Source organism: Bos indicus, chromosome 13, assembly GCF_029378745.1.
Source record: "Bos indicus isolate NIAB-ARS_2022 breed Sahiwal x Tharparkar chromosome 13, NIAB-ARS_B.indTharparkar_mat_pri_1.0, whole genome shotgun sequence".
Classification (NCBI taxonomy): Eukaryota; Metazoa; Chordata; class Mammalia; order Artiodactyla; family Bovidae; genus Bos; species Bos indicus.
In genome coordinates, this window is record NC_091772.1 from 49,829,918 (window position 1) to 49,902,006 (window position 72,089).

Genomic DNA, 72,089 nt, shown 5'->3' on the forward strand with positions numbered 1-72,089 from the left:
TTGAGTTTTATGCCAGGTTTTTCACTTTCCTCTTTCACCTTCATCAAGAGGCTCTTTAGTTCCTCTTCACTTTCTGCCATTAAAGTTCCCTAATGGTGCAGTCAGTAAAGAATCTGCCTGAAATGCAGAAGACATGGGTTAGATCCCTGCGTCAGGAAGATTGCCTGGAGAAGGAAATGGCAACCCACTCCAGTATTCTTGCCTGGAAAATCCCAAGGAGAGAAGAGCCTGGAGGGCTACAATCCCTTGGGTTGCAAGAGTCGGACTTGACTGAGTGACTTAACTACATCTGCATATCTGGGGTTGTTGATATTTCTCCCAGCAATCTTGATTTCAGCTTGTGATTCATCCAGCCAGGGATTTTGCATGATGCACTCAGCATATAAATTAAATAAGCAGGGTGACATTATACAGATTCTTCATACTCCTTTCCCAATTTTGAACCAGTCCATTGTTCCATTTCCAGTTCCAACTGTTGTTTCTTGATCTGCTTACAGATTTTTCAGGAAACAAGGAAGGTGGTTTGGTATTCACATCTGTAATTCTCCACAATTTGTTGTGATCCACAGAGTGAAAGGCTTTAGCATTGTCAATGAAGCAGAAGTAAATATTTTTTTCTGAAATTCCATTGCTTTCTCTATAATCCAACAAATGTTGGCAATTTGGTCTTAGGTTCCTCTGACTTTTCTAAACCCAGCTTTAAAGTGAATCTGTTATACACTCACATATATCTACTCTTTTTAAAAATTATTTTCCCAAATAGACCGTTACAGAGTAATGAGTAGAGTTCCTTGTGCTATACAGCAGATCCTTATTAGTTATTTAGTTTTATGTATTAGGCTTCCCTGGTGGTTCAGATGGTAAAGAACCCACCTGCAATGTGGGAGACCTGGGTTTGATCCCAGGGTTGGGAAGATTCCCTGGAGAAGTGAACAGCTACCCACTCTGGTATTGTTGCCTAGAGAATTTCATGGACAGAGGAACCTAGCAGGCTACAGCAGCACGCCAGGCCTCCCTGTCCATCACCAACTTCCAGAGTTCACTGAGACTCACGTCCATCGAGTCAGTGATGCCATCCAGCCATCTCATCCTCTGTTGTCCCCTTCTCCTCCTGCCCTCAATCCCTCCCAGCATCAGAGTCTTTTCCAATGAGTCAACTCTTCACATGAGGTGGCCAAAGTATTGGAGTTCCAGCTTTAGCATCATTCCTTCCAAAGAAATCCCAGGACTGATTTCCTTCAGAATGGACTGGTTGGGTCTCCTTGCAGTCCAAGGGACTCTCAAGAGTCTTCTCCAACACCACAGTTCAAAAGCATCAATTCTTTGGTGCTCAGCCTTCTTCACAGTCCAACTCTCACATCCATACATGACCACAGGAAAAACCATAGCCTTGACTAGATGGACCTTTGTTGGCAAAGCAGTGTCTCTGCTTTTGAATATGCTATCTAGGTTGGTCATAACTTTCCATCCAAGGAGTAAGTGTCTTTTAATTTCATGGCTGCAGTCACCATCTGCAGTGATTTTGGAGCCCAGAAAAATAAAGTCTGACACTGTTTCCACTGTTTCCCCATCTATTTCCCATGAAGTGATGGGACCGGATGCCATGATCTTCGTTTTCTGAATGTTGAGCTTTAAGCCAACTTCTTCACTCTCCACTTTCACTTTCATCAAGAGGCTTTTGAGTTCCTCTTCATTTTCTGCCATAAGGGTGGTGTCATCTGCATATCTGAGGTTATTGATATTTCTCCTGGCAATCTTGATTCCAGCTTGTGTTTCTTCCAGTCCAGCGTTTCTCATGATGTACTCTGCATATAAGTTAAATAAGCAGGGTGACAATATACAGCCTTGACGAACTCCTTTTCCTATTTGGAACCAGTCTGTTGTTCCATGTCCAGTTCTAACTGTTGCTTCCTGACCTGCACACAGATTTCTCAAGAGGCAGGTCAGGTGGTCTGGTATTCCCATCTCTTTCAGAATTTTCCACAGTTTATTGTGATCCACACAGTCAAAGGCTTTGGTATAGTCAATAAAGCAGAAATAGATGTTTTTCTGGAACTCTCTTGCTTTTTCTATGATCCAGCAGATGTTGGCAATTTGATCTCTGGTTCCTCTGCCTTTTCTAAAACCAGGTCACCCAGATATTAATAACTGCAGACCCGGGTGACATCTACTGCAGCTGTATTTGTGACTCCCAAACTAGAGCTGCTTAGCAAAGCTATTCTCAAATACCTGACCCACAAAATCCCAAGCATTTTTTAAAGTTTCAGTGTTTTGGGGTAATTTGTTATTCATAAATGGTAGCTGAAATAGTCCTCAATATTTCAAGGGATGACTTCTAATTAAAGTTCATTGGAATGAAGTACATACAACTTGAGGGAGAAGAGTATACAGAGAAAGTTAAATGTAGTTGTATTTTATAGAAGAAAAGTTTGGAATCTTGTATACTTTTCTCTAAGCATCTTCTTCAATAAAGGCATGCTAGTAATATTTCCTGTGTTCAGTTCAACTCCTTTCTTCTCTCTGATCTTCTCATAGAGGAAACACTTGAGTTTCCTCTCCCATAGTACTCCTTATCCATTTTGATTTATATTCTGACCTTCATTCAAAGCACCATTCCTTCTGTCTGAACTGGCATCATTGGCCTTTGGAAATAAAAATAAGGGAAAGAAGAAAGTGAACATCTTAGAAGAATAGGTGAAAAATTTGAATGATACTTGAGAATGTCTCAATTTTTATTTCATTTCCAAAAAACCTTCAATTAGCCATTTCATTTTATCTAGCACATTTTTAATAAAAAATCAAATAGCTACATATAAATATTACTGTGGGTCTTCTCAACGGACATGAGTTTAAGTAGCCTCCGGGAGTTGGTGATGGACAAGGAAGCCTGGCTTGCTTCAGTCCATGGGATCGCAAAGAGGTGGACACAACTGAGCAACTGAACTGAACTGGATTGAATGGTTTCCTAAATGTCCAATTTATCTTTGTTTGTATTTTTCTTTTATTTTTTAAATTGCTTCATAGTTAATTTAAAATGTGTTGGTTTCAGGTTTCAGGTTTACAGAAAAGTGTTTCAGTTACACACACACACACACACACATATATACATATATATATATATATTCTTTTTAATATTCTTTTCCATTATAGGTTATTATGAGATACTGCATATAGTTCCCTGTACTATACAGTAGTCTTTATTGTTTCTATATTTTATATATAGTAGTATTTGTATGTTAATTCCAAATTCCTGATTTACCTCTCCCTATAAAATTTACTTTTTAAAATGTTTTTAAAGCATATGTTAAAATATATTTTAGTTAGAATATTATTTATACGTTAACCAATCCTTGTTTTCTTAGCACATGACTTTGAGTACCTTTACATAATCACTGAATATGTAAGACTTTCTTTATATATATGTATATAATGAAATTGGTTAAAAAGTAAATATATGTCTAAGTATATCATCTTGAGCTTAGAAAATAATCGCATTAACCTTCAAGTATGTTATTTTACTAGCTATAAGCTGTGAAGTAATCTATGATTCAGCTTACTCATACTGCTCTGCCCTTGTACGGGGATGATCTAGCTGATGACAATCTGGCAGATTTATGTCCAGGCAGAATTAGTCCCACCCTGTGTGGGTGTTGGCTTGAATGCCTCTAGTCCCCAGGGGGCAAAGAGGTCCTGTCACCTCAGCAGGCAGAAAGGGCAAGTTGGAGCCAGCTAACATCCGTCAGGAACTCCATGGCCAAAGGCATGATCTGGAGGGAAGAACTGAGTTCACTGTCAACTACACTAAATTGAAAAGGAAAAATAATGTAAGTTAGGTCATCAACTTGGTCCCAATCATAAGGAGAAAACTGCTAGCTGTAAAATAGCACTAGTAATTTATCTTTAATTGTGAAACCAGTTTAGCAAATGTATGCTATTGTTAGTTACTCTAGAATGGGTGGTATGTACATTGTACTGATTTGGAACAATAATGAAGAAAAATTGACATTTATCTGTTGAATTCTTTGATGGAGGCTTCTAGGGAAAATGACTAGAGCCAGAGGCTCTAAAATCTAGCTCAGTCCTTCAATGAGCTTACAATCTCAATTTTTTTTAACTGTACAATGCAGAACCTTTAAGGACATTTTCAGATATAAGATTCTGAGTATTGAAAATCATCTTCATTTATTTAAAATGCTTTTGCATTTATAAGGTATTAACTTTTAACTTATATAGCTGCTTTTTTGATGGGAGTCTTAATTACCTTTAATCTAATAAATTTGTGAGAAGAAAGTACTCTGTTTTGGAAAACAACGTTCCCATGAGTTCACATAAGTGATTTGGAAACATAAAGATTTAACTTCATGTATGAGGAAGGTCAATGCACACTTAAAATTTTATCGAAACCCTTAAAACTGGAACAAAGAAGTGGGTATATTTGAGAAAAGCAGAATTAATGCTGGAGTCATGTGTTTTCAGACAAATGCCCTTGTGATGCACGGTGTGAACACAGCAAAATGCTTGGTGTTTATTTTTATAATTGGATTTGCCTTGTGATCAGAGTGAGTAACTAATGGTGTTTGATAAGATATGGCTTAAAGCATAATAATGCTTTGGCTTAAGGCATCTTAAAGACATTTTGCAGTGCTGTATTTTAAATCTGGAAGAGTTAAAAGCAATTTATTTTAATAGTATCAGTAGTAGTAATTAGATGGATAGATAGAAAGATCTATTTGAAGGTAAGAGGTCCTTAGTATCAGCAAAGACCCAGTGAATGAGGTAAGGTAAGGAGGCCCTGCCCTGTAGGTAGGAGTATATTTGCAAAGACAGGTCAGTTCTGAGTCACCATTTTTGGGTGATGGCAGGCCAATGAAATCAGTCCACCTTTGTATTCTCCTGACTAGAGCTAGATCTGGGTCAATTCCAAACTCTGCCTATGTGGAAAGGAAAACAGGCATGGGCAGGCCAAGTAGTGAGCATAGGTCTAATGGGAGCTCAAGTATATGACTCTCCAGAAAATAGTAAGGGCAATATAAGCTAGTTTAGACTTGGAGTGAAGGAGAGAAGCAGTCAATTTCCTCACCAGAATGTAAGCAAACCATTCCTGAAGCTTCCAGAAACTTTCAGTTCAGTCACTCAGTTGTGTCTGACTCTTTGTGACCCCATGGACTGCAGCACACCAGGCTTCCCTGTCCATCACCAACTCCTGGAGCTTACTCAAACTCATGTCCCTTGAGTTGGTGAAGCCATCCAACTATCTTATCCTCTGTCGTCCCCTTCTCCTCCAGCCTCCAATATTTCCCAGCATCAGGGTCTTTTCCAATGAGTCAGTTCTTTGCATCAGGTAGCCAAAGTATTAGAGTTTCAGCTTTACCACCAGTCTTTCCAATGAATATTCATGACTGATTTGCTTTAGGATTGACTGATTAGATCTCCTTGCAGTCCAAGGGTCTCTCAAGAGTCTTCTCCAACACCACAGTTCAAAAGTATCAACTCTGGGTCTCAACTTTCTTTATAGTCCAATTCTCACATCAGTACATGAATATGGGAAAAACCATAGCTTTGACTAGACAGACCTTTGCCTGCAAAGTAATGTCTCTTCTTTTAAATATGCTGTCTAGGTTGGTCAGGAGAAGGCAATGGCAACCCACTCCAGTACTCTTGCCTGGAAAATCCTATGGATGGAGGAGCCTGGTAGGCTGCAGTCCATGGGGTCGTGAAGAGTCGGACACGACTGAGCAACTTCACTTTCACTTTTCACTTTCATGCATTGGATAAGAAAATGGCAACCCACTCCAGTGTTCTTGCCTGGAGAATCCCAGGGATGGGGGAGCCTGGTGGGCTGCCGTCTATGGGGTCGCATAGAGTCGGACACGACTGAAGTGACTTAGCAGCAGCTTAGCAACTAAGTCATAACCAGGAACTTAGGGATATGTTTTGATTTGTGCAGCAACCTCTGGATTTTCTCATTTGGACTGAGGTAATTGGATGATTCTTGGAAACTTTGTGATAGGATAATCTAGACCAGTGATTTTCAAACATCAGTTTGCACATGAATACAAGAGGATTTTGTTAAAATAAAGTCCCTAAGCCAGTAGATGTAGAGTGGGTCCCAAATATTTGCAATTCTAACATGCTCCTAAGTTGAAACTGACATTACTTTTCTGGAGACCCCACAATGAGTAGCAAGGGGACCAGCAGTTCTTTCTGGCTGCATATTGTAGGGTTACCATATGTAGGGCTATCAGATTTGGCAGGATACAGGATACCCAGTTAAATTGAGGTTCAGATGAACAACAAATGATGTTTTAGTGTACATATATTCCTTGAAAATATTTGGGACACATTTATTATTAAAAAACAAACAAACAAACATATCCCTTGTTTATTTGGAATTCAGTTACATGAGCACCCTCCATTTCACCTGGATCCAACATGAAGAAAATTTTAAAATGTCCATGCCTGAGTTCTTATCCCAGATATTCTGGTTGAATTGGTCCAGGGCACAGCTTGAGCAAGTGGATGTCACAGAAGACCCTATATGACTTTAATGCACAGCCGAGGTTGAGAGTTACTTGTAAAATGTCATCCCCTTATCAGTTAGGTGAGGACATCGAAACCTAGGGGATTATATAGCTTGGTCAGTGGTAGAATGGGGAGGACAATCTAGTGTTTTGGGCACTCTTATATGCTTCCTTCATCTTGGGTAGAAAGTGTATTTCCTTCCTTAGGAACCTAAATGGAACCTTAGGAACTTTATTGGTTCCCAGATCCCTGAGGCTGGAGGTCATCTCTCTTCATCTAAGTCACTCTCTTTAACCCTGCAGACCTCATCTCAGTGAAGTATTCAGAATGCATTTAGAAATCTGCCTATTATGAATCTTAATTCATGGATGCTTTAAAATTCATTTATTCTCATTCTTAACCTCATATCTGGTTGCTTTAAAAAAACATTTCTGGGTGTCTTAGTGCCAACCCCAGAGGTTCTGATTTAATTGGTCTGGGGTGCAGCCGAGGCACTGGGAGTATTGGAAAGCTCCCTGAGGGATTCAAGTGTAGACAAGGATGAACAGTACTGCTCTATCAGACTGTTCAAATGCAGTGGACCTGGGGCCTGTTCTCTAAAGTTGTGGTGGGTCCAACGGAGCCCATAACAGATGTGTGTAAATCAGCAACTTCAAAGGCTGGAAACACTGAGCTTGACTGCAGGGTAAACCTGGAATGCCTCATATGTTATTCTTTCAAGACTTGTCAAAGCATCTGAATCCGTTCTAATTAAGAAACACATAGTTTCCTTAGATTCCAGCCTCTTAAAATACCTATATGAGCCTTATGTGTATTTCCAGATATTGGTCCTAGGATATCATGTTTCTCTGATGAAATTCAGAGTAGATAGTTATTTAAAATAATAATAATAAAGAAAGAGGTAGGAGGTGGGTAGTGGAAGAGAAAACCAGCATTTGCTTAATCTGAACTTTCTAACTAGAAGTTTCAAGGTGCTAGAAATATTTCCTTAGCTCCAGTCTTTCCCTGTGATCTTGTACTTTTTCCACTCATCAGAAAAAAGTGGACCAGATTCTTACTTTAGAAACAGCTGCATATCAGGCCTTTTGTGAAGAAGGAAGATTTCTTAGGCAAAGTATGTTGGCAGGAACTAGGACAATAAACAGTAAGACTTTGTACTTTCTTCCCACTTTCTTTTTCAGGAATTGAAATGTACTTAGATCAAGACAGGGATGAATTGCTACTCTTTAAGACAGACAGATGAGGGTCCTCGGAAGTCTCAAAATTACAGAGTGATATTTTCCATACTTCTGAAGGTTATTCATGGCTTTTCAACAGGGAAACACAGTCTTTCTACCCATCAGGGAATGATGAATAATTAAAATAATAATTAGGCTTATTAAGTAACCTGATCCCATTATATTGAATACCATTTTGTGTCTACAAGATTATTGAATTAGATTTAGGTAACTAGATCATATTATTGGAGGTTCACCAGCTTGTCCAAGCCAGACTTCCCAAATTCCTTTTCAAATGTTCTTCACACTAAGACAGACCACCATGATTTTGTTGATGGTTCTTATTTTATTCTTTATATTAGATAGACTTTGATTTACTTCCTCTAGGTCAACTGAGAGAAAACTAGGTTATACAGATGGAAAGATTTATCCACAGTACAAGGCAAGGCTAATCAACCCATCAGCTTTAAAGCACCTGCAAGTCCTTAGAACCATCCTATAAAGCTGAGAAGTATCGTGACTCATTAGTAGTTTATTCAAGAGTACTGTAATTTTCACCAACTTATGATATGTACTTTGCAGATCTAGAAACGAAGCAAAAGAGAAAGATGTCAATATTTATTAGGTGGAGCATCTCTTCTTAAATCACTACTTGTCAGAAATATCTTTATGATATTTATTATTATATTGTGATATAATTTATACTAATAAAGTATAATTATAAATTATATAATTGTGATTATAAATAAATTCTTTTTATAATTTATTAATAACTAGATATTAATTTATATTATGAACCCTTTTACTTTTCCTTTCCTCTCTTCCAATCCTTAAACACTTCTTTGTCTCAGAGGAATTTTATATGAGATGGTTAAAAACAGAAGTTATTTTTAGATTAATTGTGTTCTAAGCTGGTATTTTACATAAGACTTAAAACCTTCCAGACAAGTGTCATAGATATGAGAGATATGAGGTGACGAGCAAAAAAGCTTAGACCAAAAAAAAAAAAAAGGGTTACCCTGTGTTGCACCCAAGAGACTGGAACTCTAGCATCGGTTGTGTCTCTCAGAATTTGCAAAACTTGAGTTTGGGCAGAACAAAATTCAGAGTTCAGAGCCGACATTTATCAAAGTATTCACAGGTTTGGACAGGAAGTATGGTTGTAAGATTTAACAAATAAAAAATATAGGACACAATTAAACTTGCATTTCTGGTAAATATTGAATTGCTTTGTAGTACAAGTATGCTCATGCAATATTTGTATGAGCTAAAAGTTATTTATTGTTTATCTGAAATTCAAAGCTAGCTGGGTGGGAAACCCAGCAAGGTGGGTTTCATTATTGATTATGATGAATTGACACTCAGATTCTTGCTCCACTTCCCAGACAGCACAAGCCTCCTTAATTCCTGGCTGACACTAGGTCATAGGACGGACTCCTCTTTAACGACTGAGATACATTTTCCATGAACTAGATCAGATGAAGTCTCAGAGTAAGATTTAATTATTTTAAATGGCATTTATTACACATCAAAGTCTTTGATTATAAATGCATACTCATTATAACGATAATCCCTGTCTATCACAGACATGTTTCCTAGGAGATCTGGGAATCTGGTCACATTCTTACAGGGAGATGGGGAGGTGGAATGAGAGAATCGTATGGGTTTGCTCATACTTTTTGTGAACGTGAAAAGAGCTCATTTGTCATGTTTTAAAAAGAGATTGGGAGACTCCTGATCCCATGTTTCTAAAATAGAAAATAACTGATATCACCAGAATGCTATCAGTGTCAATGGAAAGTAAGACTTAATATTTTTTTTTCAAAGAGATTAAAGTTGAGTTTTGTTTGGTAAAGAGAATCATGCCATGTAAGTATATCACAAATACAATAAAACAAGGAGGACAAGGATTTCATGAAAAAGCAAACCCTACTGACATACTCAGAGAAATGGCTTATCCTTTCTGCACATGTCTACCCATATAGGGAAAGGAACCGGACACAAGAGGTTCAGGAACATGGCCTACTAAACCAACCATGGCTCACATTGCATATGAGAGGCAGTGAAGGTGCAAAAATGGGTGAACCCTCTGTTTCAGGGATGGAGCCTGGCTGCTGGCTAATGGGACAAGGAGGAATCACAGGCTGGGATAGGGAGTCAAGAGGGACCCTTGTTCAGCTCAACCTAAAGGTGAAGACGAGGCAGGCAGATTATAAGGTTCCAAGAATCAGTTCAGGCCAGACAAGAGGATTAACATCCCATTTCTCAATGACACTGTGCCAAAGACTTTCTTGTTTTATTTTATTATTTTTTAAAAATGAGCAACAGCCTTCAGATCCTGAGTTTAAAAGCCTGATCCAGGCCTGAGTCATTGGCACCACTCCCTAACTCCTCTCCGCTGCAGGTGTGCTGCAGGTTCCTTCCTCTCACACCCAGCCCTGCCCCCTCCCCACAACTCCCAACTCCCCCTGACAATTGTGAAACTAAAGGAGATCCTCTCAGGGTGGTATAGCTGCAGGCATATGAATTCCTTCCGGGGCTCTCTGAGCTTGGAAGCAGTTTAAAGGTAAAAAAAGTTTGAAGAGTGAATGAATAAACATGTTTCAAAGGAACCTGAATGAGGGACTTTGTTTTTGTGGGATTTTTTTATGACATTTGCTTACTTAATATAATAACTCCTTGAACATATTGCCTTGTATGATATAATTTATTTACATAATTCTGGATTGGAAAACTATGAGCAAATCCAAAGAAAACTTCTGGAAAGAAGAAAACTTGTTTTTGTGAAGATTTCAGAATGAAATTATACATGTATGTATATATATATATATATATGGTAGAGTTTAAGGTAGTGTTTAAGGCTATAATAAGATGATAGTGTTTAAGGCCATATTTCTAGCATCTGACAGAATTTACAAACAAGTAAATGTTGAATGGGGAAGGGATGGCCTCCCTCTGGACTGTTACTTTGGGTTCTTAATATCTTACTTGAAGTGACCCTTAGGAGTGGAGTCTACCTGTTATTTGAAAGAAAGCAGATTTCTATCCAAAGTGTTAATGTAGAACTTACTAATTTTAAGTAGAGTAATTGACAGCCAACTTTTCTTTAATAATAAATTCCATTTTTCCTAAAAAATAAAAATACATTTATATACACACATATTTCTTTTCTAAAAGTCTCACAAAACAAGTTTTGCTTTCTGTATGTGAATATTATATGTGCACAAACATACACGTATAGATATATACAGATGTAGATATAGATCATATACATATATAGGTATAGAGAGATTTAGATATAGATATTTGTAAAAGAGGACAAAGTTAATTTAGATCATAAGTCAATTTCCAGCATGTTTTAATTTATGTCAAATAATTTCTTATAGAATTCAAATGAAGATGGTGGTTTATAGTTATTTCAATCCAAGTTTCTGCTTTGTTAAAATATCTCAGCTTTTGCTACATTGAAAGTTACAAAGGGAGGGAAGTCCTTTGAGTACTGAATGTTCTAAACCTAACTGAATTTAGCTACACCTAGATCCCAAGACTATTGTTCAATCAGAAAGTGGAGAGTGAAAAAGTTGGCTTAAAACTCAACATTCAGAAAAAGAAGATCATGGCATCCGGTCCCACCACTTCATGGGAAATAGATGGGGAAACAGTGGAAACAGTGTCAGACTTTATTTTTCTGGCCTCCAAAATCACTACAGATGGTGACTGCAGCCATGAAATTAAAAGACGTTGACTCCTTGGAAGGAAAGTTATGACCAACCTAGATAGCATATTCAAAAGCAGAGACATTACTTTGCCAACAAAGGTTCGTCTAGTTAAGGCTATGGTTTTTCCTGTGGTCATGTATGGATGTGAGAGTTGGACTGTGAAGAAGGCTGAGCACCGAAGAATTGATGCTTTTGAACTGTGGTGTTGGAGAAGACTCTTGAGAGTCCCTTGGACTGCAAGGAGATCCAACCAGTCCATTCTGAAGGAGATCAGTCCTGGGATTTCTTTGGAAGGAATGATGCTACAGCTGAAACTCCAATACTTTGGCCACCTCATGCGAAGAGTTGACTCATTGGAAAAGACTCTGATGCTGGGAGGGATTGGGGGCAGGAGGAGAAGGGGACAACAGAGGATGAGATGGCTGGATGGCATCACTGACTTGATGGATGTGAGTCTGAGTGAACTCCGGGAGTTGGTGATGGACAGGGAGGCCTGGCGTGCTGCGATTCATGGGGTCGCAAAGAGTCGGGACATGACTGAGCGACTGATCTGATCTGATCTGACGAGGGATTTATCTATTTATTGGATGTAGAAAAGAAACGTTGATGAGAAAACTAGCAGTTATCTGCTCCAGATTTGATGTCAAAAGAGAATCATATGGTGACTTTTGTTTTCTGTTTGATTTTTAAGGAGATAACATCGCCAAACCACTCTAGAAGCCTCTGGAGTCACTAAGGGTTATCTACTGGGAGTAGCTGGCTGAGTGTAGCCTCCAGCTTCAATAATTTTTTCCAAAGTTTCATTTTCCATGTCTGAATTCTTATCTGGCTTCTTTCTGCCTAAAATAAATATCTCCCTCCACCCAAAATAGTTGGTAGCAATTCTGTTTCTAATACTGAAATAAGAATGGCAGAATAAAAGCAATAAAAACAGATTAATAATTGAAGCAGTTCTTATGAGGATTTTTTCTTATGTGAACCCAACCTGCCTAGAAATTCAATAAGAGCAGAGTTTTAGTCACTAAAAATTATCTATTGGATGTCCTCTGAAGGTTGGGAGTGGCGGAAGTAGTCATAGTATAGAACTAGACTTTTCAAAAGTCATGGAAGACTTCCTTTTAAAGGCATCAAATAATGGACTTATATTGCTGCTTAATTTTTGGCTCTCCTAGACTCACCTCCCAGCACAGGTAGCACACATGTCCCTGCTTAGCAAAGCATCAAGGGGTAAATTCAAAGACAGACTTGAGAAATGTGGAGGAAAAGAATCTCTCACTAGATTTCCTGAGAGATACTTAGTCAGTAAAGAATCTGCCTCCAATGCAGGAGACCCAGGTTTGATTCCTGGGTTGGGAAGATCCTCTGGAGAAGGAAATGGCAACCCACTTCAGTATTCTTGCCTGAAGAATCCCATGGACAGAGGAGTCTGGTGAGCTACAGTCCATGGGGTCACAAGAGTTGGACATGACTTAGCGACTAAACCACCACAAGATTTGTAGAAAAAGATGAGCCAAATTATTTTCAGGAGTGCTCTTATAGGTGGTAAAATGCACATCTTTTAATAATTTTATTGGGAACAAGTACTTTGAAGTTGCATTTGACTAGTATCCTGTGTTTTTACAAATGACACCCTAAGGTGAGGCTGAGCCATTTGGCATACCCAGATTATTTGGGTTACATAGCCATACTTTTGGAGAAGGCAATGGCACCCCACTCCAGTACTCTTGCCTGGAAAATCCCATGGACAGAGGAGCCTAGTAGGCCACAGTCCATGGGGTTGCTAGGAGTCAGACACGACTGAGCAACTTCACTTTCACTTTTCACTTTCATGCATTGGAGAAGGAAATGGCAACCCACTCCATTGTTCTTGCCTGGAGGATCCCAGAGGTGGCAGAGCCTGGTGGGCTGCCGTCTTTGGGGTCGCACAGAGTTGGACACGACTGAAGCGACTTAACATAGACATACTTTATAAGCCTAGATGGAATATGAGTTTTATAAATACAAGAGTTATAAATTTCTTCTCTGAATCACCATGTCTCATTGGTTCATACCCAATAATTGAGGCAGGAATGATTTCTAAACTTATTCAGATATAGGACTCCTATGTAAATCCCTCAGAATATAATATTACCAACAGTAATAGCAACTTACACTGTAGAGTATTTTACAATGTAGAAAAATTATTTTACAAAAATTTGCTTTCCCAAATTATCATCTTTGTAATGTATCATTTTATTTCTGCTCTGTAATATCTGGAAGTCTGTGAAAATATTATTCTTAACCAGAAAGCATACAGTCTATTTGGTTAACATAAACTCACACTAAACTTGAAGTTATTTGAGCCTCAAAAGAGCCTTCCTTGGATGGGTAGTGGTCTTCCTTTATCTTCCTTTTACAGCTATCTTTTCAATCTCTGGCTCCACCTGGTGGAATACTGTGAGGTCATGACCACAGCCATCATCGTTCTTAAATTTACTGTACAGAACCAGTACTCCTCCACGTAAATAATAGTACGGCTTTCAGAATCTGAAGATTGGACTACCTATTGTCCACCCAAATATTCTCTTGCTAATGTGACTGCCTCTTGGAACAGCATATCTATGTTGCAAAAAGACCCTTTTTATTAGGACTAAAAAAGTATGACACCAAAGTTAAAGGAGAACCCTATCTTGCCAACAATAGCTTACACTGTTCTTTTGTATTTTTCAGTTCACTTGAACACATAAGAACATCTCCCATGAACCAGGGTAGGCTGAGGACTCTATCAAAGGAAAAAACAAGACTGACAGTATGAAAAACTGAAACTTACACTAACTGTACTTCCCAGAAATGAACAAAAATTATGGAAGCAGAGACAAGATCAAAAGGCAAGTGTTTTGATCCTGAGTGTAATGTTTATTAAAACTTGCCCACAACATTGCTTAAAATAAATAAAATCCTTCTTTTATTGTGTTTCATAATATATACATATTTACGTGTTTTTAATACCTTAAATATTATACAATAAAAAATGAAATGAGAAAAAATCTGCAAAAAGGTTAAAAAAGCCAAGCCAAATGAAAGAATGATATTAAAATGAGTCACTTTACCACTCCACAGCCACATCTTCTCTTGATGGATGGAGGAGGAACTTTACTTGTTCTATTTCTTAACCACTATGGACCTGCCCACACTTAGTTTATCAGAAAAAATTTCCCCTATGAGGGAGCAGTGAGTAACTCTGGGAGGTGAGGGGACAGTGGTAAAAAGATATCAACTCACACTTGCCCATCTTTTAGAACCCCAACAGGCTGCCCCCTCTAGGACTAGAAGTATTAATTGCTATTTATTTTGCCAGACTGTTTTAGAGCAGTTTTTGTTTCATAGCAATAGTGAGTGGAAGGTTCAGAGATCTCCCAAACCCCCTGCTCCCACACACCCACAGCCTCCCTCATGATCCACTTTTCCCAGCAGAGTGACACATTTGCTACAATTGATGAACCTATATTGACACATCATTATCACCCCAAGTTTATAGTTTGCCTCTTCTCTTGGGGTTGCACCTTCTTTGCTGCTACTGCTAAGTCACTTCAGTCGTGTTTGACTCTGTGCGACCCCATAGACGGCAGCCCACCAGGCTCCCCCGTCCCTGGGATTCTCCAGGCAAGAGTACTGGAGTGGGTTGCCATTTCCTTCTCCAATGCATGAAAGTGAAAAGTGAAAAGTGAAAGTGAAGTCGCTCAGTCGTGTCTGACTCTTAGCGACCCCATGGACTGCAGCCTACCAGGCTCCTCCGTCCATGGGATTTTCCAGGCAAGAGTACTGGAGTGGGGTGCCATTGCCTTCTCCATGCACCTTCTTTAGGTTTTGACAAATGTATCTGCTATTGCATTATACAGGGTAGCCTCACTGTCCTAAAAATCCCCTGAGCTTTACCTATTCATCCCTCTCTACCTTCCAACCTCTGAAAACCATTAATATTTTTACTGTCTCCACAGATTTGCCTTTTCCAAAATGTCATACAGTTGGATTTGTACAGTATGTAGGCTTTTCAGATGGCTTCTTTTACTTAGTAATATACATTTAAGTTTCCACCATGTCTTTTTATAGCTTACTAGTTCACTTCTTACTGCTAAATAATATTCCATGGTCTAAATGGATGTGCCAAAGTTTCTTTATCCAGGCCATCCTATTTGCTTCCAAGTTTTGACAAATTATGAATAAAGCTGCTAAAAACATATGCTTGCAGATTTTTGAGTGAATAAATGTGTTCAACTAATTTGGGTATATACCAAGAAGCACAATTGCTAGATCATATGTAAAAGTAAATAAAAACCACTTCATGGCAAATAGATGGGGAAACAATGGAAAAAGTGACAAACTATTTTCTTGGGCTCCAAAATCATTGGATAGCCATAAAATTAAAAGACCCTTGCTCCTTGGAAGAAAAGCAATGACAAACCTAGATAGCATATTAAAATGTAGAGACATTACTTTGCCTACAAAGGTCCATAGAGTCAAAACTATGGTTTTTCCAGCAGTCATGTATAGATGTGAGAGCTGGACAATAAAAAAGGCTGAGTGCCGAAGAATTGATGCCTTCAAATTGTGGTGCTAGAGAAGACTCTTGAGAGTTCCTTGGACAGAAAGGAGATCCAACCAGTCAATCCTAAAAGAAATCAAGGTTGAATATTCATTGGAAGAACTGATGATGAAGCTGAAACTCCAATACTTTGGCCACCTGATGTGAAGAACTGCCTCATTTGAAGACAGCCTGATGCTGGGAAAGATTGAAGGCAGGAGGAGAAGGGGACAACAGAGGATGATATGGTTGGATGGCATCAGTGACTCAATGGACTTGAGTTTGAGCAAAGTCTAGGAGATGGTGAAGGACAAGGAACCCTGGCATGCGGCAGTGTATGGGGTCATAAAGAATCAGACATGACTGAGCAACTGAGCAACAACAAAAATGCAAAAATATAATTATGTAAGAAACTATTGAACTGTCTTTCAAAGTGGTTGTGCCATTTTACATTCTGACCAGCAATGGTAATGAGGTTCCAGTTTGTCTACATCCTTGCTAGCATTTGCAAGTGTTAATGTTCAGAATGTTGGCTGTCCTAATAGGTGTGGTGGTAGCTCATTGTCGTTTTACCGCATGATTTTATTTTATTTTTTTTTAATTTAATTTAATTTTTTAACTTTACAATATTGTATTGGTTTTGCCATATATCAAAATGAATCTGCCACAGGTATACATGTGTTCCCCATCCTGAACCCTCCTCCCTTCTCCATCCCCATACCATCCCTCTGGGTCATCCCAGTGCACCAGCCCCAAGCATCCAGTATTGTGCACCGAACCTGGACTGGCGACTCGTTTCATATATATTAAACATGTTTCAATGCCATTCTCCCAAATAATCCCACCCTCTGCTTCTCCCACAGAGTCCAAAAGACTGTTCTAGACATCAGTGTCTCTTTTGTTGTCTCATATACAGGGTTATTGTTACCATCTTTCTAAATTCCATATATATGCGTTAGTATACTGTATTGGTGTTTTTCTTTCTGGCTTACTTCACTCTGTATAATAGGCTCCAGTTTCATCCACCTCATTAGAACTGATTCAAATGTATTCTTTTTAATGGCTGAGTAATACTTCATTGTGTATATGTACCACTGCTTTCTTATCCATTCATCTGCTGATGGACATCTAGGTTGCTTCCATGTCCTGGCTATTATAAACAGTGCTGCAATGAACATTGGGGTACACGTGTCTTTTTCCCTTCTGGTTTCCTCAGTGTGTATGCCCAGCAGTGGGATTGCTGGGTCATAAGGCAGTTCTATTTCCAGTTTTTTAAGGAATCTCCACACTGTTCTCCATAGTGGCTGTACTAGTTTGCATTCCCACCAACAGTGTAAGAGGCTTCCCTTTTCTCCACACCCTCTCCAGCATTTATTGCTTGTAGACTTTTGGATCGCAGCCATTCTGACTGGTGTGAAATGGTACCTCATAGTGGTTTTGATTTGCATTTATATACCACATGATTTTAAAAACAAAGCTGTAAGGTAGAAAGCAGTCACATTTCAGGAGATGCATGGCTTGTTTTGTGATCTTCGCAATTCTCCAGGCTAAAGAGAGGGCTTTCCTTTCTCCCTTGCTACCAGCTGTGTCCTAAGGATGAAATCACAGATATATTTGGATTTGTCTTTTCTTTCCTAGATTAAGAAGGAATTGGGATAGCTTTTTAACCCTAACGGTACAATAGCATCACTGGGAAGTTTTTAAAAAGTGTTGTTTCCCAGATACCACATCAGAATCTCTGGGGGAGAGGTTTTGACATATTCTTCTCTAAAAGCTATTCATGAGATTCTAATATGCAGGCTTGGTTGAGTCTTACTGGTTTGAGCACCTATAAAATCTGTTTTCATCTTTAAACTCTGCTCCATCCATTCTGTATTTTGTAATCCCCACCATACTCCCTTTGGTAGTCTGTATAACAATAACTTGCTAACTGGATCTTCATTCTCATACCCCTAGTCTTCCAATTTCATTTTTTGTTTGTTTCTTTATATTCTCTCTTGCCTTACTATTGAGGGAGTGGAGACGAGATCTATAGATCCTTTAAGATTTACCTATAAGATTACCTAAATGTAAAATTTTTATCAAGAGATAAATGGTCATCTACTTTGAAGAATTGTAATTCTATTTGATATTTAAAAGTCAATAATATGATTACTCTCTTACTTCTTATACACACAAAATAGCATTGAACCAGGGAGAATTGATTACGGTAGCAAAAGTCACCTTGTTATCCTTTAACCCAACATGTGGGTATTGCTACAAATGTGTATGTGTTTGGCCAAATTGAACCCTCCACATTGCATGTCAATACTTTGTTTCTCCATGGACAACTTCCTTTCCAATTCCTTGTGAAATTATTTTCAAAAATGTTACTTTTCTTCTCTTGACCCCTAGACATACTGAATTCTAGGTACATATCCTTGGGGCTTTTTTATGAGAAACTTGATCTGACCTATCAATTTCTGACCTTACCACACACTCACTTACCTGCTTCTCCATATGTTTTTCTTTTCGTTGTGTCTGTGGAAGAAAAGTTACTTTTTGCTCTGCATTGCTTATTATTTCTGCTATGGGCTCAATCAAACACCCACCTACCTCTTCAGAGGTTTGATTCCTTTTACTGATTTATATCCAAATGTGGCTCAGAATAAATCTGTGTCTTGATCTCTAACTACGTCCACTTGATTGTTCCACTGGCACATCAAAAAACAGTGTCACAATGCTGCTCTATTTTGCTTTGATTGTGGTCTCAATAGGAATAGTCAAAAGAAATAAACGTCCTTCATCAACACTTCTTGGCCATTAACTACATAAAACACATATGTAAAGATGCACGTGGCACAGCCATTACCTCGGAGGAGCTCACAGAACTCTTTTTTAATTGGGCAAATAGGATATACCATATATATTTATCCAACACTCATCCTGGTACACAGTCATCAAAAAAATAAACAAGCAATATAGTGTGAAGCACCTGGCACTTGGAAGGCATTCCATCCTGCTGCTTATGGAAGAAGTGAACTTTAAGTTAAGCCTTTAATTGTTAAATAAATTCCAGGTAGTTGTAGCAGTTTGTCTTCCCAATAAGCAAACAGCAGTAAGTAAATGTGGAATAGACAGAGTCACAGAAAGAAGGGTTTGAGGATAGTGAGCAAATGTCTACATTGATAGAGAGTTCTCATTCATTTAATCTCCTATAAATTAATTCACAATGAAGTGTTGATGGCTCAATGTTATATGGCTTAGGATATGAAAAAAAAACTTTTTTAGATTAAGGCTTCCATTCATACAACTACATCTCTAATGATTTTTTTTTTTTTAATCAGATGGTAGGATCATTTGAGGGTCAGAGAAACTTTTACCATCATCATTCGTACCATACACAAAAGATAATTTGGCAAGTTCCACTGAAAGATAAACTGATAAAACATTAGTTTTGGAAACACTTTTTTATTATTGTTATTGTTATTTTTAGCTGTTTGGAAATTGTGGTGCTTCTTTGGGGAGGTGAATGAATTTTAAAATCATATGTTAATTGTATGTGAGTGTGTGTGCTTGTGCGTGTGTTTGTGCCCAAGGGCGTCCTAGGTGAAGGGCTCCCTTGAAAACTTTGAAACAAATAAACAAAATGAGAGCTGACCTAAATTTTTGCCTCAAACTGAAACAGAGTTCAAACTTTGAGGAGGATCAAAAGCTTGATTAACAGTTGTTTATTTGTTTTTAGAGGTTTTGCTTCCCTCCAACTCAAAAAAGTAAAAGTGATCAAACACTACACTCTGAGAGAGACTCTTGTCTCAATATTTCCAACTGGGCTGAAACCAGAAAGTACTTGTGAGGCAAATGGGAAACCCAAGTGACTTGCAGCCTAAGGTCCAAGATTCAAGGGGTTAGGAGGAGTTCAGCTGAGTTTCGTGTTGGCATCCAAGGAAAACATAGCAGTAGTGCTGTGTTCAGTGGAACTGAAATCCTAGAGGGGAGAAAACATTACTATGTGGAAGAGAAAAGGTACATGGTGTTTGTGTTTCCCCCAATGTCTGGGGAAAAGCACATTTATTGATAGGCTGAAAAGCAGGAAAAGACCCCTGGGATGTGTTGAGACCTGTGGGTTAACTTGAGGCAGCGGGTGTAAGGCACAAGCCATGAAGTAGAAGTCAGGGTACTTGGAAATTAGGCCCTCCTCTCACAGCTGTGTGACCTTGGGCAGCTGTGTAACTGTTACAGAATTTGGTGTCTTTATCTGTATTCACTTGTTCAGAAATTCCAATGGATTGTCCTTGCCTTGCTGGACACACTGAAATATTACTTTAGATTTTTCTGAATTGGTAAGAACCAATCATATCCTTGAAAATAGTAAAATTCATGAGTGGATCTTAAGATGTACAAAAATCATTTTTTAAGAGATTAAGAGCTGTGAGAGTTTGGTGAAAGTAAGAGGTCTTTTGGCTTAAGTTCCATGCTTTGGAAGACTTTATAAAAATAGAATTGAAAGTGAAAAGAGTTTTGGCATAGAGGAACTAATGGGATGGGAGATATTCCAAGCAGAGGTAGAAACCATCAAAAAAAGAAAGTATTGTGATAAGAAAAAATAGGACTTTACATAGTAAATAGCGAATAGGCAAAACTGGCGAAGGGTTAGGAGATAATTTTAGAAATGTCACTGAGGCCGAAGGATGGATGTCATTAAATTCTAAGCTGCTAACTTAGATTTTATTTTATATGGAACAGAGGTGATTTGAGTTATGTTCTGGTGTATGAATAATTAAGCCTATTATCAAGATTAAGTTTACAATAAAAGATAAAGTGGATAATTAGAAGGGAAACTAATAGAGAGAGACTAGCCAAGTAAAGAGGCTTCCCTGGTGGCTCAGAAGAAAAGAAATTGCCTGCAATGCCGGAGTCACAGGAGATGTAAGTTCAATCCCTAGGAGGAGAAGATCCCCTGGAGGAGGTCATGGCAACCCACTCCAGTACTCTTGCCTGGAGAATCCCATGGACAGAGGAGCCTGGCAGTCCATAGTGTCGCAAAGAGTGGGACACAACTGAAGCGACTTAGCATGCACTTATGCAGCCAAGTAAAAACCTATCATATTCATCTGGGTGAGCAGTGGTATGGCCTCACCAACACAATGTCATGCTTATAGAAAGGAGATTGTGAGCCTCAGGGTTATGAATGAAGTAGGGTCAAGAAGATCTGGCAGTTGAATGTGGTCAAAAGTTTATTACCATATGTAAAATAGATGACCAGTGCAAGTTTCATGCATGAAGCAGGGCACTCAAAGCTGGTGCTCTGGGACAACCCAGCAGGATGGGGTAGGGAAGGAGGTAGAAGGGGGAGTTTAGGATAGGGGAACACATGTACACCCATGACTGATTCATGTCGATGTATGGCAAAAACCACCACAATGTTGTAAAGTAATTAGCCTCCAATTAAAAAAAAATTTTTTTTAAGTGGAGCCAGAGAAGTCTGAGAGCTAAGGCGTCATACTTGAATGACTTGAAAGATGGTGCAATTAATTTAAGGAACTTGGGATAGTAGCCAGCTCAAGAGAAAATAATGATTCTGGTCAAGTTTGAGGTTAAAAAGATATATGGATGAAGACAAGAGTATGAAACATAAGATCAAGAGCTAATGATGGCTTGAGACAAAGATGAAGAGTCATTTGCATTGACATCACAGTCGAAATCATAAAGTATTGGATGTTGCTGGTCATAATTCAATATATTTTCCTGAATCTGATGTTAACTATACAGACATTTTTTTCCTGGGCTTTGTTGATAAATCTCCATGTGTAAGCATGGCTCTTGGCAACTGGATTTTTTCCCCTGAAATTTGGACCACTCTCTACTGAGCTGAATTTCAACATCTACATGAGTTCTTCAGATATAATTTAAACTCTGCCATTCACTGCTTGTTTCGATCTCCCCGGTTTTTATCATGACCCCAATTCATTAAATCCTTGACTGTAGCTCCCGTGTTGATAAGAGTTAGAAATTACTCAGCCATTAAAAAGAATACATTTGAATCAGTTCTAATGAGGTGGATGAAACTGGAGCCTATTATACAGAGTGAAGTAAGCCAGAAAGAAAAACACCAGTACAGTATACTAATGCATATATATGGAATTTAGAAAGATGGTAATGATAACCCTTTGTGCAAAACAGCTAAAGAGACACAGATGTCTAGAACAGTCTTTTGGACTCTGTGGGAGAGGGCAAGGGTGGGATGATTTGGGAGAATGGCATTGAAACATGTATAATATCATATGTGAAACGAATCGCCAGTCCAGGTTTGATGCATGAGACAGGGTGCTCAGGGCTGGTGCACTGGGATGACCCAGAGGGATGGGGAGGGAGGCAGAAGAGGGGTTCAGGATGGGGAACACATGTACACCCGTGGCGGATTCATGTCAATGTATGGCAAAACCAATACAATATTGTAAAGTAATTAGCCTCCAATTAAAATAAATAAATTTATATTAAAAATAATAAAAAATAAAAATTAAATAATTGAATTTCTGTTCAGAAAAAAAAAATTTCCAAAGAAAAATGGATGCTTCAGGCTTTGGTTTTCTTCATTAGATTTCTGATTTTAACTGTTGAAATAAAACCTGGGTCTTCAAGATCTGGGTGTATCACTTTAATACTTTCTATAAGCAATATGCATTTCAAAAAAATGTTGTATTTCCAAAGAACATTCCAGGAAAAAGTCAGTGCCAAGAAAATATAAGAAATTCCTTTCCTATACATATTACATTTTTTCTTTTACATTCCTCTAGAAGTCCTTCTACAGATCACATGGATGTTCCTTTAATAATCAGAGACATATGGATAGATAAGATGATACAATTATATGAGGTAGATGACCTGCTTGAGGCTAGACCTTAAAACTTTGTAGTTTTTTGACTGTTTTTTTTTTTTTAGAGATAGATAGCTATTCTATTTTTTTTTTAACTTTGCAATATTGTATTGGTTTTGCCATACATCAACATGAATCCGCCAAGGTGACTTTTGATAAGTCATGTCAGATTCTAGATTTGCACCTGAGTGGTTTGAGAATTCAATGAGGTATAGCACTATTTTTTGAAAGCAATAAATAAGAAATATAAGATATTATAATATTTGATAAAGTCAGAATAAAGGTAAATTATTCACTATAATCCAGAGTATTAGAAGTAGCACTTATCATAACAACCTTTCATTTATTTTTATATCATAATTTGATGAATGCTTATAATCAGTATCAGATTGCTAGTTACATGATGAAGAGTCTATGTCATCTTTTACTCATCATAACCCCAGCAGCTTGTACTGCAAGTACTACATAATCAAAACTTTTAAATGAATAATTGAATACTTTATAATTTAAGTTTAATCATTTTAGTCTAATAAAATGAACAATTTTAATTATGAAAACCATTTCCCTTCTAAAATTCAATATGGAGGATGATATAAATTGTTACAAGAGTAATTTGGATAAAGTTTATGGATGAAAAAAATCTATGGTAGCAAAATGAGAAATTTTTGAAATCATAGATAACTGAAAAAACTTTGAGGCCCTAGCCTTGTTTTTCTCTGAATAACCCATCACTGGATTGATCTCTTCCTAAATACTCTTTCTTGTGTTATAGTGTTATATTCCCTTTGCTTTGTTCTTTGTGGGCTATCATGTAAAACATAATGTTCTTCAAAGAGTAAATAACATTCCAACTTCATCCCCTTTCCTATTATGTTTTGAAGTTTTATCTTCATCTAAATAATTTAATAATAATAATAACAATAATTTCCCAACAGCTTAATAAAATATTTCCCTTGACTGTGTTGATAATCTCTCTTTCTTGAATCTCACTTCCTTTGGCTTCCAAGATAGATCTTCTCTTTTTATTTTCCTCTCTTTTTAAACTTTCTTTGCCAACATGTTTTTTGGCCCTACCCTCAACAACCTCAAAAATAGGGACTCTCTGAATGTCTCCAATCTCTTAGTTTTTCTACACAGTCTTTAGTGGATTATTCTCTTCCTTCACCTGTATGGTGCAAGTTTCAGTGACCATTTAGACATTTTGACATGGGTATATTCATAATATTCCAACCATCTTGGACTATAAATCACCATTCAACATTCAAACTTGATTCTCCCTTCCCCTCTTTCTCCTTCTTCACCACATAGTCAATAAGACTCTTGCCAAATTTTACTTCTCAGTACCCATTGTGTGACCACCATTTTTCTACCCTAACCATCATGGTCCTGCTTCCGTTGGGCTTTATTATAGTAATAGTGTCCTATTACTTTGCTTCACATACTTTTGCCAAAATAATCTACAATATTTAGATCTGCATATGCCACTCCTCTCCCTACTCAGTCTCTAAAGTGAAAAGTCCTACCATGTATGATTTTTTAAAATAAGCCTCCAAACTGTTTTCAAATCCCCTTTATTTTTAATTTGTAAATTATATAACATGTAATTATTATTATGGCACATATACCATGAAATTCACCCATTCAGAGTGCACAATTCAATGATTTTTAGTATGTTCAAAGAGTTGCATAATACAATTTTAAAACATGTTCATCACTTTCAGAAAGAAATGCCACATCTTTTAGCAGTCACCCTCTGACAGTATTCCCCATCCAATCACCACCCATAGGGGACTTATGTAACTATCTACTTCCTATGTCAATAGAGTTTCCTATTATAGACATTTCTTGAAGATAAAAATCATTTGTACATGGTCTTCTTCCATTAAGCAAAATATTTTTTAAGTTCATCCATGCTGTAGCATGTATAAGTATTTCATTCCTTTTAATTGTAAAACAATATTCCATTATATGGATAGACCATTTTTATTTATCAGTTGCTAGTCTCCTTTGCATCATTTTTTCTTCTTGTAATATATTGTCCTCTTATTTTTACAATCTTAGATTCCCTGTTCTCAGCTTAAACTTGCATGTACCTTCTTTGTTTTAGAGTTGATTGTTTAAATTTCTTATTTTCCAGTAGATTTTAAGACTATTCTTTACTTTTCCTTAGTTGTTACATTCTTTTAATTAATTTTTCCATGGATATTCAATTCCATTCAGTGGAAATGTATTAGATCTACTGTTTTCAATATTTTGAAATTTAGAAATGTGAGGTATATAGTAACTATGAGAGTTTGAACATAAAATATAAAGGTAAACTATACTATATTACATATTAACCATGTGTATACATGACACTATATGTTAACTGTATTGTATAGTAACATATACTATACAATTGTACATTTTATGCAAAAATGAACACAATCTATATATACTACATGTTTGTATACATTATACACATATATGTATATTATATAGATGTATATATACTTGTGTGTACATGTATTATAGTGTCCATGATGTCAACATGTTTAAGCCTACAAACACATACAATATGGTCATTATGTTTATATAATTGATTAGATGCCCTTTATATAAGGAATAAATAAATCTTTGATGATAGACTATCTGCGTAGATTATCTGGAATTCTTTTGCACAAAAATTTGTCTGTTGTCTGTTTATTTAGATCAGTATGGATTCATGGATATTTATATTTTGGATTATCACTCAATTCATTGTTATTTGTATGTAAGTATGTATTTATTTAAAATTTTTCCAGTGTTGGTAATTGAGGATGCTTCTAGATGGTGCCATTTTGGCATTTCTTACCTTTGGTTTTGTTGTTTGTTTGTTTTAGCACTCTTTTACTTTCTGGCACCACAGAATGCTCCATGTTCATTGTGTATATTCCTTACCTATGTCATGCTGCTGCTGCTGCTAAGTCGCTTCAGTCGTGTCCGACTCTGTGTGACCCCATGGACTGCAGCCTACCAGGCTTTTCCATCCGTGGGATTCTCCAGGCAAGAACACTGGAGTGGGGTGCCATTTCCTTCTCCAATGCATGAAAGTGGAAAGTGAAAGTGAGGTCATTCAGTCGTGTCTGACTCTTAGCGACCCCATGGACTGCAGCCTACCAGGTTCCTCCATCCATGGGATTTTCCAGGCAACAGTACTCGAGTGGGGTGCCATTGCCTTCTCTCACCTATGTCATACAACCAGCCATTTCTCTAAGGAGATCCAGTTCCTCTTATTGGACAACAGCACGGGAAACTAACCTCTGGGTGCTGGATGTGCTTATTGCTTCTGAGGTGTAACTGTTTCTAGATTCTCTCAGTTGACAAAGCAAGAAAACATATGTTTATTTTCTTATAGTTATGTGTAAATATATTGATTTATATATATTTATATATATAAATGTTTATGGTGGTAGTTTAGTAGTATCCAACTCTTGTGATCCCAGGGACTGTAGCCCGCCAGGCCTCTCTGTTCGTGGGATTTTCCAGGCAAGAATATGGGAGCGGGCTGCCATTTCCTTCTCCAGGGAATCTTTCCAACCCAGGGATCAAATTCAGGTCTCTTCCATTGCAGTAGATTCTTTAGACTGAGCTACAAGGGAAGTACAAACCATTATGTGTATAAATGTGTATAAACATTTATACACATAACCATTTATATCTATATTAAGCTAAATGTGAGTTCATGCATGTAAAAGGAAATCAGCAATGATAGATGAAGGGTTTGGACCAAGGTCCCATAATTGTCTAGAAATGGTTACAAGTACTGTTCTAAATCTGGGCTTCCCAGGCGGCACTAGTGATAAAGAACCTGCCTGCAAGTGCAGGAGACATTCAAGACACAGTTTCATTCCCTGGGTTAAGATCCCCTGGAGAAGGAAATGGGCAACCCACTGCAGTATTCCTGCCTGAAGAACCCCATGGACAGAGAAGCCTGGAGGGCTACAGTCCATAGGGTGGCAAAGAGTCAGACATGACTGAAGGACTTAGCATGCATGCAGTGCTTTAAGTGCTAACACTTGTATTTATATTATTTCCCTTTGCTATGTCAGTGAAACTCCAGAAGTAGTTTCTTTGCAACTTGTGTAACATTTTCCATTTTTCAAATTTTACTTATTAAACTTGTAAGCCAAATGAAATTATGTTTGTGATTCCTATTACCATTGATTTTGTCTTGGGAGCAAACTGAACAAAACAATGAGATGAAAACTGACAAAAAATTTTTACCCATATTCTCCTAAGAAATAACTTTACCTACTAGGGTTTGCTATTTTCATATAACTCCATTCCACTGATTGAGTTGGAGTGGCAACTCGAAATAAAAGCTAGTCTTAGGCATTTTATAATCTAGAAGAACAAATCCTCCAGGAAACTCTAAGCTATAACACACAGGGCTTGTTTTTAAAAGAGAAAAATTAAGATGCAATTCATAAAAGTATGAAGGATATAAAAGCATCAGTGGTAGTCAAGATCTTGGAAACAACTGAGTATTTTCTAACTTAGTGCAGTGCCAGAAACTGACAGATCTGCCAGACCCATCATGTTAAATCATTCATGGATTTAGAGTGGCCTCTCACTTTAATCTGAAATTAACTAATTAGTGCTTCCTCTTCATCTGAAAGAGAATCAAGTGGAATTTCAGGTCTTAAAATCATGTGTCCAACCAGCCCAGGGGGTTCAAGCTTTGGCCCATTATTTTTTGGAACATTTTCCGTGCATGACAGTAGTCTAGGCACTGAGGACCAGAGAGGATGGGGAAGCCAGCCACACCAATGAGAGGGGCTCACCTAAAGTTCCTATGGTTCAGCTAATTAAACTTAAAAGCAGTAAAGTTAAATAAAATAAAAAATAAAAAATAAAGCTTTTGCACAACAAAAGAAACCACAAACAAGATGAAAAGACAACCCTCAGAATGGGAGAAACTAATTGCAAATGAAGCAACCAACAAGATTAATCTCTAAAATATATAAACAGCTCAATATCAGAAAAACAAACAACCCAGTCAAAAAATGGGTTAAGGACTTAAACAGACATTTCTCCAAAGAAGACATTCAGATGGTTAATAAACAAATGAAAAGATGCTCAACATCACTTCTTATTAGAGAAATGTAAATCAAAACTACAATGAGGTATAACCTCATACTAATCAGAATGACCATTATCAAAAAATCTACAAACAATAAATGCTAGAGAGGATGTGGAGAAAAGGGAACCTTCTTACTTTGTTGGTGGGAATGTACATTGATACAGCCACTATGGAGAACACTATGGAGATTTCTTTAAAAACGAGGGAAGAAAACTACCATATGACCAAGAAATTTCACTACTGGCCATATATCCTGAGAAGACCACAATTCTAAATGACATATGTACCCCAGTGTTCATTGCAGCTATTTACATTAGCCATGCATGGAAGCAATTTAAATGCCCATTGAAAGATGAATGGATAAAGAAGTCGTGGTACATATATACAATGGAATATCACTGAAGCATAAAAAGGAATGAATTTGAGTCAGCTCTAATGAGGTGGATGAACCTAGAACCTTTTATACATTGTGAAGTAAGTCAGAAAGTGAAAAACAAATGTCGTATAGTAAGAGTATCATATCATATAGCAGCACGTGGTGCCCATTCCAGTTCATTTTAGTTCACTAATTCCTAAGATATCAATGTTCATTCTTGTCATCTCCTGCTTGACCACATCCAGTTTACTTTGATTCATGGACCTGGCATTCCAGGTTCCTGCGCAATGTTGTTCTGTATGGCATCAGACTTATCTTTCACCACCAGACACATCCACAACAAAGCATCTTTTCTGCTTTGGCCCAGCTGCTTCATTCTTTCCAGAGCTATTAGTAATTGTTCTCTGCTCTTCCCCAGTGGTTTATTTGACCTGTGGGGGTTCATCTTTTGGTGTTATAACTTTTTGCCCTTTCATTCTGTTCATGGGGTTCTTGCAGGAAGACTACTGGAGTGGTCTTCCATTCCTTCCTCCAGTGGGCCATGTTTTATCATAACTCTCTACTATGATTTGTCAGTCTTGGGTGGCCCTGCACAGCATAGCTAATAGCTACATTGAGTTATGCAAGCCCCTTTGGCATGACAAGGCTGTGATCCATAAAAGGGATGTGTATGTGTGTGTGTATATATATATATATGTATATGTATATATATACAAAACTGCATGTAAAATAGATAGCCAGTGGGAATTTGCTGTATGATGCAGGAAGCTCAATCCAGTGGTCTGTGACAGCTAGAGGGCTGGGATAGTGTGGGAGGGAGGTTCAAGATGGGACATATGTATATATATGGCTGATTCGTGTTGATGTATAGCAGAAACCAACACAACATTGTAAAGCAATTATCCTCCAATTAACACTAAATAAAATAAAAACCATAAAGTTCCCACAGTCCAGGAGCTATTTTTGATTAATCTTCCCAGAAAAAGCTCCCATCCAAATAATTGGCTATGTTTTTAGTGAATACCATGCCATTCAAAATTTCTTTTAAAAGTATATCACTTTTACTGAGGAGGAAATAAAAATTGCCCTTGTCAGAACACATCATCATTTTTCGTTTCTCCCAGCCCCCTTACTGGGCTTCTTCTTTATGTTCAAACACATCTGGCCTATCTTTGGGATGGGAATGAAAACTGACCTTTTCCAGTCCTGTGGCCACTGTTGAGTTTTCCAAATTTGCTGGCATATTGAGTGCAGTAACTTTCACAGCATCATCTTTTAGGATTTGAAATAGCTCAACTGGAATTCCATCACCTCCATTAGCTTTGTTTGTAATGATGCTTCCTGAGGTCCACTTGACTTCACATTCCAGAATGTCTGGCTCTAGGTGAGTGATCACACCATCATGGTTATCTGGGTCATGAAGGTCTTTTTTTTTTTTTTTTTTTTTTGTATAGTTCTTCTGTGTATTCGTGCCACCTTGTCTTAATATCTTCTGCTTCTATTAGGTCCATAGCATTTCCGTCCTTCATTAAGCCCATCTTTGCATGAAAATTTCCCTTGGTATCTCTAATTTTCTTGAAGAGATCTCTAGTCTTTCCCATTCAATTGCTTTCCTCTATTTCTTTGCATTGATCACTGAGGAAGGCTTTCTTATCTCTCCTTGCTATTCTTTGGAACCCTGTATTCAACTGGGCATATCTTTCCATTTCTCCTTTGCCTTTAGCTTCTCTTCTTTTCTTACCTATTTCTAAGGCCTCCTCAGACAACCATTTTGCCTTTTTTGCATTTATTTTACTTGGGGATGGTCTTGTTCACTGCCTGATAACTGTATGATCATTGTTCATACAATGTCATGAACCTCCAGCCATAATTCTTCAGGCACTTTATCAGATCTAATCCTTTGAATCTATTTGTCACTTCCACTGTATAATCATAAGAGATTTGATTTAGGCCATACCTGAATGGTCTAGTGGTATTCCCTACTTTCTTCAATTTAAGTCTGAATTTGGCAATAAGGAGTTCATGATCTAAGCCACAGTCAGTTCACAGTCTTGTTTTTGCTGACTGCACAGAGCTTCTCCATCTTTGGCTGCAAAGAATATAATCAGTCTGATTTCAGTGTTGACCATCTGGTGATGTCCATATGTAGACTCTTCTTTTGTGTTGGAAGACGGTGTTTGCTATGACCAGAGCGTTCTCTTGGCAAAACGTTGTTAGCCTTTGCCCTCCTTTGTTTTGTACTCCAAGGTCAACTTTGCCTGTTACTCCAGATATCTCTTGACTTCCTCTTTTGCACTGCAGTCCCCTATAATGAAAAGGACATCTTTTTTTCGTTGTTAGTTCTAGAAGGTCTTGTAGGTCTTCATAGAACCATTCAACTTCAGCTTCTTCAGCATTACTGGTTTGGATATAGATTTGGATTACCATGATATTGAATAGTTTACCTTGTAAACAAACAGAGATCATTCTATTGTTTTTTGAGACTGCATCCAAGTACTGCATTTTGGACTCATTTCTTGACTATGATGGCTGTTCCATTTCTTCTAAGGGCTTCTTGCCTACAGTAGTAGATAAAATGGTCATCTGAGTTAAATTTGCCCATCCCCATCCATTGTAGTACACTGATTCCTAAAATGCTGATGTTCACTCTTGCCATCTCTTGTTTGACCACTTCTAATTGTCTTGATTAATGGACCTAACATCCCAGGTTCTATGCAATATTGCTCTTTACAGAATCAGACTTTACTTTGGCCACCAGCCACATCCACAACTGCATGTTGTTTTTGCTTTGGCTCCATCTCTTTTGTTCTTTTTAGATTTACTTCTGCACTGATTTCCAGTAGCATATTGGGCACCTACTGACTGGGGGGAGTTCATCTTTCAGTGTCCTATTTTTTGCCTTTACATACTGTTCATGCCAAAGAATGTTCAAACTATTGCATTCATCTCACATGTTAGCAAAGTAATGCTCAAAATTCTCCAAGCCAGGCTTCAACAGTACGTGGGCCATGAACTTCCAGATGTTCAAGCTGGTTTTAGAAAAGGCAGGGGAACCAGAGATCAAGTTGCCAATATCTGTTGGATCATCAGAAAAAGTAAGAGAGTCACAGGAAAATATCTACTTCAGCTTTATTGACTACACCACCTTTGACTGTGTGGATCACAACAAACTGTGGAATATTCTTCAAGAGATGGGAATACCAGACCACATCACCTGCCTCCTGAGAAATCTGTATGCAGGTCAAGAAGTAATAGTTAGAACTGGACATGGAACAACAGACTGGTTCCAAATTGGGAAAGGAGTATATCAAGGCTGTACATTGTCACCCTGTTTAGTTAACTCATATGCAGTGTACATCATGAAAAATGCTGGGCTAGAAGAAGCACAAGCTGGAGTCAAGATTGCCAGGAGAAATATCAATCACCTCAGATATGTAGATGACACCACCCTTATGGCAGAAAGTGAAGAAGAACTAAAGAGCCTCTTGATGAAAGTGAAAGAGGAGAGTGAAAAAGTTGGCTTAAAGCTCAACATTCAGAAAACTAAGATCATGGTACCTGGTCCTATCACTTCATGGCAAATAAAAGGGAGGAACAGTGGAAACAGTGACAGACTTTATTTTGGGGGGCTCCAAAATCACTGCAGATAGTGACTGTAACCATGAAATTGAAAGACACTTGCTCCTTGGAAGAAAAGCTATGACCAACCTAGACAGCATATTAATAAGGAGAGACATTACTTTGGCAACAAAGATCCCTCTAGTCAAAGCTATGGTTTTTCCAGTAGTCATGTATGCATGTGAGAGTTAGACTATAAAAGAAAGCTGAGCACCAAAGAATAGATGCTTTTGAACTGTGGTGTTGGAGAGAACACATGAGAGTCCCTTGGACTGCAAGGAGATCCAATCAGTCAACCCTAAAGCAAATCAGTCCTGAATATTCATTGGAAGGACTGATGCTGAAGCTGAAACTCCAGTACTTTGGCCACTTGATGCAAAGAACTGACTCATTTGAAAAGACCATGATGCTGGGAAAGATTGAAGGTGGGAGGAGAAGGGGGCAACAAAGGATGAGATGGTTGAATGGCATCACTGACTGGATGGACATGACTTTGAGTAAGTTCTGGGAGTTGGTGATGGACAGGGAAGCCTGGCGTACTGCATTCCATGGGGTCGCAAAGAGTCAGACATGACTGAGCTACTGAACTGAACTGAACATCTGGCCTATAGGACAGATTCTTATTTATACTATCGTTTGGTTTTCTCTGCACAGTTTGCACTAGGTACGCTCCTTGAGGATGGGGTTTGGTCTCATTATTTAGGATGTAATCATATAGTAGGAGTTCCATTATATCCATTAGTAATGAATGAGAGGCACAATAACTTCATAGGAAAAAATAATCCAACTTTGTCTTTTATTCACAGATTTTTCCCATGAAAGGGAATAATTTCCTTGAGTTTATTTAGATAAGTAGCTTTTTGTAATGAACATTCAAACACATGAAAGCAAGTTTTTAAGAGATAGTCCAAGGAATGATCCTGTCCTGTGAGTCTCTGAAACTGAGTTACTGTTTTCTGCAAGATTTTTTTTTTTTTAATATATAGGATTCTTCATTATTTTCTTGGAAACAGTTACATTGTTTAGAAGTCCTCATGGTCAAATAATGGCCCAGCTGCACCAGAATTGACTTAAGGAGATTAGAAAAGAATACAGGTTCCAGAGTCATATCCCCCAGGGTTTTGGTTGCAGCAGGTTTGAAGTAAGGCTTGGAAATCTGTCACTTTAAAATAGTCTCTCAAGTGTTTCTGATGGGAAGCTGGATCATCCTGCCTCTTATTCTGGAATACGTGGTTAGAAACTCTCATGCTCCATCCTTCCATAAGCAAAAGGTATTAGTCCTGAATCAAGTCATTCCGCATATGTGATTTACACCAGGAGCCTGTTCATCTCAGACCTCCCCCAAAGATTGCATTTGGTTTGACTTTCTCATTGGTAGTAGCACCCAGCTATAGGGATGAACAAGATGGCTGAAAAACAAAATTTATACTTGGAAACCATATTTTAAAAAGTTCAAAAGAGAAAGCCAGCTCAACACAGACTAGAGATAAATTTTCCATAGCATAGTCTTATCAGGACTTCTCTGTCCTTTAACAAAACTTATTAGTGAATTCTTAATGGCAAACAACTCCAGATTTTCCAGCATTTTGGGAAGACGACTTTTAATCTCTCACATTGTACCAGTATGATCTGTGAAGTACAATCCTGTGTTAAAGACTCGGGCTACTCTGACAAGCCCTGAGCCCCAGGGAACAGCGCCACCTGCTGATTACCCGAGACATAGTTTACATGAAAAAGGGTGAGTTGAGTATTTGGAAGAGTTGCTGCTGCTGCTGCTAAGTCGCTTCAGTCGTGTCCGACTCTGTGCGACCCCATAGACGGCAGCCCACCAGGCTCCCCTGTCCCTGGGATTCTCCAGGCAAGAACACTGGAGTGGGTTGCCATTTCCTTCTCTAATGTATGAAAGTGAAAAGTGAAAGTGAAGTCTCTCAGTCGTGTCCGACTCCTAGCGACCCCATGGACTGCAGCCTACCAGGCTCCTCCATCCATGGGATTTTCCAGGCAAGAGTACTGGAGTGGGGTGCCATGAGTGGTGCATGTTAATTATGTATTCCCTGGCATTCTTACCACTGCTGCTCTAACACCCTACTTCCAAGCACCAGGTGTCCTTTCAGCTCATTGTCTGAAATGAGCCAGTATTAATTGGTGGGGGTTTTTGTGACTTAATGATGGACACCTCTCTTTGAGGGCCTTTGCTTTTACTAATGTTTATTTCAACAGATTTTTAAGCCTTATATAGACAGCTCTGCCTGTAGATGCTCAATTCATGATCCGGGGAAGCTCAGCACAAGAATGAGAGCTAAGAGGGAACCAAGGATAAGCATGGCCGCTTGGCCCACAGAAGCTTCCATGGTTTATGGAGAAGGTCCTGGGAGTCTGGCTACAAGGGGCTATGGGGAATTTAATTTCCTAAACAGTTTTTCTTTAGGACCCAACAATAGCAGTCTACAGTTAGTGCTGCAATACTTTGGAGTTACCATATTGCCATTTCTTGTCTGACAGGACAGAACAGGCCCCAGGGAAGCCTCCTTTTGGCTAAGATAAGCCCTTTAAGAACTGAGGTGCTATTTTTCCCATTGGCAGTTTATTTATGTGTTTGTTTAAATGTTAGAGCCCATCCCTTATAATATCTTCCCCAGGATCAGGAAAGGTAAATGTTGAAAAGAAATAGTGTGTGTGTATGTGTGTGTGTGTGTGTGTGTGCGTCCTAACTAGGCCTTTGAAAGATAAACATTTGATGTAGGGAAATGTTGAAAGTAAGAAAGTCATAAGCAGGTTTCATTAGATTTTTCTAAAAATATTTGGCTTTCAAAATCAAACCCACTTAAAGTTTTCCTCCTAGTATTTTCTTTTCTTAGCCATTTTGACATATTCTAGGGGCTTTCAGTGTGTCATAATAATGTTATTTTTGTACAGGTTTTAACAGTGAAAATAAAATCAGTGGACCCCACTGCCCTCCACACAGCTAAAAGTGCATTTCTCTGCCCAATTCTTCCCACACTCATGAAAAAATACCAAATTTAAAGTTCAGCACTTAAGCTCTTGTGAGGTCCTGTAATATTTGATCACCATGAAAAAAAAATCTCTAGCATATATTACAAATAAGAGCAGGGACAGTACAGATGGGACTAATTAGAATTTTCCAGTTTGGTTTTACCACTTGCAAAATAAAACCTTATTTTTAAACTGTGTTTGTTTTTCTATATTCAAAGAGTGTATAATTCAATTTTCACTGCTTCGGGACAGAAGCAGCATAAACACATTCACATGAAAACTCTTTTTCTAAATTAGCACAATTTGGGGCTACTTAAGTCCAGGTGTTTCAACTTGAAACTTTTCTAGGTTAAGTAAATCAAATTTCATATTATTGCAACAATGATTATTCATAATAGCAAGATATGTTGAGAATACTGTTAGGCAATGTTTCTGGAACATTTTTGTGCAATAATTCATTTAATTTTTTTAACAACATTGTCAATTAGGTACTATTATTCATTCAGTGAAGATATCGAGAGTTTAAGGACCTTGCCTAGGGGAGCATATGTCTAGTAAACGTGGAGCTGTATACATGATACAGGTATACAGGTTGGAAGTAGATCCCTCTGTATGTCCTGAGGATGCTTCCTTAAATTTTGCCTCTGAGGCGACTCACCTATATCATCCTAATCCTGGTCTCAAGATATCTAACAATTTCTCTATATCTATCTATCAATAATCTGTCTATTGATCCATATGGGCAGATACATATATACATATATATATATATGTGTGTGTGTGTGTGTGTGTGTGTGTTTAGATAGAGAATGAATGAATGAATATGGAGAGGGAGAATAATATGAAAAATATTAAATATATCAATGATTTTGACGCCTTTAACTTTTCCAGAAGCATTGGTATTCTAAAAAGAGAATGATTATTAACACAAAAAAAAGTGAAAGTGTTAGTTGCTCAGTCATGTCTGACTCTTCGCAACCCCTGGACTGTAGCTCTCAAGGCTCCTCTGTTCATGGAATTCTCTAGACAAGAATACTGGAGTGGATTGCCATTTCCTCCTTCAAGGGATCTTTCTGACCCAGGGATCAAACCCAGGTCTCCTGCATTTCAGGCAGGTTCTTTACCAACTGAGCCACCAGAGAAGACATTAACAGACGGATCTCTATTTGTTGAACAAGAAAGTGAATGACAATATCTTTTTCTCCAACATTTATATATTTTCAGGTATGTGTCAAATTGAATCTTAGAGTAATCATCTGTATACTTATCACCTAGATAATACCAGTATCATTTTGTATATTTATTTCTCATGTATCTATACATTTGTCTATCTCTCTATTGTTCTATTAATCCGTATTATTTGTTTGTGCATTGCAAAATAAATTGCTTTATGCAGACATCAAGATGTGTGTGCATGCTTAGTTGCTTCAGTTGTGGTTCAACTCTTCCATCCTATGGACTGTAGCCCACCAGATTCTTCTGTCCATGGGATTCTCCAGACAAGAATACTGGAGTGGGTTCCCATTCCCTCCTCCAGGGGATCTTCCTGACCCAGGGATCAAACCTGTGTCTCTGTTTCCTGCATTTCAGGCAGATTGTTTACTGCTCAGCCACTGGGGAAGCCCATACATCAAGATATATTGCCATAAACACTCTAGCAAGCATATAATTAACTAGATTTCAACATTTGTTTTGAGATAAAACTTACATGCAGTGCAATGAAATCATAAATTTATGTTCTTACTTAATTTTGGTAAATGCAAACAACCATGTAATTTGAGCCTCTGTCCAGATAAACTTTACCACCATCCTGGGAAGTTCTCTAAGATAATCATTTTTCTGATTTCTTTCCACCATAGATTATTTCTAGAATATCATATAAATGATATTCAGCATATGATTTTTTCATTCAACATACAATTTTTGAGATTCAGACAATATCATATATTTTAAGCAGAGGTTCTCCCAACTCCACCAGGGACGGGACTCCTGGCCTGTTAGGGAAGCTCACGTTTCCTCCCCTCTCCTCTCCTTCCTCTTTGTCCCACCTTCTGCTCAGTATCTGCTTTGTTTTTACTAATAAATTTCCTTTGTTTTAAAGTTCTGACTGTTGTTATTGCTCTTATTTTGAATTCCTGTAGGACTTATATAGCATCAGAATGCTTACATATAAGAACAGTATTTCATCTTATATCATTTAAATAGTATTATTAGTTTTCTTTTTTGGCATTTAGCATATAGAAAGAAAACATGGAAAATGACTGGAAAGGAAAATTTCCTGAGAGAAAGGATCCATGTGATAAACTGTGACCTGATGATGTGACCTCATTGAGGCTGGGAGCACTAGGGGTCTGATGATGATCTGGTTTCCTCATGAGCAGAGCGGCAGCATGCACCCACCCAAACCAGATAAGCTATCATTTGTCTCTGGCCAGAACTGGCCAAGATCTTGGGTAAGATGATGGATGCTGCCAAGCTCCTATGCAAAGATACGAACTACGATTCATTTTGATATTTGGCAAAACTAATACAATTATGTAAAGTTTAAAAATAAAATAAAATTGGAAGAATAAAAAAAAAAATTAAAAAAAAAAAAAAAAAGAGTGGTGAAAGCAACAACAACAACAAAAAAAAAGATACGAACTATGGATAGGTGTCATTCCTCCTTGCTAAGAAATGGCATATGTTAGGGATGGCCCGGGGAAGTGGATGACTATGAGCCTAGCACTGTAAAATTCAACGGCTGCCCACAACAGTAAGTGATTACCTCTGACATCTTACACCAGCCAATGTCTTCACAATGCTCTAACCCTCAATGGCCCAATGCCTCCTGTTATATTGTGTCATATCAGGAAAATCAAGTCTCTCCAGATTGAACAGGGGAAATCTGATATAAGTAACTATTGAGAAACTTAACTTGTAATCTCAAGAAGTGAAAATAAAAAGGATCAGCAAGAATATTTCTGGAGCTTAAACCTGATCTTTTCTTGAGCATCTTGTTTCTTTAATTATCACAAATCCAAGATTATGTTTTTGAAAAATGAATTAGGGGCATATTTTAAGTGATACATATGCAGATATGTGTGTGTGTTTTCATTTTTTTTCTCCTTGTAATGTGTTGGCATGAAATCAAAGATTATTATAAGAATGTCTTTCATTTAGCGTAAGAGCAGATATCTTTATTTTCTTTCTTGATCTCCTCTGATCAGATTAGAGTGGGTTTTACTGGAGTGAAATCATAGCTTTATTAGTCATATCCTAATGCCAGAATGGCCATGCCCTTGTGAGTGACTACAGTGAATGGAGATTATGCTTAAAGCATAAACCTCAGACTTGTGAGTATTTTATTCTCCATGTTGTAAAAAATATATCAGAAAGGAAAGACTTAACTCACTGGAGTTATTTTGAGAAAATCAATTTCCATAAATACATTTAATTGCTCACTCATAAATTTATACTTCCCTTCCCCTCACTGCATAATTGGTTTCCTGCGTTCAGCTTAGCTCCGTGCTCCATGTTTTCATAAAAGTTTTATTCCTAGTATTTTTCTGGTCAAGCCATTCTTCAGCTAAAAAGACCTGGCAAATTTTCATTGCCTGAAGCAGAAAGTCAAAAATTTTTAGTGTAGCATTTAAAGCTTTTCAGAAGCTGGCCCCAAACTATTTTCTAACTTTACTTGCCCCTGGGCATCTTTGCCCAGTTTCCTCCCAGTTCCTTCCCAGTTCCTACAATTCTTGCATTCTTTTGTTGCTTGCCTATGTGCAAAGAAGTTTTCTGGTTCAACTTTCTACCACGACAGTTAGAAGAGTGTGTGTCTGTCCATCTATGTTACTGGTGCCTTCTATGTTAGAAGATAATCTATAATCTACTCACTGTTTTATAGGATTTTTTAAATTGTAGTAAAATATACATAACATGAAATTCACCATTTTAACTATTTTTAAGTGTACAGTTCAGTGTACTAAGTAAATCCACATTGTTATACAATTATTATCACTACTCATCTCCAGAATACTACATCATCCCAAACTGGAATTCTGTAACCATTAAACAAAGGATTGTTTTAGCTGTCGGGGATGTTTTGAGGTTTGATATGAATTTTAAAGTGGATTTTTATATTTTTGCCCCCTCCCAAAGAAAAATGTTGAGCTTTTGGTAGCGATTAGATTGGATCTCATCTAATGTGTTCCAGTGTTCTTGCCTGGAGAATCCCAGGGACGGGGGAGCCTGGTAGGCTGCCATCTATGGGGTCGCACAGAGTCGGACACGACTGAAGTGACTTACCAGTAGCAGAAGCAGATTGAATCTGCAGATTTCTTTGTATAGTGTGTATGCGTGCATGCTCAGTAGAGTCCAATTCTTTGTGACCCCATGGACTGTAGCCTGCTAGGCTCTTCTGTTAAGGAAATTTTCCTGGTAAGGACAATGGAGTGGGTTGCCATTTCCTCTGCCAGGGGATCTTCCCAACCCAGGGACTGAACCTGCATCTCCTATGTTCTCCACATTGGCAGGCAGATTCATCACTTCTGCATCACTTGGAAAGACCTGCTTTGTATACATCCTAATAATATTAATCTTCCAATCGATGAACAGCATGTCTTTCCATTCATTTATTTATGTCCTTTTTAACTATTCAGCAATGTTTTGTAGTTTTGTGTTTCACTTTCTTGGTAAGTAAATTCCCAAGTATTTTATTCTTTTGACACTTTTGTTAATTAATTATCTTCTGAATTTTCTTTTCAGATTGTTTATTACTAGTGTATAAAAATGCAATTGACTTGCTTACCGGTTTTGTATCCGTCTACATTGTTTAATTTGCATATTAATTCTAATTATTCTTTCTGCTGGGATCTTTAAGGTTTTCCACATATAAGATCATGTTATCTTGGAATACAAATCATTTTTCTTCTTCTTTTCCAATTTAGATGTCTTTTATTTGTTTTTCTTGTCTAACTTTTCTGGCTGGTACTTCCAGTATAATGTTAACTAAAAGTGGTAAAAGTGTGCTTTTTCTTATGTTACAGGAAAATCTTTCAGGCCTTCAACATTGACTGTGATTTTGCTGTGAGTTTTCATGTGTGCCCTGTGTTATATTCAAATAATATAATTTGAAGTAGTTTCTATTCTGGTTTGTTGAGCTTTTTTTTTTTTTTTAACATGAAAGTGCTAAATTTCATCAATTGGTTTTTCTGTATACATTATGTTTTTTTTTTCCTTCATTATGTTAATGTGGTATATTCTAGTGTTTTATTTGTATTTTGAATCATTTTACATTGCAGAGATGGGAATACCAGACCACCTGACCTGCCTCTTGAGAAACCTGTATGCAGGTAAGGAAGCAACAGTTAGAACTGGACATGGAACAACAGACTGGTTCCAAATAGGAAAAGGAGTTCGTCAAGGCTGTATATTGTCACCCTGCTTATTTAACTTATATGCAGAGTACATCATGAGAAATTCTGGGCTGGATGAAACACAAGCTGAAATCAAGATTGCCAGGGGAAATATCAATAACCTCAGATATGCAGATGACACCACCCTGATGGCAGAAAATGAAGAACTAAATAGCCTCTTGATTAAAGTGAAAGAGGAGAGTGAAAAAGTTGGCTTAAAGCTCAACATTCAGAAAACTAAGATCATGGCATCTGGTCCCATCACTTTATGGTGAATAGATGGGGAAAGAGTGCAAACAGTGGATGACTATTTTTCTGGGCTCCAAAATCACTGCAGATGGTGATTGCAGCCATGAAATTAAAAGACGCTTACTCCTTGGAAGGAAAGTTATGACCAACCTAGACAGCATATTAAAAAGCACAGACATTACTTTGTCAACAAAGGTCTGTCTAGTCAATGCTATGGTTTTTCGAGTAGTCATGTATGGATGTAAGAGTTGGACTAGAAAGATGGCTGAGTGCCAAAGAACTGATGCTTTTGAACTGTGGTGTTGGAGAAGACTCTTGAGAGTCCCTTGGACTGTGAGGATATGCAACCAGTCCATCCTAAAAGAGATCAGTCCTGGGTGTTCTTTGGAAGGACTGATGTTGAAGCTGAAACTCCAATACTTTGGCCTCCTGATGTGAAGAGCTGACTCATTTGAAAAGATCCTGGTGTTGGGAAAGATTGAGGGCAAGAGGAGAAGGGGACGACAGAGGATGAGATGGTTGGATGGCATCACTGACTCAATGGACATGGGTTTGGGTGGACTCCGGGAGTTGGTGATGGACAGGGAGGCCTGGTGTGCTGTGGTTCATGGGGTTGCAGAGAGTCAGACATGACTGAGCAACTGAACTGAACTTAACTGAAAATTGCAGAAGTAAATTTCACATGGTCATCTTAATATGGTGATGAATTCAGTGTTCTAGTATTTTGTTGAGGGTTTTTACTTCACTTTTTATAATATTGTTTTTCTTTCCATATAGGGTCTTTATGTGACTTTGATATCATAGTAATTCTGGTCTCATAGAATGAATTAGGAAGTCTTCCCTCCTGTTTGACTTCTTGCAAGAGTTTAAGGAAGATTAGTGTTAGTTCTTTACAGAAATGTAAATAAAATAAAAAAAAAAAAAGAAATGTTTGGTAGTATTCACCACTGAAGTCATCATTTCTAGGGTTTTTCTTTGTCAAGAGGTTGTTGATTACTGAGTCAACCTCCTTACTACTTATGCCTCTATTCAGATTTTCGATGTATTTGTTATTCAGTCTTGGCATGTTTCTATGACTTTGTCCGTTTCATCTATATTATCCAAGTCATTGGCATACAATTTTTCACAGTATTCTCTTTTCAGCTCTGTTTAGTTCAGTTACTCAGTCATGTCCGACTCTTTGTGACTCTATGAATCACAGCACACCAGGCCTCCCTGTCTGTCACCAGCTCCTGGAGTTCACCCAAACTCATGTGCATTGAGTCAGTGATGCCATCCAGCCATCTCATCCTCTGTCGTCCCCTTCTCCTTCTGCTCCCAATCCCTCCCAGCATCAGGGTCTTTCCCAATGAGTCAACTCTTCGCATGAGGTGGCCAGAGTATTGGAGTTTCAGCTTCAGCATCAGTTCTTCCAATGAACACCCAGGACTAATCTCCTTTAGGATGGACTGGTTGGATCTCCTTGCAGTCCAAGGGACTCTCAAGAGTCTTCTCCAACACCACAGTTCAAAAGCATCAATTCTTCGGCACTCAGCCTTCTTCACAGTCCAACTCTCACATCCATACATGACCACTGGAAAAACCATAGCCTTAACTAGACAGACCTTTGTTGGCAAAGTAATATCTCTGCTTTTCAATATGCTATCTAGGTTGGTCATAACTTTCCTTCCAAGTAGTAAGTGTCTTTTAATTTCATGGCTGCAGCCACCATCTGCAGTGATTTTGGGGCCCCCCAAAAATAAAGTCTGACACTGTTTCCACTGTTTCCCCATCTATTTGCCATGAAGTGATGGGACCAGATGCCATGATCTTCGTTTTCTGAATGTTGAGCTTTAAGCCAACTTTTTCACTCTCCTCTTTCACTTTCATCAAGAGGCTTTTTAGTTCCTCTTCACTTTTACTCCTTTTCAATTTTTGTAGCTTTGGTAGGGCATGCATGCATGTTAAGTCACTTCAGTCATGTTTTACTCTTTGTGACCCTATGGACTGTAGCCTGCCAGGCTTCTCTGTCCATGGGATTCTCCAGGCAAAAAAACTGAAGTGAGTTGCCATGCCCTCTTCCAGAGGATCTTCTCAACCCAGGGATCGAGCCCATGTCTCTTATGTCTCATACATTGGCAGGCAGGTTCTTTACCACTAGCACCACCTTGGAGGCTCAGCTTTGTTAGTACTACATATTTATGATTTTAGTAGTTTGAGAGAGAACATGACATCTTCTAAAAATATTTGACAAGGTAAGATATTTTAAAAAGATAAGAAAATGAAAAAAGAGAATAAAAAACAGTTCATCCTGAAGATTTGTCTGAGCTCAGGCGAATTTATCATGTGCATCCCCAAAGTCTACATTCAGGTACATGTAGCAAATAATATACCTTTGAACCCAACAAATGAGATGGGTCAAAGGCCAAAGCTATTCATGATCAGTGTGTCACTATCATCTGCTTTTGTCACTGAAATACTATGACCTGAAGTGATGTTTCTTTTTTTTTTTTTTTCCATTTAATGCTGTTTTCTCTAAGTATTTTGGAGCCAAAGCAAATGACTGAGATAATCCACATATAACCTAGGCTGGTTCACTGGTTATTCCTGAAAGAGCAAAAAATGAAGGGGACTTCAGTTAATTTTTTGTAATTCTTTCTCCATAATATTCCCATTTCTGTCTTGTGTTTGTACTTCACAGAAAACTTAGAAGGCATTAGTGAAATTCCCAATAAATACCCAGTATTTTTCAAAATCAGAAGTTTCACAACTTGACACTCCAGGAAGTCTGATTTTTATTACTTGTTTATTCTTTTTTTTTCCCCCTTTTGCATGAAACAAGGCTGTCTTTTGCCAAATTTAAATAAAAGTTGCCCCTCATAGATTATCAGTTTGACACTGAATTCAGAAGCCAGGAAGGCTTGGAAGTATGCATTTTAAGTGCTACAGAATGTATCTATTTTTTTTTTAATGGATGTTTCATAGTATTCAAAGCCAGGTATATAAAACAACTTGCCACACATTTCCTCAAGTGAAAACTTACAGATCACACTTAGTGAAATTAACAATTATGCTTTATTATTATTATCTTTTTAATGAGCAATGTGCTTTAATTGTCCAGTTTACTGGAATTTTTCCCAGGAAAACTTCCTATCAGCTTCTCTCAACAGAGAACACTTTAAAAAAAAACAAAGAGTGTCTCAGTTACTCCTTTCTATCCCTCGCTCTATTTCTCTCTCCCTAGCTCTTTCGGGTGGTACATGGTTTGAGGAATCATTTACACTAATTATTTTTAGTTTTTTCCTCACATAACATCTGAAGAAAACTTTCTATTTATAAGAAGCATATTACTTAAAAATATTTCCAAGCTTCTTAGCAGAGGTCAGTACACATATTAGCTGGGGGCAAAAGGAATATTCAAGCCCAGGCATCCCTTCTGAATTCACAGCTGGGATTTATGCAACTCAGTGCTGTCAGTCCCATCTCCTTGGTTACCCTTCACCTTGCTCATAATATCCAGACGGCATGTCAGGACTCATCTCATCTCCACGTATCAATAAATGTTTGTGAAGGATCAGCTGTTCCCATGGTACCTGGGCTTGGGGATTTGTGTCAGAATGAATGGTGTTTCCCAGACCCTGGGTTCCCAGCAACTGCTCATATACAATCTTGATTCTCTCCACCTACTGAGTCTTTCTAGGATTTCATGGTGCTGCTCTGACATTTTCACACTCTGGATCCTAACTTTCTATTACAAGCTTCAGAGATTAAGGAATTCCTCCCCTGAGACCTGCTTGAACTCTTGTTAAGGCCATTTGTTATCTACTCTTTACCTGCTTTAGGGCAATTTTCAAAGGAGCACTCTGTTCAGTTCAGTTCAGTTCAATTGCTCAGTCATTTCTGACTCTGTGATCCCATGGACTGCAGCACGCCAAGCTTCCCTGTCTATCACCAACTCCCAGAGCTTACTCAAACTCATGTCCATTGAGTCAGTGATACCATCCAAGCATCTCATCCTCTGTTGTCCACTTCTCCTCCTGCCTTCAATCTTTCCCAGCATCAGGGTCTTTTCCAGTGAGTGAGTTCTTCACATCAGGTGGCCAAAGTATTGGAGTTTCAGCTTCAACATCAGTCCTTTCAATGAATATTCAGGACTGATTTCCTTTAGGATGGACTGGTTAGATCTCCTTGCAGTCCAAGGGACTCTCAAGAGTCTTCTCCAATACCACAGTTCAAAAGCATCAAATCTTTGGCACTCAGCTTTCTTTATAGTCCAAGTCTCACATTGATACATGACTACTGGAAAAACCATAGCTTTGACTAGACAGACTATTGTTGGTAAAGTAATGTCTCTGCTTTTTAATATGCTGTCTAGATTGGTCATGACTTTTCTTCCAAGGAGCAAGCATCTTTCAATTTCATGGTTGCCAGTCACCAGCTGCAGTGATTTTGGAGTCCAAAAAAGGGAGCACTAGTTATCACTTTTCCTCATCCATATGATAAAGCTTTCAGAATTGGGGTATTTCCATTGGAGAAAAGGCAGAATTTTATCTTGGTGGAAAATACATCCTTGTATGTTTTTCATTCTATTTTCTTAGCTATGTGTTTAATATCAGGTAAAAAACAAACTGGATGGCCATGGCGCTCATATAACAAGAAACATAGTGTAGAAATTAAAAAAAAAAAAATGATGGTAAGTTAAGTGACACTTAAATAATAAAATATTTGAAGCAGATGCTTTATCAGAAAATGTAAAATGCCTTTCTTGAATCATGAATAAATAAGATAGCATTACTCAAATAACAAATAGTGAGCTCCTCAACTTTGAAACATATGTATCTTATGTGATTGCTCTCTGGTTTAAGTCTGAAATGTGAGTTTGAAAAAGAAGAGGAAACAAAGGAAAAAGCTTGGGGAAAATGTAGAGCCCAGTTTTAACAGAATTAGCTTTGAAACTGCTAATAATATCGATACCTCATTGCTACTCTTGGTAGGATCCCTAAATTTATGTAAAAGGGAAAAAAAATTAAAGAAAAAAAATTTGAGATGCCAGTTAAATTTAAAATTCAGGTAAATAAAGATTATTTTTTAGCATAAATATGCCCCAAATATGTTAAGGAGCCTACTTAGATTACAAAGCACAGTTTATCTGAAATTCAAATTTAACTGGGTATCTTGTATTTTAAACATCAGTCTTAACCATTAGAGCTTTCAAATAAGTCATGGGTAGGTGGAGACCCAACTGACTGTAATTTTCATACACTAAATTCTCTATGAAATTCTGATAAGTCAGGTTTAGAAATTGCTGGATTATCATTGCAAGACAGAATGTGCAGAAACACATACAAATGTAACAGAGACAATGGTGGTCCCTAATTCTGTGTGTCTAATAGATTTATATCACAAATGGAGAAAAAATACTATCTGAAGTAAGCAAAGAAGTCAAAGGACATCTAACGTTGCCATTGGAGATCCTGGTGCAAGTGAAAAAAACACTCATACATTTTTACAGTCTGATTGATGAACAGATATAATAATAACCATCATGATAATCATTATTGCTTGACTGGCTGGATAGCTTGAATTTTTGTTATCAAATACAGATTTATTGTTACTGGATTTACCTTTTACAATTGATAGTGAAGTCCAAGTTAAAAGTAAAACCCAAAATAGCATATGTGATCTACTAGCTTTTAAGAAGAAAAATTCAACAAAATACACAAGGATAAATCTGAGCTGAATATAAAATAATTCATTCACTGTATATGAGTATATTAAGTGCCTGGTATGAGGCAGTGCTGGTGGAAAAACAATAAAGAAGATAGAGCCCCAGCTCTCCAGGTACTTAAATTAATGGTGGAGAATCCCAACAGTTTCCAGCAGGACTTTCAGTTTCTTATGATTCAGTTCAGTTCAATTCAGTCGCTCAGTGGTGTCTGACTCTTTGCGACCTCATGGATTGCAGTATGCCAGGCTTCCCTATCCATCACCAACTCCTAGAGCTTACTCAAACTCACAATCCATTGAATCAGTGATGCCATCCAACCATCTCATCCTCTGCTGCCCCCTTCTCTTCCCACCTTCAATCTTTCTCAGCATCAGGGTCTTTTCCAATGAGTCAGTTCTTTGCATCAGGTGGCCAAAATATTGGAGTTTCAGCTTCAGCATCAGTCCTTTCAATGAATATTCAGGACTGATTTCATTTAGGTGGACTGGTAGTATCTCCTTGCAGTCTAGGAGACTCTCAAGAGTCTTCTCCAGTGCCACAATTCAAAAACGTCAACTCTTCTGTGCTCAGCTTTCTTTATAGTCCAACTCTCACATCCAAACATTGTACTCATTGGGTTTATTTAATTAAGAACTAGTTATGCGAGACAGCAAAAGAGACACAGATGTATAGAACAGTCTTTTCGACTCTGTGGGAGAGAGAGAGGGCAGGACGATTTGGGAGAATGGCATTGAAACATGTATAATACCATATAAGAAACGAATCGCCAGTCCAGGTTCGATGCAGGATACAGGATGCTTGGGGCTAGTGCACTGGGATGACCCAGAGGGGTGGTATGGGGAGGGAGGTGGGAGGGGGGTTCAGGATGGGGAACACGTGTACACCGGTGGTGGATTCATGTTGATGTATGGCAAAACCAATACAATATTGTAAAGTAAAATAAATAAATAAAAAGAACTAGTTATGGCTCTTAGCACTACATGATACATTTCTAATGGTCATTGTCACACAAACTCTTTTTTGGATTCTTTTTTTCTTTTTCTGTTAAGAGTGTCTATTGTAACTGCCTGGACACAAGAGGACTGTGATATATGATGTGAAATTATGCCTATCAGACAGATAGGGGAACATCAGTCTCCTTAGTATAGAAAATTCAACTCAGTTACAACTATTTAATGAAATCTATTCTCACTACAGGCTTCTCTGGTTAGCTCAGCTGGTGAAGAATCTTCCTGCAATGCAGGAGACTTCGGTTCTGTAAACAGCTACGTGCTTTGAGCTCTCCGCTTCTGAATGACAATAACCCTTCCCGCTGGATTATCTGCTTTTCTCTTCCAAAAATGTCTTCATCATGTTTAAGTCTGCTGCTGCTGCTGCTGCGTCGCTTTAGTCATGTCCGATTCTGTGTGACCCCGTAGACTGCAGCCCACCGGGCTGCCCCGTCCCTGGGATTCTCCAGGCAAGAACACTGGAGTGGGTTGCCATTTCCTCCTCCAGTGCATGAAAGTGAAAAGTGAAAGTGAAGTCACTCAGCCATGTCCAACTCTAGAGACCCCATGGACTGCAGCCTACCAGGCTCCTCCATCCATGGGATTTTCTAGGCAACAGTACTGGAGTGGGGTGCCATTGCCTTCTCCGGTTTAAGTCTGGTAGTCCATAAATATTTGGGGGAAGGGCATAGTCCAAGCACTATGTCATGGACTCATTTAGAGTTTCCTACAGTGCCTCCAGAAATATCTGTAAGTATTTTATCACCTGATTTTTTAACCTGGCAGTCACTTTGAAGATCTCAACATTGAAGTAAGCATATTGACGGCAAGTGCCATTCGCAGCACTGAGGGTGTGTCCTGAGAAACAGGCAAATCAAAAGTAAAACCTCAATATGCCAGGATGAGTGAGTATTTAAGGATAATTATCCTTTCTGGTTGACTGGAAAATGTCTTTCTGAAAACTAAACTACTACAATATGAAAGTTGCTGTGCTTAGTGAAGACTAACACAGAGCATCTGCTCTCAAGGATCAGAAAAGCCAGGTGGGGAATTAAGGCAAATGTATATAAAAATTTAGTTAATAGGAAAATTAATTAGGCTGCAGGGACAGTTATTTCTTGTTCTCAAAAAAGGACTTTTAAAGGCTAGTTTCTCATTTTCTAGACTAGCTTATTTTCCTGCCCTAGTAAATACAAGATGGCACATGGAGTTGGGTCATTTTTTATAGTTTGTTTTGTGGATAATGAGATAAATAATAGTAAGAATAAAAATATAATAGCAGCCATTTATGATGTCTTAATGCTAGATAGTAAAGAATCTACCTGCAACACAGGAGACCTGGGTTTGATCCTTGTCAGGAAGATCCCTGGAGAAGGAAATAGCAACCCACTGCAGTATTCTTGCCTGGAAAATTCCATGGACAGAGGGGCCTGGTGGGCTATAGTCCATGGGGTCACAAAGAGTTTGACACAACTGAGTGACTAACACTAACTAACTAATACTTTCCAGATACCCTTACAAGAACTTTTTGCAATTTAACTACTTAATCTTTCCAACAACCCTATGGGCTAAGAACTATGACTCCCACCCATCATAGGCAATAATGAAGGTTAAGTAACTTGCCCAAGCTACACAGTGATAAGGTAACTAAGACATACTGGCTCCAGATCCCATGTGAACAATGACTCCATTCTGCCTTCTTAGCTTCTGCATAGCAAGTCTTATCATGCTTTCTAAAAACTTACATTCCAGAAAATATTTCCCCTTATTTATGTTACAGAAATGAATGGAAAAACATCTGGTTAGTGCATGGCTTTTGCAAGAGACACTGTGTTTCCAGATAACTGAATTTTATGTGAGTAAGGAAAAAGAGTACCTCATCAAGGTCAGTTTGTAAGAGGTGGAAGTGAAAGCAAACACACATTAAGTTCCCCTGATAGTCCATGATGAACAGAAGAGGTGATCTGGACACCAGAACAAACTATAGTTCCATGGAGAAATACTCTGACTTACTAGGTAGGTAAGAGCTGTTTCTATGCAAGGACTCGAGGTGATTTCTGTGGAGGAATAATTCAATTAACAACAAGCAGGGGAAGCAGTGAGCTGTCTCAGGCTTGGTAACATCTGTTAAAACTGCACTGGCTTCAAAGATCTCCTGGTTCCTATTCCCCAGAGAAAATCAGTCAGCAGGAAATGAGGCAAGTGTATAATGAATGACTTTATGGAAAAGATGGTTTTTAACTTCTCCTTTGGTTTAATTCCTGTCAATATTATATATTCCCCTGTTATTCCTCATACCTTACAAGATGGCAACTTGTAAATAGGAAGATGGGAAAGAAGAAAGGGTCCTGTGTTTGGAAAGTGTTCTTAGGGAACATGGGAATGCTTTAGGGCTACTGGTCAACTGAGTGACATCAGTGCATCTGGCCAGTTATTCCTCGCTCTGATTCAGTGGGCCACATGTGGACATAAAGTTTGCCTATCTGCCAGAACAATACAAAGACTCACCACCTCACATCTCTGGTCTTTCTCTAAATCAATGATTCTCGAACTTAAGAATGAATTAGGAACACCTGGAAGGCTTGCTAAATACACAAATTTCTGGACCTAATCTAAGTTTCTGACTCAGTGTGTCTTGTATGGTGCCTGAGAATTTGTATTTCTGCAAGTTACCAGGTGATGGTCATGCTGCTGGTCTGGAACTACATTTGAGAACAATTGCTCTCATTGGTTGTAACAGACATCCTCCATAATTATTATTCTATTCTAGGGTCTCTCTCCCTTCACAATCATCCAATGCCCAAAATTTCCATAATTTCTTCCTATCAGTTCCAGTGATCAGAACTTACCTCTCACTGTCTTCTCTATCATAGATCCACCTCAGCCTCAGCATCTTTCTCCAACTTTGAAGAAAATTAAGTAATAATCAAAGGGTCCAAGAAAGAAGGCTGGGGCCTTCCTGAGCTAGTAGAATGGAGTAGGCATCTCCCTAAATGTCTCACTGCAGTGCAGATGGTACTTTAGATCTGTTTTTCTGGAGTTAGAGTAATGTGAGTGAAATGCAAACAGCTTTGTCTGTTAATATTTATGAGACTTTGGGTAAGTAACTAGCCTTTCTGTGCTTCCTCTGAGGAGTAATAGAACAGTGCTGGCACATAGAAAGCCACTTTCTATGTTGCTGCCACCAAAAAGACAGTTGCTGCCATCAGAAACTGCCAATTGCTGGCAGAAAGCCAGTTGCTGTCATCAGAGAATTTCTGGGAGCTGTTGTAGTTGTTGTTCAGTCACTCAGTCTTGTTTGACTCTTTGCGACCCCATGGACTGCAGCATGCCAGGCTTCACTGTCCTTCATCATCTCCTGGAATTTGCCCAAATCCATGACCATTGTGTTGTTGGAAGAGGGTTTTTGCTATGACCAGTGCATTCTCTTGGCAAAACTCTATTAGCCTTTGCCCTGCTTCATTCTGTACTCCAAGGTCAAATGTGTCTGTTATGCCAGGCATTTCTTGACTTCCTACTTTTGCATTCCAGTCCCCTATAGTGAAAAGGACATCTTTTGGGGGTGTTAGTTCTAGAAGGTCTTGTAGGTCTTCATAGAACCGCTCATCTTCAGCTTCTTCAGCATTCTTCAGCTTCTTCAGTCAGGGCATAGACTTGGATTACTATGATACTGAACGGTTTGCCATGGAAACTAACAGAGATCATTCTGTCGTTTTTGAGATTGCATCTAAGTACTGCATTTTGGACTCTTTTCTTGACTATGATGGCTACTCCATTTCTTCTAAGGGATTCTTGCCCACAGTAGTAGATATAATGGTCCTCTGATTTAAATTCACCCATTCCAGTCCATTTTAGTTTGTTGATTCCTAAAATGTCAACGTTCACTTTTGCCATTTCCTGTTTGACCACTTACAGTTTGCCTTGATTCATGCACCTAACATTCCAGGTTCCTATGCAATATTGCTCTTTACAGCATCAGACCTTGTTTCCACCACCAGTCACATCCATAGCTGGGTGTTGTTTTTGCTTTGGCTCAGTCTCTTCATTCTTTCTGGAGTTACTTCTCCACTGATTTCCAATAACATATTGGGCACCTACTGACCTGGCTTGTTCATCTTTCAGTGTCCTATCATTTTGCCTTTTCATACTGCTCATGGGATTCTCAAGGCAAGAATACTGAAGTGGTTTGCCATTCCTTTCTCCAGTGGACCACATTTTGTCAGAACTCTCCACCATGACCCATCTGTCTTGGGTGGCCCTACATGGCATGGCTCATAGTTTCATTGAGTTAGACAATGCTGTGGTCCATGGGATCAGATTGGTTTTCTGTGACTGTAGTTTTCAATCTGTCTGCACTCTGATGGAGAAGTATAAGAGGCTTATGGAAGCTTCCTGATGGGATAGACTGACTGAAGGGGAATCTGGGTCTTGTTCTGATGGGTGGGTCCATGCTCTGCTGCTGCTGCTGCTAAGTCGCTTCAGTCGTGTCCAACTCTGTGCGACCCCATAGACGGCAGCGCACCAGGCTCCCCCATCCCTGGGATTCTCCAGGCAAGAACATGGGAGTGGGTTGCCATTTCTTTCTCCAATGCATGAAAGTGAAAAGTGAAAGTGAAGTTGCTCAGTCGTGTCCAACTCTTAGTGACCCCATGGACTGCAGCCCACCAGGCTCCTCTGTCCATGGGATTTTCCAGGCAAGAGTACTAGAGTGGGGTGCTCAGTAAATCTTTAATCCAGTTTTCTGTTGATGGATGGAGCTGTGTTCCCTCCACGCTGTTTACCTGGGGCCAAACTATGGTGGAGGTAATGAAGATAATGGTGACCTCCCTCAAAAGATCCCATGTATGTACTGCTACACTCAGTGCCCCCAACCCTGCAGCAGGCCACCACTGACTCACGTCTCAACTGGAGATTTCTGGACACCCACAGGCAAGTCTGGAACAGTCTCTGTGGGGTCACTTCTTCTTTCTCCTGAGTCCTGGTGCACAAGGTACTGTTGTGCTCACCAAGAGTCTATTTTCCAGTTCTGTGTAAGTTATGGCATCTCTATGATGGGGTTAATAGTGACCTCCTCCAAGAGGGCTTATGCCATACCCAAGTCTGCTGCACCCAGAGCCCCTGTCCCTGCAGCAGACCACCACCAACCCATACCTCCACAGGAGATGCTCAAACACAGTTCTGTCTCAATATCTGTGGGGTCCCTGGGTCGTGGTGCACACAAGGTTTGTTTGAGCCCTCTGAGCATCTCTGGTGGAAATGGGGTTTGCTTCTATACACTAATTCACCTCTCCTACCATCTTGTTGGGGCTTCTCCTTTGTGCTTGGAAGTGAGCAAATTTCAAATTCTAAAAGATAATGCTGTGAAAATGCTGCAGCCAATATGCCAATAAATTTGGAAAACTCAGCAGTGGCCACAGGACTGGAAAAGGTCAGTTTTCATTCCAATCCCAAAGAAAGGCAATGCCAAAGAATGCTCAAACTACCCCACAATTGCACTCATCTGACATGCTAGTAAACTAATGCTCAAAATTCTCCAAGCCAGGCTCAAACAATACGTGGACCATGAACTCCCAGATGTTCAAGCTGGTTTTAGAAAAGGCAGAGGAACCAGAGAACAAATTGCCAACATCCTCTGGATCATTGATAAAGAAAGAGAGTTCCAGAAAAACATCTATCTCTGCATTATGACTATGCCAAAGTCATAGTCATTTGACTATGCCAAAGCCTTTGACTGTGTAGATCATAATGAACTCTGGAAAACTCTTCAAGAAATAGGAATACCAGACCACCTGACCTGCCTCTTGAGAAACCTAATGCAGGTCAGGAAGCAACAGTGAAAACTGGACGTGGAACAACAGACTGGTTCCAAATAGGAAAAGGAGAACGTCAAGGCTATATATTGTCACCCTGCTTATTTAACTTCTATGCAGAGTACATCATGAGAAACACTGGGCTGGAAGAAACACAAGCTGGAATCAAGATTGCCGGGAGAAATATCAATAACCTCAGATGTGCAGATGACATCACCCTTATGGCAGAAAGTGAAGAGGAACGAAGAAGCCCCTTGATGAACGTGAAAGAGGAGAGTGAAAAAAATTGGCTTAAAGCTCAACATTCAGAAGACGAAAATCATGGTATCTGGTCCCATCAAGTCATGGGAAATAGATGGGGAAACAGTGAAAACAGTGTCAGACTTTACTTTTCTGGGCTCCAAAATCATTGCAGATGGTGATTGCAGCCATGAAATTAAAAGACGCTTACTCCTTGGAAGGAAAGTTATGACCAACCTAGATAGCATATTAAAAAGCAGAGACATTACTTTGCCAACAAAGGTCCATGTAGTCAAGGCTATGGTTTCTCCAGTGGTCATGTATGGTTGTGAGAGTTGGACTGTGAAGAAAGCTGAGCACCCAAGAATTGATGCTTTTGAACTGTGGTGTTGGAGAAGACTCTTGAGAGTCCCTTGGACTGCAAAGAAATCCAACCAGTCCATTCTAAAGGAGATCAGTCCTGGGTGTTCATTGGAAGGACTGATGCTAAAGCTGAAACTCCAATACTTTGGCCACCTCATGTGAAGAGTTGACTCATTACAAAAGACTCTGATGCCTGGAGAGATTGGGGGCAGGAGTAGAAGGGGACACCACAGGATGAGATGGCTGGATGGCATCACCGACTAGATTTAAATGGGTTTGAGTGAGCTCCAGGAGTTGGTGATGGACAGGGAGGCCTGGCGTGCTGAGATTCATAGGGTCGCAAAGAGTCAGACACAAATGAGTGACTGAACTGAACTGCTAGCGTGTGAGATGAGTGCAATTGTGGGGCAGTTTGAACATTCTTTGGTATTGTCCTTTTTTAGGATTGGAATGAAAACTGACCTTTTCATAACATTGTACAAGAGACAGTGATCAAAATCATCCCCAAGTAAAGGAAATGCAAAAAACTAAATGGTTGTCTCAAGGAGGCTTTACAAATAGTTGAGAAAAAAAGACAAGCAAAAGGCAAAGGAGAAAGGGAAAGATATATCCATCTGAATGCAGAGTTCCAGAGAATAGCAAGGAAAGATAAAAAAGTCTTAAGTGAACAGTGCAAACAAATAGAGGTAAACAATAGAATGGGAAAGGCTAGAAAGCTCATCAAGAAAATTAGAGATATCAGTGGAACATTTGATGAAAAGATAGGCACAGTAAAGGACCTAACATATGTGACATCATTTAAAGAATTAAGCTGGTTTTAGAAAAGGCAGAGGAACCAGAGATCAAATTGCCAACATCTGCTGGATCATTGAAAAAGCAAGAGTTACAGAAAAACATCTATTTCTGGTTTATTGACTATGACAAAGCCTTTGACTGTGTGGATCACAATAAACTGTGGAAAATTCTGAAAGAGATGGGAATACCAGACCACCTGATCTGCCTCTTGAGAAACCCGTATGCAGGTCAGGAAGCAACAGTTAGAACTGTATATGAAACACCAGACTAGTTCCAAATAGAAGAAGGAGTACGTCAAGGCTGTATATTGTCACCCTGCTTATTAACTTATATGCAGAGTACATCATGAGAAACACATCATGAGAAATACTTAAAAGTAAAAAAGCATAGACTGAATATTAGTACATTAGTATATTAGTAAAATTTTGTATATTAGTTGCATTTATATTGATAGCTACATATTTTTAAAAGTAAAATATTTTAAAGTTAAAAGGCATAGACAAAAGACTGTTCTATACATCAGTGTCTCTTTTGCTGTCTCGTATACAGGGTTATTGTTACCATCTTTCTAAATTCCATATATATGTATTAGTATACTGTATTGGTGTTTTTCTTTCTGGCTTACTTCACTCTGTATAATAGGCTCCAGTTTCATCTACCTCATTAGAACTGATTCAAATGTATTCTTTTTAATGGCTGAGTAATATTCCATTGTGTATATGTACCACAGCTTTCTTATCCATTCATCTGCTGATGAACATCTAGGTTGCTTATAGAACAGTCTTTTGGACTCTGTGGGAGAGGGAGAGGGTGGGATGATTTGGGAGAATGGCATTGAAACATGTATGATATCATATATGAAACAAGTCGCCAGTCCAGGTTCGATGCACAATACTGGATGCTTGGGGCTGGTGCACTGGGATGACCCAGAGGGATTGTATGGGGAGGGAAGAGGGAGGAGGGTTCAGGGAGCACGTGTATACCTGTGGCAGATTCATGTTGATATATGGCAAAACCAATACAATATTGTAAAGTTAAAAAAAAAAAGAATAAAAAAATAATAAAAAAGACGTAGTATTTTAGTACATTAGTACTAAATATTTAAAAGTAAAAATATTTAAATATTTAAAAGTAAAAAGTAAAATATTTACTAAATATTTAAAAGGAAAAATATTTTTAAAATATTTAAAAGTAAAAAGGCATAGACTGAATATTCCCTGGTGGCTCAGACAGTAAAGCGTCTGCCTGCAATGTGGGAGACCCCTGGGTTCCATCCCCAGGTCAGGAAGATCCCCTGGAGAAGGAAATGGCAGCCCACTGCAGTACTCTTGCCTAGAAAATTCTATGGATGGAGGAGCCTGGTGGGCTACAGTCCGTGGGGTCACAAAGAGTCGGACATGACTGAGCAACTTCACTTTCACTTATGGTGACTGCAGCCAGGAAATTAAAAGAAGCTTGCTCCTTGGAAGAAAAGCTATGACCAACCTAGAGAGCATATTAAAAAGCAGAGACATTACTTTACCAACAAAGGTCTAACTAGTCAATGGTACGGTTTTCCCAGTGTCTTGTATGGTTGTGAAAGTGGACTGGAAAGAAAGCTGAGTGCCGAAGAATGGTGCTTTTGAACTGTGGTGTAGGAGAAGACTCTAGAGAGTCTCTTGGACTGCAAGGAGATCCAACCAGTCCATCCTAAAGGAAATCAGTCCTGAATATTCATTGGAAGCACTGATGCTGAAGCTGAAACTCCAATATTTTGGCCACTTCATGCGAAGAACTGACTCACTGGAAAAAACTCTGTTGCTGGGAAAGATTGAAGGCAGGAGAAGGGGATAACAGAGGATGAGATGGTTGGATGGCATCACCGATGAGATGGGTGTGAGTTTGAGTAGGCTCAGGGATCTGGTGATGGACAGGGAAACCTGGCGTGCTGCAGCCCAGGGGGTTGGAAAGAGTCAGACATGAATGAGCGACTAAACTGAACTGATATTAATACAGTTGGCTATATTAGTTGCATTTATATTGATAACTACATATTTTTTAAGGTAAAAAGTAAAAGGCATTGATAGGATTTTAATTACTTAAATATTTTAAATGGAGTATAATACTATATGTCATATAATAAAATACATTTGTACTAATGTAACATGCATGTATGCTCAGTCACTAGTCATGTCCAACTCTTTATGATACCATGGACAGTAGCCTGCCAGGTTCCTCTGTTCTTGTGATTTTCCAGCCAAGAATACTGGAGTGGGATGCCATTTCCTCCTCTAGAAGATCTTGCCAACCCAGGGGCTGAACATGCATTTCCTGTGTTTCCTGCATTGGCAGGGGGATTCTTTACCATTGAGCTGCCTGGAAAGTCCAATATAATACATATAATATGTTTATATGTAATATTGTATCAAATATCAGTTAATCATATTTGTTATGTTTATATATAAAATATTAAAGCATACAATATAATACAATATATAATTTAACATATAGAATGATATGTTAATTGTATTCATGTTGATTTTGTAAAGTCATTTAAAATATACATATCTATGTGCAAGGTGCACATAATATGTTTTAAAATATTGAATATATGGTTAATAGCAATATGGAAAATTGTTGAAAAGGTAAAATATATGGAAGATATATCTGTATATAATATATAATGTATATCATTAATATGGCTTATTATATGTAACATTATGTTATTTACTGTTTTTAAACAATCACTAGGCTCATTATTCTGTCACATAAGTATTAATAACGTTGTCAGTACCAATCTAATTGGGAAGATAACCTGAATAAAGAAATGTCATTGGATAATGAAAAGTTTACTTCATTTCCTCAGTACACTAAAAATGGAAAGTATAGTCTTACAGGCCTTGAGTATAATTTCAGTGTTTTTTTTTAATGCATGTTTTGAACAGGAGTAATAATTAACAATATCTTTCACCTCTAAGGCAGTATATTAACTGTGTGCATGCCTATTTACTCAGTCGTGTCAAATTTTCCTGCTTCAGGCTTTCCTGTCTCCCACATAATGAAAAAAAAAAAAAATGAGATTCTTATTGTCTGTCTTATTCTTCAATATTTTGTCAAACTAAAGGTTGATATTATCATTAGTTATATAGCCCTAGCAAGGTATGTGACTGACAGAATTTAATCTAAAGGTAAGTACTAATGAATATTGAACCAAAGGTTAATGAATAAGCTCCACAGAAAAAGCCATACGCACAGAGACCTGTCTGTTATGGATGGTGACTGGCTTAAAGTTGATTCTATTTAAATAATGTGTTTTAAGTGGGCAACCACTTAAAATCAAATACAATGGTGATTATAATAATTATTTCCATTTGTTCAAAGGCTGACAGTAAAGAAAGGTTTTCCAGGGCATTTTCAGACCTTATCAAGGATGCTCTCTCATTTAAGACTTAGCCTAGACCAAGCCTATTTTGCGCTGCATAATTAATAGCCTTATTTTACCCAGGAAGAAGCCAAGACTCAGACAAAGAAGTTAAACAAAGAAGGTCACACAGGTAGTAGTGGCATGCATGTTAGTCACTCAGTTGTGTCCGACTCTTTGTGACTCCATGGACTGCAGCCCAACAGGCTCCCCTGTCCATGGAATTCTTCAGGCAAGAATACTGGAGTGGGTTGCCATTTCCTTCTCCAGGGGATCTTCCTGACCCAGGGATTGAACCTGTATCTCCTGCATTGGCAGGTGGATTCTTTACCACTGAGCTACCTGGGAAGCCTCTTATTAGATAAGTGCTATCATTAGACTCATTTTAGAGATTGAAAAACCAAGGTTTGGAGAGGAGATTACATAATTAGCCCAAATTCAAACCTGATCTGATTCAGAGTTCCATTAACCATCATCGTAACATGGAATTTTCAGAGATAGAAAATCCCATTTGTAAACTTACTGGGAAAAGATACCACCTTAAAAAAAAGGCAAAATAAACTTAGAATAGGAACTTTCTGGGCACCAGATCCTGAAATGAAAGTGTCTATTTGTACTCTGCTCTGACAGGAAGCAGTCTAAATGTACTGTGAGGTGCTAAGTACTCTAAATGTATTACGGTTCCTTCCCTGTGATCTTTCCCATTCTCTCTCCTTTTCCTATATTTGTTACTGTCTCCCTCCTCTCACTCATATTCCACCCCCCGTTCTGTCTCTCCTCCTTACCCCAACCTTCCTCTTTCCTCTCAAAACGACTTCTTTAAAAAAGGAGAGATTTGCAACCGTCTTTACCCCAGAGCAAACATTCTTCAATATAAAATAGCCCATATATTTTCTCTGCATTCAGCAAATGATTAAACGGAATAAAATGCTCATACAACCCCTCCTGGAACGCCAGGCATCAGAGATGTGGAGGCAGGTCCAGGTGGACACAAGGCTTTCCACGGTCCGCGAAGTTATACTACCAGGCAGACATCACTCTTAACTGTTCATAAGTTCTCCTTCAGCCATTTTTGAATTAAAAATTCCTTGAGATTCCTGAACTTCTTCAGCTATATTTAAAATAGTCTGAGTCAGTGGGTGTGGAAGAAGGAGGCTGCAAGCTTTAGTTCAGAAATGACTGAAATGGACAGCAATTCTTGAACTAATTGCTGTAAGATCAAGCCAGAATTTGAAGATTAGAGGAAATATTCTCAGCACCTATCTTACGTTAGTTATATGTTTGTCTTTTCCAAGGCATTTCTTCCCCTATTCATGTAAGTATTATAAAATGGACATCTCTCAACATTGAAGCCATAATTGGAGATTTCCCCACTTTATTTGATTCCTTCTTTGTATGAAACAAATGGTGAAGACCTTCTCAGCTTGTCACAAAACTGCATTCTCAATTCTCTACTGCAGCTTTTTGGATTTCATCATATATATATATATATATATATATATATATATATATATATATATAAAATAGTATACTTATAATCCATAAAAAGAATTCTTAAATTATAGGAGAAATATGGCTTAACACTTCTCCTCTGGCCCAAAGAAAATAATGGTATCCCAATAAAGTCATTATTAAAAGTAATAGATGGCCAAAGCCTGGAAAAATCATTTTTGAAAATTTCCAAGCAGGACGAAACAGGAAAACATCTGGATTTTACAGTGTTATTTAACAAACACACATTGTCTGCTCAGGGGACCTGCATCTTCTCAGTCACGAATTAAACATCGTTGTGGTGCCCCTTCTTACAATTAAGGCAAAATCCATCATTTCCAGGGGTGATTTTAGGACAGAAATAAGAAAAAATTAAGAAAACCCATGAAGATTTCTACAGTTTTAGATGTTAGAAGTATTAATTATCAGGTTTATCTTGAGTGACAAATGAATAAGACAAGACAAAATGAGATTTTCAAACCATTTGAAGCACCATTGCTGAAGGCAAACATTAAGAATCCTGATCTTTTGATGGACAGACAGAGACACTCTTTCTCATATAAACTGTATTAAGCATCAAGGTATATGTAGGTTAAATTTTAAAGTCATAGAAATGGACCACCATTTATTTTTTTATCTGGTCCTTTCTGTATAGGTTTTGCATATGTTTTCCCATTAGAATTTCTTATTCCTTTTTTCTTCTCTCTTACCTTACTCATCTTATGTAAATTTGTTTTCATGAGTAATAGCATCTCCCATCTAAAGAAGGAATTTCATGTAACAGTCCCATGAAGGATACAATTGATATCTTCACTGTCTAGCAAGTATGGAGCTTCTGTTCGTCAACCATTCCTGAAAAGAGGTTCTATACACCTCTAGCACTGCAAAGCCCATACCTCCATTAGGTTGTCTATAATGCTAAAGCTGAAACTCCAGTACTTTGGCCACCTCATGCGAAGAGTTGGAAAAGACCCTGATGCTGGGAGGGATTGGGGGCAGGAGGAGAAGGGGACGACAGAGGATGAGATGGCTGGATGGCATCACCGACTCCATGGATGTGAGTTTGAGTGAACTCTGGGAGTTGGTGATGGACAGGGAGGCCTGGCGTGCTGTGATTCATGGGGTCGCAAAGAGTCAGACATGACTAAGCAACTGAACTGAACTGAATCACAGCTATCACCATGTCTAGAGAAGTAACCTCTTTCTGTAAAGGGTCCATCAGCCAAAGTCCAACTGCTTGTTACTTAAAAAAGAAAAAAAAAGTGTGTGTGTGTGTGGAGGGGGATGAACAAAATATAACAGTGTTTTTTCAGAATTAAAAAACAATCTCTGCAAAAATTCAAATTTGCATCTAGCTTTTTATCTATATATCTGAATTCAATTGTATAAAACAGGAATTTCATATATGGGGATCTGGAAATATGAGTAAAGAAGACTTCATGAGAGCTGTAAATATAGCAAAAATATACACTAGAATTTCTTGAGACTTTCTGATTCATATGTCCATCCATTGTTGCTCTAAGGATACTTGCTTTTATTTATTTATTTTTATTTTATTTTATTTTTTTTTTAATTTTTAATTTTATTTTATTTTTAAACTTTACATAATTGTATTAGTTTTGCCAAATATCAAAATGAATCCGCCACAGGTTTGCTTTTATCTTGCTTCAATTCTAAAGGTTGTGAGGAAAAAGGATCATTGATCCTGCTGGAGAGATGCAACTCTCTCTACGATATTAGTCATACACATGTTTCTTTACTAATACTGTCAGTGGACTTTCCATTCTATAGTTTCTATAGCACTAAGTCACTTAGGAAAGTTGAATGGAAAATGTCTTTATTTTAAAGATTTGCTTTAAATCTTGACTCCTTTATAAGTGATATAAACCTTCTGTGCCTCAGTTTACTTCTTTCAAGGGACCATATTATGGTATTTTATTTAAGTTCTCTTATAATCATTTTGTGAAACTGATCTGGATAAAATTTACTCTACATTGGCCCTAGCGTCAGGACACAAATCCATGTTATACAGCAAAGGGAACAGAAAGACGACTACATTTGCTTTCCTGGCTTTTCTGTCATGAGGATCTGAGCTTGCATCTCCAGGACAGGGAACTCAAGAGAATAGGCAGAAATAAGTAGGAGGCCATACAAAGTTTACAAACAAAAAGATTTTTTTTTAATGTTTTCTGAGTGTTTACAAGGCTAATATGAGTAGAAACTTATTCACATTGATGACAATTGCACAAGAACCTATTTTCAGATTTTTGTGTCTGCCAAGTAAACCCAACCTAGGCCTTTGTTTATCACCATTCTTTATCAATTTATACAGTGGAAGTGAGAAATAGATTTAAAGGACTAGATCTGATAGAGTGCGTGATGAAATATGGATGGAGGGTCATGACATTGCACAGGAAACAGGGATCAAGACCATTCACAAGAAAAAGAAATGCAAAAAAGCAAAATCGCTGTCTGAAGAGGCCTTATAAATAGCTGTGAAAAGAAGGGAAGTGAAAAGAAAAGGAGAAAATGAAAGATACACCCATTTGAATGCAGAGTTCCAAAGAAGAGCAAAAAGATAAGAAAGCCTTCCTCAGTGATCATTGCAAAGAAATAGAGGAAAACAATAGACTGAGAAAGACTAGAGATCACTTCAGGAAAATTAGAGATACCAAGGGAACATTTCATGCAAAGATGGGCTCAATAAAGGACAGAAATGGTATGGACCTAACAAGCAGAAGATATTAAGAAGAGGTGGCAAGAATACACAGAAGAACTGTAAAAAAAAGATCTTCATAAACCAGATAATCACAGTGGTGTGATCACTCACCTAGAGCCAGACATCCTGGAATGTGAAGTCAAGTGGGCCTTAGGAAGCATCACTACAAACAAAGCTAATGGAGGTGATGAAATTCCAGTTGAGCTATTTCAAATCCTAAAAGATGATGCTGAGAAAGTGTTGCACTCAATATGTCAGCACATTTGGAAAACTCAGTAGTGGTCACAGGACTGGAAAGGGTCAGTTTTCATTCCAATCCCAAAGAAAGGCAATGCCAAAGAATGCTCAAACTACTGTACAATAGCACTCATCTCACACACTAGTAAAGTGATGCTTAAAATTCTCCAAGCCAGGCTTCAGCAATATGTGAACTGTGAACTTCCAGATGTTCAAACTGGTTTTAGAAAAGGCAAAGGAACCAGAGATCAAATTGCCAACATCTGCTGGATCATTGAAAAAGCAAGAGAGTTCCAGAAAAACATCTATTTGTGCTTTATTGACTACATCAAAGCCTTTGACTGTGTGGATCACAATAAACGGTGGAAAATTCTTCAAGAGATGGAAATACCAGACCACCTGACCTGCCTCTTGAGAAACCTTTATGCAGGTCAGGAAGCAACAGTTAAAACTGGACATGGAACACCAGACTAGTTCCAAATAGGAGAAGGAGTACATCAAGGCTGTATATTGTCACCCTGCTTATTAACTTATATGCAGAATACATCATAAGAAGGGCTGGAGGAAGAACAAGCTGGAATCAAGATTGCCAGGAGAAATATTAATAACCTCAGATATGCAGATGACACCACCCTTATGGCAGAAAGTGAAGAAGAACTAAAGAGCCTCTTGATGAAAGTGAAAGAGGAGAGTGAAAAAGTTGGCTTAAAGATCAACATTCATAAAACTAAGATCATGGCATCCAGTCCCATCACTTCATGGCAAATAGACGGGAAAGAGTAGAAACAGTGGCAGACTTTATTTTTCTGGGCTCCAAAATCACTGCAGATGGTGATTGCAGCCATGAAATTAAAAGATGCTTACTCCTTGGAAGGAAAGTTATAACCAATCTAGATAGCATATTCAAAAGCAGAGACATTACTTTGCCAAAAAAGGTCAGCCTAGTCAAGGCTATTGTTTTACCAGTGGTCATGTATGGTTGTGAGAGTTGGACTATAAAGAAAGCTGAGCACCAAAGAATTAATGCTTTTGAACTGTGGTGTTGGAGAAGACTGTTGAGAGTCCCTTGGACCACAAGGAGATCCAATCAGTCCATCCTAAAGGAGATCAGTCCTGGGTGTTCATGGAAGGATTGATGTTGAAGCTGAAACTCCAATATTTTGGCCACCTGATGCGAAGAGTTGACTCATTGGAAAAGACTCTGATGCTGGGAAAGATTGAGGGCAAGACGAGCAGGCGACGACAGAGGATGAGATGGTGGATGGCATCACTGACTCAATGGACCTGGGTTTGGATGGACTATGGGATTTGGTGATGGATGGGGAGGCCTGGGGTGCTGCAGTTCATGGAGTCACAAAGAATCGGACATGACTGAGTGACTGAACTGAACTGAAGTTATCAATTTATGCTTATTTAATTATTTAAGATATCATGATTTATAATCCCCAGTTATAAAAGTGAAGTGATAAGTACACTATATACATCATATCTATATTCTTATCTATTCTCTCTCTGTATACATATGTTAGATAGATAAATATAGACTTATCTGTAGGCAACTGTAATTCATGGATACTAGGTCCTAAAACTATAAAAAGAAAATGTTGAATTAAACACACAGGTGGAGCTTTGAGTCTTAGCTAATGAGTTCTTGTCTCTGTATTTTCATTTCTCAATTTTTTTCTCACTCATTGTCTTTGGGAAATGTGTGGGGTCTCTAGAATTTCTGCTTTTTCTCTGTGTAAGGTAGAGAGATCAGTATTTGGGAATAGTATAGGCTGGCTTTAAAATTTTAGGCAACTTTTTCTACTTTGTAGGAAATTTGTTTCATTAGGATTTTCTCTGGATTTTCTGAAACAACTTGCCTCCTTCTGGAGGACTTTTGTCATTATGAAGACAGAAGGTTCCTCCTGGATGGTCAATAAACAGGTGACCTTTTAAAACAAGGAATGGTTAGAAAGTCAAAATTCAGGCTGTAGATTTGGCAACTAGATTAGGGTAAGCCAGAACGCAGGTTTAGTCTTGATGCAGTAAAAGTAAACTTGAAGTAAAATAAGTTTTTAAAAGACGTGGAACAAAGAAAACCATAATCAGGGAACTTGTGTGAATGGAGTAAGTAGATACTAACATCTGGTATTATTATAATATCCAGAAATATTTTAAAAATATTTAGTTTATTATGCAAATATCTGTATAATAGTACAAATAAGCAGAGACTTAATGATCACAATGTTGAAGAAAAATAGATCTGTAGTAGATTATTGATGAAAGGTACATCAGAAATTAGCTTGTCTCATGGTTTCCACAGTCATCTGGACCGATTTATTCATATGATGTGCTTCTGCACCTTCCAATGAAAACTCTTGATGTAGGTCAGTGTTTGATTTTATTGATAAAGAGACAGTGACTCAGAAAGATTATGTGGCTTGGTGCAAATCAAAGATATTATTTATGAAAATGTTGGGAGTAGCATAAATCCTAGGGCATATCAGGATTGTTAGGTCCATGAATCAAGGCTAATTAGAAGTGGTCAAAAAGAAGATGGCAAGACTGAACATCAACATTCTAGGAAACAGCAAACTAAAATGGACTGGGATGGGTGAATTTAATTCAGGTGACCATTATATTTACTACTGTGGCCAAGAATCCCTTAGAAGAAAATAAGTAGCCATCATAGTCAATAAAAGAGTCTGAAATGCAGTACTTGGATGCAATCTCAAAAACGACAGAGTGATCTCTGTTTGTTTTCAAGGCAAACCATTCAATATCAGAGTAATCCAAGTCTATGCCCTGACTAGTAATGTTTAAGAAGCTGAAGTAGAACAGGTCTATGAAAACCTACAAGACTATCTAGAACTAGCACCCAAAAAAGATGTCCTTTTCATTATAAGGGACTGGAATGCAAAAGTAGGAAGTGAAGAGATACCTGGAGTAGCAGGCAAATTTGGCCCTGTAGTACAAAATGGAGCAGGTCAAAGCCTAACAGAGTTTTGGCAAGAGATTGCACTGGTCATAGTAAACACCCTCTTCCAACAAAGAGAACACTCAGCACATGGACATCACCAGATGGTCACTACCAAAATCAGATTGATTATATTCTTTGCAGTCAAAGATGGAGAAGCTCTATCCAGTCAGCAAAACCAGACTGGGAGCTGACTGTGACTCAGATCATGAATTCCTTATTGCCAAATTCAGACTTAAATTGAAGAAAGTATGGAAAACCACCAGACCATTCAGGTATGACCTAAATCAAATCCCTTATGATTATATAGTGAAAGTGACATATAGAATCAAGGGATTGAATTGGATAGACAGAGTGCCTGAAGAACTGTGGATGGAGGTTCATGACATTGTACAGGAGGCAGTGGTCAAGACCATCCTCAAGTAGAAGAAGTATAAAAAGGCAAACTGGTTGTCTGAGGAGGCCTTACAAATAGCTGAGGAAAGAAGAGACACAAAAGGCAAAGGACAAAAGGAAAGATACACCCATTTGAATGAAGAGTTCCAAAGAATGGTAAGGAGAGATAAGAAGGCCTTCCTCAGTGATCAATGCAAAAAAATAGGAGAAAACAAAAGCATGGGAAAGACTAAAGATCACCTTAAGAAAATTAGAGATACCAAGGAAAATTTCATGCAATCAGGGGCTCAATAAAGGACAGAAATGCTATGGACCTAACAGAAGCAGAAGATATTAAGAAGAAGTGGCAAGAATACAAAGAAGAACAGTACAAAGAAGATCTTTATGACCCAGATAACCATGATGGTGTGATCACTCACCTAGAACCAGACAACCTGGAATTAGAAATCAAGTGGGCCTTAGGAAGCATCACTAAGAACAAAGCTAGTGGAGGTGATGGAATTCCAGTCAAGCTATTTCAAATCCTAAAAGATGATGCTGTGAAAGTTACTGCACTCAATATGCCAGCACATTTGGAAAACTCAGCAGTGGCCACAGGACTGGAAAATGTCAGTTTTCATTCCAATCCCAAAGAAAGGCAATGCCAAAGAATGCTCAAACTACCGCACAATTGCACTCATCTCACATGCTAGCAAAGTAATGCTCAAAATTCTCCAAGCCAGGCTTCAGCAGTATGTGAACCATGAAGTGAATCGTGAAGTGAACCATGAACTTCCAGATGTTCAAGCTGGATTTAGAAAAGGCAAAGTAACCAGAGACCAAATTGCCAACATCCACGGGATCATAGTTCCAGAAAAACATGTACTTCTGCCTCTATTGACTAAGCCAAAGCCTTTGACCGTGTGGGTCACAACAAACTGTGGATAATTCTTCAAGAAATGGGAATACCAGACCACCTCACCTGCCTCTTGAGAAATCTGTGTGCAGGTCATGAAGAAATAGTTAGAACTGGACATAGAAAAACAGACCAGTTCCAAATCGGGAAAGGAGCATGTCAAGGCTGTATATTGTCACCTGCTTATTTAACTTATATGCAGAGTACATTATGTGAGATGCAAGGCTGGATGAAGCACAAGCTGGAATCAAGATTTCCAGGAGAAATATCAATAACCTCAGATATGCAATGACATCACCCTTATGCCAGAAAGTGAAGAGGAACTGAAGAGTCTCTTGATGAAAGTGAAAAACGACAGTGAAAAAGTTGGCTGAACACTCAGCATTCATAAAATGAAGATCATAGCATCTGTTCCCATCACTTCATGGCAAATAGATGGGGAAACAATAGAAACAGTGACAGATTTTATTTTTTGAGCTCCAAAATTACTGCAGATGGTGACTGCAGCCATGAAGTTAAAAGATGCTTGCTCCTTTGAAGAAAAGTTATGACCAATCTAGACAGCATATTAAAAAGCAATTATTGTCTAATACTTTGCCAGCAAAGGTCTGTCTAGTCAAAGCTATTGTTTTTCCAGTAGTCATGTATGGATGTGAGAATTGAACTTATAAAAAAAGCTGAATGTCAAATTAGTTGTTTTCTGTTCTCTAGCTCTGTGAAAGATGCATATTTGTTTTCTTATTTTCTGTTTTGGTCTTTTTACATTTCCATGAAAAATCCCGACTTCCCTTTCACTTTTCATTTTCATGCATTGGAGAAGGAAATGGCAACCCACTCCAGTGTTCTTGCCTGGAGAATCCCAGGGACGGGGGAGCCTTGTCGGCTGCCGTCTATGGGGTCGCACAGAGTTGGACACGACTGAAGCAACTTAGCAGCAGCAGCAGCACCCATACTTAGCAAACCTCAAATGTTTCCTCCAAATACAACTCAGGGGAGCTTTGGCCTCAAGCAAACTTCAGGTGGCTGTGGCCAAAACCCTGACTCTCATCTGACTAAATTACAAACTAAACTGATGGTATTTGGAATCTTAAAAGTCTAATTAAAATATTGTCTGGGAATCCAGCTTTTTTCTACTGAGCCTGGGAAAGGACTAACTACTGTTCTTCAAGTATCCATCAAAATGTATTATTATTCAATGAAAGGAAATGCAGGTGTTGCATTGAAGAGTTGCAAAGGGAGCTATTTGTATCAACAGTGAGGTTTATCATACACACACACTTTATGGTTCAAAACATATACTTTGATTTTCTAAACCCCTCCAGAGTTCGGGTTCCAATTTTTTTCTCATATACCCACGAAAATAACCCGCAATTAAGACAGTGAACTTACCCCATCACCCCTGAAAGTTTCTTCTGCCTCTTCATAATTCCTCCTTTCTAGCTCTTCTCCCAAACCTCGGGTAAAATAATCAGTGATTTGTTTTGTGTCTCTGTACATTCTTTGGCATTTGCTAGAATTTTAAATAAATGATATCACACAGTATGCATTTCTTTCAGTCTCCTTCGTTGCCTCATTCGTTTTAACTCTGTTTATATTTTATTTTAGTGGCTGACTTAGAGTTTATAGTGATGCACCTTTTGTTATTTAATTACTAAATCATACCTGACCTTTTGTGATCCCAAGGACTGCAGCATGCCAGGCTTCCCTGTCCTTCACTATCTCCTGGGAATTGCTCAAATTCATGTCCACTGAGTCAGTGATGCTATCTAACTAACTCATCCTCTAAGGCCCTCTTCTCCTTTTGCCTTAGTTTTTCCCAGCATCAGGCTCTTCACAGCGGGTGGCCAAAGTATTAGAGCTTCAGCTTCGGCATCTGTCCTTTCAATGAATATCCAGGTTTGAATTCCTTTAGGATTGACAGGTTTGATCTTGCTTTCTAAGGGACTCTCAAAAGTCATCTCCAGAACCATAATTCAAAAGCATCAATTCTTCAATGCTTAGCCTTCATTATAATCCAACTCTTACATCTGTACATGACTACTGGAAAAACCATAGCTTTGATTTTATAGATCTTTGTCGGCAAATTGATGTCTCTACTTTTGAATATGCTGCCTCAGTTTGTCATAGCTTTCTTTCCAAGTAGCAAGAAATGGCTGCAGTCACCATCCACAATGATTTTGGAGTCTGAGAAAATAAAATTTATCAGTGCTTCCACTTTTTCCCTTCTATACACCATGAAGTGATGGGACTGGATACCATGATCTTAGTTTTTTGAATGTGGAGTTACAAGCCAGCTTTTTCACTCTCTTCATTCATTCTCATCAAGAGGTTCTTTAGTTCCTTTTCACTTTCTGCCATTAGAGTGATATCATCTGAGGTTGTTGATATTTCTCCCTGCAATCTTGATTCTACCTTGTGATTCATCCAGGCTAGCATTTCACATGATGTACTCTGCACATAAGTTAAATAAGCAGGGTGACAATGTACAACCTTGTCTTACTCTTTTCCAAATTTTGAACCAGTCAGTTGTTTCATGTCCAGTTCTAACTGTTGTTTCTTGACCTGCACAGAAATTTCTCAGGAGAGAGGTAAGGAAATCTTGTATGCCCATCTGTTTAAGAATTTTCTGCAGTTTGTTGTGATCCACACAGTCAAAGTCTTTGGCTTAGTCAATGAAGCAGAGGTAGATGGAATTCCTGTGCTTTCTCTATGATCCAACAAATGTTGGCAGTTTGATCTCTGGTTACTCTGCCTTTTCTAAACCCAGCTTGTACATGTGAAAGTTCTTAGTTCACATACTGCTGAAGCCTAGTTTGAAGGATGTTGAACATAACCTTACTAACATGTGAAATAAACACAACTGTGTAATAGTTTGAACATTCTTTGAACATCATATGGCTTAGAAGTTGCTAAAATTTCTAGAGGATTGGTTCATCAACTATTGACATAGTAAGAATTTGTTATTTCTCATTTTTACAAATGATTTTTCCAACTAAATTTGCTGGTTTGTCTTATTATTTGAGATATTATAATTTTGTTTGACATAACTACTCTAAATATATAATTTTAATTGTCCAAAGTATTACATATTATTTACAAATTTACTGAACATTCTATCAGCCTGTTTATTATAATTGTTTAGAAAATTGTATAGGATGGAATCAAGACAGAACCACAGAAATTTCCATCTAGACTGGTACAGAGTCATTAATCAAGACCCTGTGCATTATTTACTAATATGTCTATGAATTTATATAATTTATTTAGAAATGAGCTCAATTTCAGCCTTATATCTATAATGTTTTGAGAAGGCTGCTGGATGCTTCTTTGATATAATGAAGAAAATCCTCTATGCTTTCTTAACCCTGCCTGTTGTTCTTAACAAATTTGTGCTATTTTCAACAGATTATAGTAATCCTTTACAAATTCTTATGTCTTCAATAAATATGGGAGTTGAACCAAATGGAATTTACTGGTCTCTAGAATTCACCTTTACTTCTCTTTCTTTCTTCCTTTCTTTTTGTCACACTATGATCTATTTACAACTTTACCATTATCCACTATTTGTGAAAAACTAGCATGAGTTCTGAGATCACATCTTCAAAATCTGATAGGATTCCAATTGAAGCTTACTTCTATCTTTGTACCACCTTCCCTGGTAGCTCAGACGGTAAAGCGTCTGCCTACAATGAGGGAGACCCGGGTTCGATCCCTGGGTCGGGAAGATCTCCTGGAGAAGGAAATGGCAACCCACTCCAGTGTTCTTGTCTGGAAAATCCCATGGATGGAGGAGCTTGGTTGGCTACTGTCCATGGGGTCGCAAAGAGTCAGACACGACTGAGCAACTTCACTGTCACTATTGTACGTACCACCTAGATACATTCTTGGTAATTAGAAGTGTATTAGTATTTACAACCTACCTTGAATTATAATTTTCTCTTCACATTATTTATTTCATCATTTTAAGTAAAAAATTAATTTATTTAATAAAGTTAAACATTAACTATTAAAGTAAGCTTCTCTTATTTCCTCAGGATATTTTATGTTTTAAATAATGTCAGGATGCTTTATCTTTTGTTAGAAACAAGAATCACTTTAAGAGCATTTATTTGAGTTTCTAAATCTCCTTAATTTCTAAATGAAATAATTGAAAGGTTCCCATCTCTTTAGTTTGAGATTTTTCTTTGTCTTTAAGAGTTATAATGGTAAAGCACATAAATTAAATATTATAGGAGGTTAATTAGCAGTCATATAAATTGAGTTATAACCAAAATTAGTAGGCACTACATATGTTCTCACAGTTCTGCTACTAAACTTAGTTGGTATGGTCCAATTGCAGATTATTCACCCACATCTTCTGTCCACATCATAATTTAAAAATTAAAATGATCATGTTTAAAATAGCATCATTGGTAGAGAATATCTAGCCATAATACCAACAAAATGTCATTATGGTTTGTATCTCCAGTTTGCAATAACTATAGATAATGTAATAATAAGTCCATGAATATATAGCACATAGGAGACAGACTTTCAAACTGTGGTACTGAAGAATTCTTGAGAGTCCCTTGGACTGCAAAGAGAACAAACCTGCCAATCCTAAAGGGAATCAATCCTGACTATTCATTGGAAGCACTGATGCTGAAGCTGAAATTCCAGTACTTTGGCCACCTGATGGGAAGAGCTGACTCATTGGAAAAGACCCTGATGCTAGGAAAGATGAAGGCAAAAAGGAGAAGTGGGCGGCAGAGGATGAAATGGGGAGATAGCATCACCAAGTCAATGGACATGAGTTTGAGCAAACTCAAGAAGACAGTGAAGGACAGAGGAGTCCATAGAGTCACAAAGAGTCAGTCATAACTGAGCAACTGAACAACAGGAGATAGACTATCTGATAAATATACTCTTTCATTTACAAATGAACCTATGAACATGTAAGGTTGTATAACAAATTCAATAGACATTTGATTTATGAATGCTTAGGAAGTTTTAATAATACATTTAGATTACATCTATTTAAACTTTGCCTTTGAAACATCTGTGTAATATAGATTTGTTCATTGAAATTATTAACATATATTTAACATTATGTACATATATATGTGTGTATATATATATATCCTTATGAATGTATTATTTGAAGAAAAGGAACAAAACAAAGACTCTTTTTAAAAAAGAATTTAATCCAAACTCACTTATGATGCCAAATTTAGACTTTGGTTATATTTTCTTTCTTTTTATTCTTTATTTTTCTTTCTTCTTTCCTTCCTTCCTTTGTTTCCAAGTGATCATGTTTCAAAAATTTTGGCATTAAGCTTCCTAGTAGAGTGAATATTCATGCCTATATTAAGTAGAAGCTTTGCTCTGAGACTTACATCTCCAATGTATCAGAAGTGCCCACTTGGATATGTGTGAGACAGCTGAAACTTTCTTTCATATCTACCATACCATGTATCACTCATGATTCCTTAGACCA